This window comes from Giraffa tippelskirchi, chromosome 10 (genome assembly GCF_054371585.1).
Source record: "Giraffa tippelskirchi isolate mGirTip1 chromosome 10, T2T-mGirTip1v1.2.pri, whole genome shotgun sequence".
Classification (NCBI taxonomy): Eukaryota; Metazoa; Chordata; class Mammalia; order Artiodactyla; family Giraffidae; genus Giraffa; species Giraffa tippelskirchi.
In genome coordinates, this window is record NC_137284.1 from 124,725,348 (window position 1) to 124,786,295 (window position 60,948).

General features: G+C 42.2%; 1 protein-coding gene across 1 annotated transcript; it reads right to left on the bottom strand.

Moving 5' to 3' along the window:
* Positions 1-30,462: 30,462 nt before the first annotated feature.
* LOC145524679 (uncharacterized) lies at positions 30,463-60,209 on the bottom strand. Its single transcript, XM_081537422.1, has 6 exons — positions 59,925-60,209; positions 58,684-58,844; positions 57,712-58,594; positions 42,430-42,503; positions 31,081-31,128; positions 30,463-30,609 (listed from the first exon to the last, which is right to left on the bottom strand). The coding sequence occupies exons 3-6, from the start codon at positions 57,802-57,804 to the stop codon at positions 30,480-30,482; spliced, it is 345 nt and encodes a 114-aa protein (XP_081393548.1). The 5' UTR covers positions 57,805-58,594; positions 58,684-58,844; positions 59,925-60,209; the 3' UTR covers positions 30,463-30,479.
* Positions 60,210-60,948: the final 739 nt, after the last annotated feature.

The window sequence follows — 60,948 nt, forward strand, 5'->3', positions numbered from 1 at the left end:
CAGATCACACAGCCCACAGGTGCAGCCATGTAGCACTGCAAATTTCATGTGCAGACTGGTGGGGTCCTTTCTTTGAGTCTCCAGATGCACGGGGAATGCTTTACGTACAGGAAGACAGAGGCTATACGGGGACAGCTGGGCTTTGGAGAAAAAAAGTATGGACATGTAGTTAACCCTACCACAAATCCCCATGTTCAAGCCACCAACATAGGAGGGAAAAAAGAAGCAGGCAGGGGATTTCATCCACACATTCGTTCCAAAAATGTGCAGTGTTTACTATATGTCAGACATTTTCCAAAGATACTTTCCTGCCTGTGATGAAATTGCTTATACTAGAGAAATTTGTTTCTTACCACTTAGAAATCACTATGTAATTCAGGGCGTTAGAAGATCAGCATACCATTTGCTTCTGATTTACGCCATCACCAGAAAAGTGATTTTATGACTTTTTCTTGTACCTAACTAACCTAGTCACTTCTCCTAAATACCCTGGAGAGAAACGCCCTGAAAAGTGGGTGTCGCGAAGGAGGCAGCCTGCCTGAAGGAGGCTGGGAAATATTCAACTTGAAGTGCCAGTTCAACTCCCTGTGCCCAATGAATAATTGCCAGGAGGTTTTGCCATGGAGAGCCACAGGTCTTCAAATTTTCCACAAACAGAAATACAATTTTAAGTGATGCTTACTGTGATGGTGATGATGATGATGGTTGAACAGGCTAAAGAAAAGGAGGTAAAAAGAATGAGAAAAAAGCACAAGACTAATCTAAAATGATAAAGTGAAGGCAGTGTTCATGGACTTTGGTGCCAGGGTATCATTCATTCAGGGATACTTACTGGGCATCTATTATTTTCAGGCCATGCTAGGTGGAGGGAATATAATAGGAAACAAAGAAAGCAGACTTTCCTGAAATTTTCACTATGATGATGAAAGAGAGAAAACTGAAGAAAAAAGATTAAACATAGAAAGGCGAGTGCTGTGATGGAGGAGGAGGTAAGAGGAAGGCAATATGTGTATAGGGGTTAATTTGCTTATTGGGTGTTGAAGAAAGAAACACCAAAAGATAACATTTTGGCAGATTCCAATGGCTAAAGAGAAGAGTCTTTCTCTGAGCAAACAGAGCTAATTCTTTGACTTTCTCTTCATTTCTTTTCCTAGCTGATTGGGTGTACCTTTCACTTTCAGGATACTCAGTTTCATAGGAACATCTTCGAGTGGAGAGATTTGGTGGACTGCAGCACAGGGAACATTTACAACCATTGCCAACCTTCTGTGCCCTCCTTGGGGCACCTCCCTGATCTGCTCTGTATGGTCCACAGTTTCTGAGCTATTTCTGCTTCTTCCCAATACATCAAGAAACCTCTACAGGGCTTGTGCACCAATCTCTTCTAAACAAGGGCATGGAGTTTGTTAATTCAAGTCAAGGAGCTGAAAAGAATAATGGTAGGAAGCTGGCAGGTGTCCAGAGTGGGTGGAAACTTCAGGAGAACTGCACTTCAGGAGAATTGGGCCATGAATACTTTCTTTGTTCTTTTCCCTCCTTACATTGGATTTGGGAGGAGGGGGTGTTTTCATTTTAGTATCAATGATATGGAGGAAATAGGACTCCGTTCTCTTATTCAAATGTGCCTTGTTAAAGCAGGTAGATGTCTTTACCTTTAAGCTAAATGCATACTCACACCATTTGGAGTCTGGCCTTGGCTGTCCCTGACTAGCAACCCAACGTTGGCAGCAGGAGTGACTACACATGTGAAAGAGGCAGGCACATGACAGATTTCCTGAGAGCTCATGCATCTTTCTCTCTGCTTTGTCTTTCCTTGGGTTTACTTAGGTCCCACCAAATAGGATTTTAGAGCCTAGGACATAATTCTATAGTCCAGCAATTGGGTAGCTACCTTAGAACCCTTGTCTCTATAATCCTTTATAATTTCATGTTTTGTTTTTCAAAGTTCTCTCTTATATTTTTTCACTTCTTCATAGTGAGGTTGTTAGAAAGCTTGTACTATTTGATAATCTCTTTTTTACAGATGAAAACTCTGGTCTCAGGAAGGCTAGGTTGCTAGTTCAAGGACATGAACAGGTCATTTGGAAACTCTGTGTGACATTTAGCTCTTCTGACTCCGAATCTGTTGCTCTTCAATCGCATCTCAAATGTGCGGAATCCTGCGATTGGATTCGGGCCACAGGTGAAATTCTTGCCAATGGGAAACAAGTCACCTTCTTACCTGCCTTCTACCGGGGAGTGATTTGATCTCCCTGAACTCATGAAGGAAACTGCAGATGAAGCTGTTTCCTGTGCAGTGAGACGTGAACATCCAACAATGATGAGAGGCGGTGACACCAGGAGCATTTCATTCCCTGCCTCCCCTCGCCAGAAGCCTTCCACCCAGGCCTTGGCCCTGATTCCACCAGTGTTTTCTGATTCAGGAGCTCAGCTCCAGTGGGAAGGGAGTTTCCAGTTAAGCTACACAGGATAAGCAGAGGTGATGGGCCATCTCCTTCGCCTATCATGGCCAGCTTTGTCCTCTATGCTGTGAGCAAGCACAGCACATGGAATACTGAACACATTCAGGAGTGCCATGTCATGGGTGGTAGGGAGGGCTTCTAGGCAGTGATGAGGGTGATGAGATCCAGCTTCATTTGTGACCTAAAACCTGGCTATCCAAGTGGTCCACAAACTAGTAGATCAACATCACTGGGAGGTAGGGGCTAGAAAAGCCAAAACTCAGGGCTCGTCTGAGACCCCTGGAATTAGAATCTGCGTTTTAACAATATTCCCAAACTCTGACTCCTCTTTCTGTCCCCTGTCTCCCTCACTTTCTCTCTGTCCCTCCAACTCCTCTTTATCTTGTTGTCTGTTTATCTCACGACACCCACATCTCACAACACTCTTGCTTTGGAATACACTTGTGGAATTCTTGCAACTTGTGGATACTGTCTTTCCCCTCTTATAGGCAGACAGCACTTCGCTAGGTAAAACTGCCAATAAATGTGACTATGCCTGTGCGGCTGGCTCCAGAGCCAAAGTGCTTCCCACAATAACCGGAACTCTTCCATACAAGGCCTCTCTGGTCCACTCTTTCACGGGATGCCTCTTCAGAACAGACGAAAAGCAGCTGTTGCCCATCCCGTCAGCCCATAGGAGGAAGCCTTTCTCCAGCAGGTCAGGGCTTTCCCTCTATGGTCACAGAATGACTGAGGGAGCTTCAAGCTTCACCACATTACTCCCCATCCAAAGAAAGCAAGGCCCTTTTGATATCTGATTGTCTTGGGATCCATTATTGCTTATTGGCCCAAATTGTTTCATTCCCATTATTAAACTGATCATGGGCTGAAGGTAGAAACACAGACATATTTAAACCAATTAGGGCTAAGTGGCTCTTTCCACCCAACCTCAGGACTCAACAAGTGGAAGTAAACCCTCCAACTTCAGTCCACACTCCAAATCAATCGGATACTGAAGGTGAAGTGAGAATGTATACTGAGGAGGAAACTTAAAATCTACAAAATTTAAAACTGTGCTAAACACATACTTATGGACAAAGTCACATATTAACTGGAAAAAAAAAAGTCCAGTTGTAAAACAGGATATTCAGCATTCTTCTGCTTTTTAATACTATCTATCTATAAAATAAGGGCTTATAAAATAATGCTAAGAATGATAGACTTACGGGAGATTTTTATTTTATTCTTGAGAAATAGAGAAATTCTTTTATAGAGAAAAGCTCAGTCTTTCACTTTTCTCTATAAAAAGCATGTGGAATACATATTTAAAGCATATTTTTAAACACACATTTATTTCTTTAGCATCATTATTATCCTCAACATCAGTATCTATATTTTTGGACCTATCTAGTTATATAGTATAGTATAAAATTAGTTTGGGGGGTTTGCATAATTTTATTTCTTATTTTGAGTTTTAAAAAAGTTATTTATTGGAATATAGTTGACTTACAAAGTTTCCGTTGTACAGGAAAGTGAATCAGTTATACATACACATACGTTTACTCTTTTATAGATTCTTTTCTGATACAGACCATTACAGAGTGCAGAGTAAAGTTCCCTGTGCTAAACAGTAGGTCCTTAGTAGTTATCTATTTTGTATATAGCAGTGTGTATATGTCAATCCTAATCTCCCAATTTACCCTCCCACAGTTACCATAAGTTTGTTTTCTACATCTGTGACTCTATGTCTGTTTGGAGACATACATTCAGAGAAAATCATAATTCAAAAAGGTACATGCTCCACAATGTTCGTTGCAGCACCATTTACAACAGCCAGGACGGGGAAGCAGCCTAAAGGTCCATCAACAGAGGAATGGATGAAGAAGATGCAGTACACACATATATATAATGGAATATTACAGAGTCATAAAAAAGAACAAGATTATTGCTGCTAGGTCCGTTTGCAGCAACGTGGATGGACCTAGAGAGTCCATCTGAGTGAAGTATGTTAAACAAAGAAAGACAAATATCACCTTGCTTACATGTGGAATCCAAAAAACAGAGTGCTGTACAAATAAAATTAGATTTGTTGAAACACCTTTTTGTGATATTATTATCTCAGTAGCTTATTCCCTTCTACAAAAGATCCCCTCAAGGAAAGCACAACTTCTTTTAGAAAAATGAACCCCTAAACCTGGTAACCCTCAAAGAAGAATCTTCTCAGGGGAAAGGGTAACGAGGCAGTAAGTCCCCCTTCTCTTCCCTGGGACTTGCCCTCACTCTAAGCCCAACCATGTGATCCATGGTGCTCTTGGGCTTTTAATATTTCTGCTCATGTCCAAACTAAACAACTTCACATGGTTGCCTCTTTGCATAGCTGAAAACATGTTGGAAATTTTGCAAATAAAATAATTTACCAGTGAATGAGAAATTACCAAAAAAATGAACAAACCCAAAGCACTGTGATTCTATTACACATACCAGGCTCTTTAGGGAGTAGGGATGGAGCTCACACAAATTAAACCATCTAGAAAAACAGGGCTGCATCCTGCTCCCTGGATCCACCCCAGCTTTCACCAAGCTTCCTTTTCTGTTTTTTAAGTGTATGATTTAGCTTTCAGTTGTAAGAATGGCTTCCACATAAGCCCAGGTGACCAACAAAAGTTTTCATTCTATTTTTATTGGCTTCTCTGTGGGGATAAGTAAATAAAATGTAAAATAATTGTTCCTGCTCTAAGAAGCTTACCATTTCCGGTGGAATATCCAACAAATGCCTGGAATTCATATTGGAGTCCCAAGGAAGAGGTGCAGAAATATTCTCCATTTGTCATTGGGGTCACAGTTGGATGGTCTGTCTCCTGGATCACTGCTTCCTCAAATCATACCTGACCCTTACAAACCAACTGAAATGGCCTCTCTTCCACGAAGCCTTTTCTGATCTCTTCCTCACAAATCATAGAGTTTCTTTTCTTTTGAATCCCACCAACTCCCCCACCCCTGTTACATATACGGCATTTGTCTTGGGAGACATTTCATAATTTATTACTATGATTCTTCACTGGGTGAATAATAAGGGGAACACACTCTTTGAGGAGCATAAAATTATAGCAATTATGGAAATAATTCAGATAATAGATGCCTTTTATTGAGAACTTATAGACTGGGTAATATAATAAGTCTTTTCACAGTATCTCATTTAGTTATAACATCTTCTATGCTTCAAAGTGATTATGTAACTTATCAAAATCATGCAGAGAGAACATCCCCTGTTTAATTCATATCTGTTTCATTTATTCCAAAGGCTCTGCTTTGAATCACCAATGCCTCTGGATAGTTTTCAAACCCCTCCCAGGCCTCCTCTCCTTCCACCCCACAAGCCTGGACTGTGGCCACCACCCCATGTTCACACAATCTTGTCAACCAGTGAGTATCAGGAGTTGGTGGCAGAGGGCTACCTCCTTCATAGACAGTCAGCTGAAGCAACACTGAGGACTACTTTTTGATCCTATTCATCTGCCTCATCCCTTCTGCTGGGTCTGTACCCCTGCAGGAAAGAAACTTTTTCATCTGTCTGCCACCTCCCACATACACACCCCTGTGGCGTCTAGAATAATGTCTCATTCCTATTATTTCTGTATGAGTTTTTTGAATAACATTTTTGAGTTAGGGAAAGAACATAGAATAAACAGATTATGTAAGTGAAAATAATGTAAAGTACAAGTGATAACGTTTACCAAGGAGAGAAAGTCTTCCTGGAGGAGGTGATGTTTTTCATTTCTTTTGGCTGGGAGGACCTTGGCTTAGCATAGATGAAGGTAAAAGGCAGTCTAGCTGGGGAAGATTGCATAATGGTCTGATGTAAAGCACTTCTCGATGTTGATGAGAAATGACGGTGCTGATAGATTTCCTGTGACCATAGAACAGATGAGCAAGAACATTTAATTCTGGGAATTTCTGTTTTCCATCCCAAGGATTATTCCGTGGGCCATTATCATTTCAGTGGATGAAGGTACTTGCTAAAAATAGGTTACTAATGTTTTCCTTAGAGTTACAGCACACGTCAGAAGAGACTAATGACCCAACGCTGCACTGTTTTCTTTTCATTTCAGTTAGCCTCAAACAAATAAACCCAATAAATATTATCAGAGTCACATATGCTCATTAAGGGTTATAGTCAGTGGCTATGTTTGTTTTACTGTGTAATAGATGATGAAACCATGGTGATGAGTGGAGTAAGCTGGGATGGTTTTCATATTTTCCCATCTTAACACTGGAGACTAGCTCATTGTTTTTTTCACTGGCTTCTATTAGAAATAGAACAGCTTACTAAAACACTTATTCATTTCGGCATGTCTTAACGCAGTCCACATCTTCCCATCTAGTTCAGTGATACATGATAGATGTTTGAAGGTGGTCCTTAAGTATAGCAATGAATGGGAAATAAGTACTTCCAGGGGGTGAACAGCTAGTGTAAAAGTTTCATTAACAAATAGCATTCTTTCATAACTTATTAATTATCCATAACCGAGGATTCTGTTGCTAGCCATTTTATGGGTCAGAGGATAAAATTTGACTCATGTTATATAAAATTTATGTTCTAAAAAGTCAAGGTATACTGTCTTTTTTTTTTTTTTTAAGATTTCAGACCAGTAGAAGAAAATAAGCACAATTATTTCCTACTGAAAATGCTACAAATTTTCTTATCAGATCCTTTCGGCTGTTATATTTTAAGAGAAATTATGAAAAACAATGACTCTTCTCATTCTTCCATAAACCCTTACCAAAATGGTAAAATCATACCTGTAATCTGGCTTGTAAAGACTCCTAATCCCCATCTTGTTCTAATTCATTCTGTCAACAGAGTGGACTTTCTAAAATACAATCAGCAGTGGGGTGGGAGAGAAGGGAGGTCCGAGGGAGTGGATATATGTATACGTATAGCCATGAAATTAAAAGATGCTTGCTCCTTGGAAGAAAAACTATGACAAACTTAGACAGCATATTAAAAAGCAGAGACATTACTTTGCCAACAAAGGTCCATATGGTCAAAGCTATGGTTTTTCCAGTAGTCATGTATGGATGTGAGAGTTGGACCATAAAGAAGGCTGAGTGCCAAAGCATTGATGTTTTTGAACTATGTTATTAGGGAAGACTCTTGAGAGTCCCTTGGACAGATCAAACCAGTCAATCTTGAAGAAAATCAGTCCTGAATATTCACTGGAAGGACTGATGCTGAAGCTGAAGCTCCAAAACTTTGGTCACCTGATGCTAAGAGCAGACTCACTGGACAAGAACCTGATGCTGGGAAAGATTGAAGGCAGAAGGAGAAAGGGATGACAGAGGACCAGATGGCTGCGTGGCATCACCAACTGAACAGACATAAGTTTGAGCAATCTCTGGGAGATAGTGAAGGACAGAGAAGCCTGGCATGCTGCAGTCCATAGGGTCGCAAAGAGTCAGACATGACTGAGTGACTGAACAGTGACATAACTGATTCACTCCATTGTACAGCAAAAACTAATACAACATTGTAAAGCAATTACACTTCAATAAAACACAAATACAATCTAATCATATCCCTCTCTGGGTGAAAACATTCAATGTTTTCCTATTAACATAATGCAAACCCCTTTGTAGGACATATATGACTATTCATATCATGGCCTCTTTTAGCTCCTTTAAAAATTCTCCTTTCATTCTGTTATTTCTCCCCTCCTATATAATTCACAGTCATCTTGTACTTTGTATGTTCTAAAACTTGCAGACTTTTTCCCTTCAGTCTACAAATAACTTCTCACTTAATGTTCATGGTTAAATTGTTTTTATTACAACCTCACTCAAATGCAACTTCTATGATTTCATTTTTTTAATTTACCCCCGAACATCTAGTGATTCCCTCCTCTGTGCTCGTCTAATATATTCTCTGGGCATTCAAGACATGACATTTATACCAGCCTGGGCTTCCCTGGTGGCTCCAGTGGTAAAGAACCTGCTTGCCAATGCAGGCAACACAAGAGACATGGGTTCAATCCTTGGGTTGGGAAGATCCCCTGGAGGAGGGCATGGCAACCCATTCCTGCATTCTTGCCTGGAGAATCCCCATGGACAGAGGAGCCTGGCGGGCTATGGTCCATAGGGTTGCAAAGCATCAGACATGGCTGAAGTGACTTAGCAAGCACTCATCTTCATTATGTTTTAATGTCTATCTGCTCTCACTCACATCTCCACACCCTTTGCTGGGGAGTTTGTCTGTTTTGTAAGTAAGAGCTCAATACAGATACAATTCCTATCCCCAAGCAGGTGCTTCATAAATGTCCATTTACAGCACAATTGAATGAATCACAAACAACCCCTCATGAAGAAGGAACACACCCAGAGTGGATGCCTTTTAATGCCCTGATGCTAGTTGTAATTTCAAATGGGAGTTACACAGGGATATGGCTGTGAACAGTGGCCAAGGAGCTTTAGTGTCTAGATAAAACCACATATGCCTGAGATAGCACTGGGAGTGGTTACTTAAATAAGACCCACCCCCCTCACTTTGTCCACATAAAAGTGATGTGAACAAATACACTTTCTCCTTTGAAAAAGCCCTTTTGAGTCTCTGCTGAGACATATTCATTCAGAAGAAAAAAAGGTGATTAGCATATCTCCAACTCGACAGCAGAGATTTTATGTTCAGCAGCCACTTCCACAAGGATTCAGGCCTGTGGTTCATTTCCAGACAGATTCCAGGGATCTGATTTGGGAGGGGAGGTACAATCATCCAGGGATGGCTACATAAGGCCAAAGAAAATGGTGTCACACTTGATGCTGGTTTTGCCAACATCATCCTAATCTGTTCTTCAGTTAAACACTCAGTGCCATTTCAAAATGACAGCCATCAGAATACAGTTATAGAAACATAGAATGACACAGATGGAAGGAACCTTGTTAATACCCTTTATTATTCAAATGAAGACGTAATAGCTCGGACAGAACAAGTTCTATTTGCATAACCAACTCAGGATACAAAGAAAAAATTCAGGTGAAAATAGTACATAGAGGCAGCAGTGTGTTGGAGTGGACAGGCCACCAGTTCTGGGGTCAGATCATTCTAGGTTCATCCCTCATCACCTGTCTGGCCAAAAGAAAGTTACTTAGCCTCTTCAAGGTTTGGTTTTTTCAACTGTATAAAGTGCATGCATGCTCAGTCATGTCCAACTCTTTGTGAGCTCATGGACTGTAGCCTGCCAGGCTCCTCTGCCCAGTGGAATTTTCCAGGCAAGAATACTGAGTGGGTTGCCATTTCCTATTCCAGGGGATCTTCCGGAACCTAGGGATTAAACCCGCCTCTCTGGCGTCTCCCGCATTGGCAGGCAGAGTCTTTCCCACTGCACCACCTGGGAAAAAGTACATCTTGCGAGATACTTTAGAGGGTTGTGGTAAGGACTAGAGATTCTACAACTGGAGCCTCTAGCCCAGTGCCTGAAAAAAACAGATGTCTTCAATAACTAATGGACTGTTGCAGTGGAAATAGGGGAATATGAATCATATTTGGGGTGGACTTTTGCCATAAAGCTACATAACATCCAAATCTTCTTAGTATTTTGGAGGAACCATTGGTGAGAGGAGGAAGGCTCACCTTCCAGTATGGAGGTTCTAAGGGAGGGTCCCTCCCTGCTGGGGGAAGGGAGGAGTGGACATGGGACACATGATAGAACTCAATTAATCAGAACCTCTGCCTGAGGCTCTGAATCTGGAAGTGACCAGTTGCAGGGACACCACCCAGCACCCGACCAGGCTCCTGCCCTGCCCACTTTCTGCAGGAGGATTGGCTGCCCAGGCCCCTTTGGTTCCTGCATGTGCTCTGAGTTTGATGTTTCTGGGAGATCTCTGACCTTTTCCAGCAATCCTTCATTTCTTTAGGTTAAATCAACTTGATTTCTATTTCTAAATAGTAAGACTTTCATTATCATTATAATTCCAATAACAGCAGACCAATTCTTTCCAATCTATTCACCGTCTGCTCTTAACACCCTTTGTGTTACGTCGTTTCCTCAATTACAATCACAGTTTAATTTTCTGTGTTTATGGAGAAAGCTTAGTCTACAACAACGAGTGATTGGGATTGACATATACACACTACTATATATAAAATAGATAACTAATAAGGACCTACTGTGTAGCCCAGGGACAGCCAGTTACGGAAGAGATGGTCATCTAGCGCAGGCATCACTTTGTGCTAAGTAACCAGTGATTTTCCAATGTTTTTAAGTTTGAGGGAAATATATGACAGATGTGTTGGCTCTAGAAACAATAAAAACAGCTCCTTAAATCACCAAAAAGTGGGGGCGGGGGGCGAGGTAGGGGGAGGGTAAGAAGGTAACACAATACAGGATAAATCAGGAGGGAGTGGGCAGGACTGTCTGTTATGATTGAGGGTAGCGAGGGGATGATGTGGTCAGTAGCAGTAAACAAGCTGGAGGGGGGGAGGAAGTCTTGGACCACAAGCATCAACCAAAGCAGAAAACTGCCCTGAACCCCACCCTGAAGGAAAAAGATATACAACTAGAGGAACTCACAAGGGATAAAATGCTAACAGAAACTCAAATGGGTAATAACATTAAAGCACATACAAATAAATTTAATGAAACAAAGGGAGGGACATAATGACTCAGTATCCTGTGCTGAGTTCCCTGGTGGCAGTGATTCTCAGCATCCAGGGTACATCAGAATGATCTGAAGCTCTAGTTAAAAATGCAGATCCCTGGGCCTCTTGCCCAATTGGAACTGCTCTGGTGCTTTTTGCGGGAGCCTGGAATATGCATTGTTTTCTTTTTTAAAAAAATTTTATTGGGGTATAGTTGCTTTACAATGTTGTGTTAGTTTCTACTGTACAGAAAAGTGAATCAGCTATACATACATATATATATATAAATATGTGTGTGTGTGTGTGTGTGTGTGTGTGCGCGCGCTCAATTAAATTAGACTCTGCAACCCAATGGACTGTAGCCCGCCAGGCTCCTCTGTCCACCTGATTTTCCAGGCAAGAATCCTGGAGTGGGTTGCCATTTCCTTCTCCAGGGGATCTTCCTGACCCAGGGATTGAAACTGTGTCTCCTGTCTCCTCCACTGGCAGGTGGATTCTTTACCACTGAGCCACCTGGGAAGTCCACATATATAAAAATCCCCTCTTTTTTGGATTTCCTTTCCATTTAGGTCACCACAGAGCATTGCGTTGGGTCCCCTAAGCTATACAGTAGGTTCTCATTAGTTATGTCTTTTGTACATAGTATCAACAATGTATGTATGTCAATCCCAATTCTTTATTTCTGTTTGCAAATGTGCTTCTAATGCAGGTAGCATTACTTGCTCCATTGCAGTGGGCCCAATGAGGTTGCTTAATTTCAATAGGTACAATGTCACGCCATATTGTCCTGTGGTGGGCTAGGCTGGCTCTGTGTCAGTTTCAAAGATCAGGATGGCCACCCACCCATGCCCTCACAGACTGCCACGTGAATGGGGTTACCCTCCTGATCCACGTAGATGCTGCTTCTCCAGTGGGCTGGGGAGTGAAGCACCAAACCAAAGAGGATTATTCTTGAGCTTTAAGATCTGATGGATTGGCCTTGCTGGGTTTTGAACATGTGTGGGTCCTGTCACCCCTTTCTTCATTCTAATTTCTTCCTTTTGAAATGGGAATGTCTAACTTCTTGTTGTCCCACCCTGTACTGTGGATGCACAGAGTTTGTCTGGTTCACAGTTTCACATGGCAGAAGAATTTTGCGTCAATATGAATCGAGCCTGGCATCTCACCTGTATCTGGTTTAACTGACATTTAGATGAGACTGGATATAAGACTTTGAAGTTGACACTGGAACAAGTTAAGGGGGCTATTGAGGTGGAAACAATGTATTTTGCAGGTGAAAGGGGCTATTTTGAGGGGCTGGGGCAGAATATCACAGACTGAATGTTTGTGTCCTCCTAAAATTCACATGTTAAAGCCTTAACCCCATTGTGATGGTGTTTGGAGATAGGGTCTTTGGTAGGCAGTTAGGCTTGTATGAGGTCATGAGGGTAAGGCCCTTATGATGGAATTAGTGCCCTTGTAAGAAGAGACATCACAGCACATGTTCTCTCTTTATCTCTCTCTCTTTCTCTTTCTCTTTCTTGTGAGGACACAAAGAGAAGGCAGCCACCTATAAGCCAGGAAGACCTTCACCAAACCTGTCCACACTGACACCCTGATCTCAGAACTGTGAGAAATACATTATTGCTGTTTACCATGCATTACTATCCAATCGATACTATTTTGATAAGGCTGCCCCAGCAGACTAAAACACATACCTAGGAAATGATAAGGTTGGAATTTGAACCCAGAAGTCTGATCGGAGAATTTTTCCCTTGACCAACCACACTACACTTTCAATAGCCCTTTTTGCCAAAAATCTCTAGGAAGCAAGCCTGATCCTTTCTTAAAGTATATTTCTGTCTCCAACTTTTCACTTATACCAAGGGATAGAGAAAAGTGTGACTTGACTGAAGGTTCCAGGTGCTGGAATTTATTCTTCCTTCTATCTCTAAGTGGCTGGACAGAAATCTCCCCACCTTTCCCCACATGAAGCAGTGTAGACAGGCCATCAAGGGAAGGAGCAACTGAATTTCTCACTACAGAACTCGACCATGTCACCAACACCTATGCTGAAATGAGGTTTCACCAGATGCAGCCTGGCCCCTGAGGGGACCACATGGCTGCTGCGAATTCAGGAGGGTCCACTGATGACACCCACTCCAAGCAGCTCATCAGACCACCGTACTCTGACCTTCTGTGGTCTGTTAAGTATGGAGCACTTGGAGAAAACACAAACACATATTTATGTGTAAGGTAAAGGATCTGCAACAGCATTCTTGGTCTTTAGATCAACAGGTACAATAGATCAGGTTCACAGGTATGTGGCGGCCAGATTTGAATCTTGGTAAGGAGTTGGCATATGGTTACAGGATGGTGTGACTGGAACCACACTTCTTACAACAGGAACAAACAGTCCCAAGAATGTTTACTCATGGATGCCTTGCAGGTTGAACATGGGAAGTGCTGAGGGGGAAACCAAGTCAAGAAGGTGCCCATGCAGATGTGGAGTTTAGTATTTTGTGGAGACAGCGGTGAAGGACCATTATGGAAAATGCGTGGCAGGGCGAGGGGCATTGAAGGAGAGGTGTGTGCCACCAGTCAAGGGGCAGGTGTTTATCATGGGGCCAAATCAGGCAGGTAGCACAGCTTCCAGCCACAAGAAATGTCTGTCTCACCATCTTCATAAATCCCAAACTGACTCACCTCATTTTCCTGCTTAAAGCCTTTCAGTCCTTGCCTCTACATGAAGACTACAACTGGAAAGCCTCTGCCTGCAGGCCATGTCTGTCTTGTGTGCATTTCAATACCCTCATCTCATGACTTCTCTCCTTCTCTAGCTTTGTTCCTTCTACACCCTCTCCCATTGGTTCCTGGAGGGTGTCTACCCTGCCTCACAGTCTTGATATATATAATTTTCTTTTTTCCAGGCTAGACTGCTCCTCTTCTTGACCTTGGTTTAGTCGTATCCTTCTGGTCTCACTACGAATACCCCAACCCATGTCTCACTCCTTGCTTCTCTCAGCACTGCATCCATAAATTCCTCTGCATGGGTGCATGGTAAGATTACATTGCATGTCACCCACCTAGACTCTGAGGTCCATGAGCACAGGGACCACATTTGTCCTGGTGTCTCCCTGATGCCCACAGGACCTTACAAATGTTTGGCTCTTAGAAGATGTTCACTGAGTATTTGTTAAGTGAATAAATGAGATGAAAATCTCTGTAGCAAGCGCTGAGCTGTCCCTCTTCATGCCAGGATCTGGCAGTCCCCTGATGCCAGAGTCAAAGGAGCCTGGAGAGTGAGCACGGCCTGGCTTGCCTGTGGCCAACCCCTCTGTGACACTCTGGCTGGAAGCAAACAGAAAGGTGTTGCTGCCAATCAGAGTCACGGCATGCATCCACATGCAGTGGAGGGATGCACCTGGGGGCTGAGGACCAGTCTGCATGCCATGTGCCGGCCGTGTGCCCTGGCTCAACTGCCTCAGTCTGAAGAAGGATGCTTTCTAGTTGGTCTGCCAAGAGCTGAGAGCCTTTGGTAATTCATACAAAGACACAGTAGGGGCCATCCAGGACCTTGTCAATAATGCAAAGGAGTGCAGACCAGCAAGCCAAGGATGGCGGGATGGGGGCAGAGACATGAAAGAAATTGAGTGTCAGGATGGCTGAGGTTTAAAGGTTAAGTGGCCAGCTCATTAGGCCACAGAGGCAGCGTCTGTATCACAGACGTGCATCAGCCAACCCTGAAGCCTTCCACAAAGGCAGGAGTCAGTGGCACTTTGTTGAGATGCACTGGTCACTTTAACGTGATCTGGCCCCATGTGACTTGGAGAGAAAAGCATACACCAAGGGAACCAGAGAGACAGGACAAAGGAGAATAATCTTTTCCTAGTTTTTGATCAAAAACAGCACCCCCATTGGGAGGAGTGGCTTCTATGTCTGGTCAGAGTAGCACTCTCATAAATTTGGGTCCTCCTCTGCCCTCCCCTTCAAACCTGAGCATCTTGTCACCACAGCATCCCTTGAGAAATACTGATGCCCTCCTTCCCTCATATTCCTTTTCCTGTGGGCACAGATGGACCTGGGAGAAATGAACACATTCACCTTGTGTTATGAATTTGCAAAGACTCAGGACAACCTTTAAATCTTCTACCCCCAGGGAAAACTAAGAGGATGGAAGTCTTAGCAAGGACATTGCCAGTCTTTCTGACAGTAGAGCTCAGCCTGGTCCCTCCAACCTCAGAGCTTCATCCCCTGGAGGTCAGATCCATGGCTCCCTTCTGCAGATGGTTCTTGCAATTGCTGTTACCAGTGATGTTGTAACCTGTTCACTTTTCTCTCACTCCCAGCAGCAGCCAGAGTATCAACCAGTCAGCCCTTGAAAGAGGAAAGCTGTTCCAGGCGTGAGTCTGCGGTGGGTTGTGTGTGTGTCCAGGCCCCCACCTCGCACTCATTCCATCCTAACAGGGGCAGGAGGTGGAAACATTGCTAGACGGTCTGTTTCTGAAAGGGATCAACCTGCTGCTGAAAGATTTATCGTTGGAGAATGATGAGGCAGGAGAAGGCCTTTACTTGAACCAAAATTGGTCATTCAGAGTTCATTCTGTAACCCGATCATTTATTTATATTTTATATACCTTCTCCCAAGGAGAAGAGGATGCACGTGGGACCATGACCTCATTGAATGTAGTGTGGTCGACTGACTATCTTACTGGACAGCCTCTTAGAGACTTTTGTGTGTAGCTCCTTGGGAAGTTGCTTTAACCCTTTGGGTTCTGTGTGAGCTCCAGTGAGCTGGGAGACATGAAGTTTTACCTTCTCTATTCACATATGTTACAAACAATGAGACCTGGCTCTTGGTTCCAGCAGATGCCTGCTCTGTACACACACGTATCTCTCCCCAACCATTCCTAAAAGAGGACATGGCTGGTGAGGAGTGTACTGTTCTAGAAATCAGAACACCTTCTCTGTCCACAAAGCTTTAGGCTTGTCAGAGTGTGATTATGCCATTCCTATCCATGGTTATTTCTAGGATACAACTTACTTCACAGGGGAGGTAACAGAGGTCTAAGGAATAATTTGCCCAAAGTCAGTGGCCAGAGCTAGGATGTGAGCTTGTTTTTGGGTGCTAAGACCAGAGCTCTGTTCTTCAAGGTCCCTAAAACCATCTCAGGAGGATAATGAGGGCTGACAGGAGGAAATCTTAGAAGAGTCTGCTTGCCATTCCCATTCAACCCCTCAAGGTTAGGTACCTCCTGGCTTCCTGATTCAACATGACCTTCCTTCTCTGAAAATAGCCATCAATTCATTGCATAACTCCTCACCCCCACCAATGAACTGTTCAAACCTGACCCTCAGCCGATTGGCCCACATTGGGAAGGAGGCCTCATCCTGGATTGGCTATTTAGACTGGAACAAGGTGACACAGACTTGGGCCTCCATGGAGTTTATTTAAGGCTGAGAAGGGAATGCCCAGAATCTTTGGTTGATGCCTCTCAGAAGCCACTTCTATTTCCCTATCTCGCAATCGTGTCTGGGATTCTCTGAAATCTCCCTCTTCTTCCTCGAGACGGTGTAGAATATAGGGGAGGTTGGTTCAGTCAACATACTTCCTCCATCAAGTCCTTCCTTGCCTGCCTCTCATCCTGGTGTCTAAGGGGAGCTGTACACTGGAGTTCTGGCCAAGGAGGTGAAAGCACCACTCCCTGGGCTGGATTACAGGATCCAAAATAAAGAGGCAAAGATGTGTTCTTCCAATATCTCGCTGACTGGAAAGCAGATGTTATGACTGGAGGGGCTGAAACCATCTGGAAAACATTTTTTAAAAAAGCTACAGAGCTAAAAAATCATTGAATTGGGATATCAGCCCTGGACATCCCACCTTAGACTTTGTGACATATAGACAGAGGAAAATACAACTATTGGTTCACTACCCTGTGAGTTGGGTATTCTGATATTTGCAGACAGAAGAAGCAGACAGAAGAAGCTCAAGAAGTTCTTGAGCTTAGAACTAATGGGAATTTGACTTCTTTTAAGCCTATGAAACAGTCTTAAATGATATGAACATCTCAACTTTGGCATGGAGCCCATGGCTTCCTTATATGTATCCAGAGGAACATACTTTATATTTAAAAAGGATGGTCCTTGAGTTGCTACTTCTAAATGTTCATTCCTTTACAGACTGAAACTGGATAAAAGTATCCCAGTCAGCTTTTTTAGGTTATTTTAAAAGAAACATATAGAAAACCTTGGGTAAAGAAGGTTATTGCAAGCATAGAAGAAACATGGAATGATCTGGAAAACTGTCCAGATGTTATAGTCAAGAGTCATTGCGAAAAACTCTGCTGCTGGGAAAGATTGAGGGCAAGAGGAGAAGGGAGTGACAGGATGAGATGGCAGGATGACATCATAGACTCAACAGATGTAAGTTTGAGCAAACTCCGGGAGATAGTGAAGGAAAGGTAAGCCTGGTGTGGTACAGTCCATGGGGTCACAAAGAGTCAGACATGACTGAGCAACTGAACAACAGCAACATTCCATTTACTACTCATTCATTCATTTGTGGATTTATTCATCTTGCAACTAATCTTTTTACTGGCCACAAATAGTCTTGCCAGGTGCATGGATTCATGGTAAATATGATTTATCTGCTTTCAGAAAACTTTAATGTAGAGATCTCAAGGCAGATGATTCAGCAAGTGCTGCCTATAAAATGTGATGAGCATTTGGATTGTTGGGATCTGCACACATTTCATAGAAAGATGGAAAAATACCTCAGCACAGCTAAGAATAAAAAATCCAAGCCCACATCCTCAGCTTTCTTTTTTTTCCCCCCCTTTTTTTGGTTCTCTTAGCATTTGTGCTCTCCCAAGAAGAGAACTGAGAAGACTGGTTTGAAACCAGTCAGAGGAAAATGCCAGTCCTGGAAGGTGCCTGGATTCCCTCCTGCCCAGTCACGGTGGCTGCTTCTGGAGTGCTTACACAGCTTTGTCTATCTGCTCCAGCTGCCGTAACAAAATACCACAGCCTGTGTGGCTTCAACAACAGAAATATCTTTTCCACAGTTCTGAACGCTGGAAGTCCAAGATCAAGATCTGTCAGGTTAGAGTACTGCTGAGAACTTTGACAGATGCCTTTCTGTCGTGGTCTCACGTGGTGGAGAGAGAAAAGACTGGTATATCCTCTTCTTCTTATGGAGGCACCAACCTTGTCAGATTAGGGCCCTGCTGTTTGAACTCCTTTAACCTTTGTCACCTCTTCTCAGGCCCTGTTTCCAAATCCAGTCACATTGGGAGTTGGGGCTTTCATGTATGAGTACTGGGGGGCTGGGAGATATGAACACTGAGACCATAGCAATGACTGAATCTTCCTGCCTATAGGACGCTCCTTACAGACATCACAAAATCAGAAGAAAATTAGGGCCAGTCTTCTTTAAACATGGCTCTTTAGGTACAACGGACTTTTCCTTCAAACATCCCAGTAGAAAAGGATGAGCTTCCCTGGTAGGCAGCAAAATTAAACCACCTGGAGGGCACAGCACTCAGTGTCTCCCCCTGCAGAGCACCCAGCTTATCCACATCAAGCAGATCCCACATCTGGCCAATGGGTATTTCAAAGGATGTGCACCCAACGCCAGGATGCATGTGCAAAAAATGGAGAGCCACTGGTTGGGGTAAGGGGTGTGGATAAAGGAGAGAGGCTCCCGTGGAATATAAAATGTGCCTGGGATCTACTTGGGTCTCACACATGTAAGTAAAAGCCAGGGCTTTTCAGGTGGTTCTCTAACTGAGGTCAGCGTCAGAGATTTGCATTCTCATTTAACAGAAGGGTGTGAGTGCTCAGTTGTATCCGATTCTTTGCGACCCCAACAAATGTAGCCCACCAGACTCCTCTGTCCATGGGATTTTCGAGGTAAGAATACTGGAGGGGTTTGCCATTTCCTCCTCCAGGGGATTTTCCTGATCTAGGCATTGAATCTGTGTCTCATGCACTGCAGGTGGATTCTTTACTGCTGAGCCATCGGGGCATTGTTTAACAGAAGAGAAAACCCAAAAGAAGCAAATACACCAAAGTCATCGGAAAAATCTGTGATAAAAGCAGAGTTTCAGGGACTTCTCTGGTGGTCCACTGGTTAAGTATTGGACTGCCAATGCAGGGGAGACAGTTTCAATCCCTGGCCTGGGAACTAGGATCCCACATACCACAGGGCAACTAAGCCCATGTCCCACAGTCACTGACTCCATGGGCCACAGCTGCTGAGGCCCACATGCCCTAGCACCCATGCTCCACAACAAGAGAAGCCACTGCAGTAAGAAGCCCCTGCGCCTCAACCAAAAACAGCCCCTACTTGTTGCAACTTGAGAAAGCCCTCACATAACAATGAAGACTCAGCACAGCCATGAATAAACGAATAAATCTATTTAAAAAAAAAAAAAAGAGTTTCCCAAGCCCCGAACCACTGACTCCCGCCACTACCAGGATGCCTGCACAAGTCCTTGTCCAGGAGAGGACTTGATCCAAGAATCAATCTCCCCTCCTGATTTAAATCTCCGATGGTTCAGTCTTGCTTTTAACAGTGTTAGCTACTGCTCAAGGGTCCTCTCTCAGAGTTTTCTTATATATGGAAGACAACACACCTGGAAAAAAAGAGAGCCTTGAGGCTTTCAACATCAAAATTCAGATTGGCATAAGCCAAGAGCCCCTAGGGAAGGATAGTAAAAAAGTAAGAATTGCATATTTCCACATCTGGTTTCAATGAGACTTATGTCAAATAATTTTATTATTTGACAAAAGCAATCCAAAGAAGTATTTTGTTTTTTCAGGATGCCTTGAAATGTCATTAAAATTCACCTACAAGCACACAGATACAATGTACCACCTGTCTGTAGTGTGAGATCAAATGAGAAAACAAGGACCTGGGCTGCCAGAAAAGGAAGAGACATGACCTGCTGTAGGCTGGGAGGGTGGGTGGGGAGGCCAGAAGGAAGGGGGAGGCCATGCTGTTGCTTATCTTAGCATTCCTGTTCCTACCAACCTGGGGCAAGCGATCTGTTTTCAGCTTGACACCAATCAGGAAATGGCTCTGCTAAAATAACCTGTTGGTACAAATGAGACATATCCCCAGAAAAGCAGAGAACACCACCATGGGCCTGCGAGCTCCATGAGAAATGTCATTCCTGAGCCAGCAAAGGAACAACAATAGTCATTTTCTAGAACATAACTGAGAAAGCAAATCTGCAAGAGGAAGTTTCTAGAAAGTCATCTAGTAACAGGTACAGAATGTCTACAGCAGTGTAAACTCTTTGGTTGGGTAATTCCAGTCCTTTGAATTTATCCTAAAGATATTTTTCCATTCTTTTTTTTTTCCCGGCCATATGGCTTGTGGGATCGTAGCTCTCCAATGAAGGATTGAGCCTGGGGCCTTCAGCAGTGAAAGCGCCGAGTTATAACCATTCTGCTCCAGGGAATTCCCTCCTAAAGATATTTTCAAATGTATAGGAAAAGATGGTTATTGTTCAGAGATAGTCCTTCATGGTTCTCTTGTGTTCCTACACACCTTGTTGGATATGCCAAGAATGCAGCATCCTATTTCTTTACCCAGGCCATGTCTCAGAATGGTGCTTAAAGCAAGTGACCTTGAAGGATGAAGTGATGTCTCCTATTACTTTGCCAACAAAGGTCCGTCTAGTCAAGGCTATGGTTTTTCCAGTGGTCATGTATGGATGTGAGAGTTGGATGGTGAAGAAAGCTGAGCGCCAAAGAATTGATGCTTTTGAACTGTGGTGTTGGAGAAGACTCTTGAGAGTCCCTTGGACTGCAAGAAGATCCAACCAGTCCATCCTAAAGGAGATCAGTCCTGGGTGTTCATTGGAAGGACTGATGTTGAAGCTGAAACTCCAATACTTTGGCCACCTCATGCGAAGGGTTGACTCATTGGAAAAGACCCTAATGCTGGGAAGGATTGCGGGCAGGAGGAGAAGGGGACAACAGAAGATGAGATGGTTGGATGGCATCACCGACTCGATGGACATGGGTTTGGATAAACTCCGGGAGTTGGTGATGGACAGGGAGGCCTGACGTTCTGCGATTCATGGGGTCGCAAAGAGTCAGACGGGACTGAGCGACTGAACTGAACTGAACTGGGACAGAGAGGGCTTGCCTACTGCTTACACAGAAGTAGATTCCCAAAACCCAATATTCCTCAGCTTCAATGTCAACCTACTGCATTCACAGCATCCATCTGGGTCCATGGAATTACTGCTTTTCTTCGCGTTCCTGGGGGCCAATGGAACCAGTGGCATGCTGATGCTTCTGCTGTCTCTGGTGATGTAGATAATAAAGTCCCTTGTCTCTGATCCAGGTGTCATGTGTCTTCTGCCAGCATCCACAACACAGCAACGGGTTTACTTCTGAGCTGGTAAGTGAGTAAAATCAAGTTCCAAACCTGACACTTAAGACAGCGTTGTTTAGCAAAAGCTATGAAACTAAATGACCTCCAAATAGAAAATGATTAGATTAATTATGGCATACATGTACCCAAAGAATGGTGCAGGCATTTTAAATGACTTCAGGGTGCATATTGATTGACATGAAAATAATATAACAGTATATTTTTGAGTGAAAAGAGCACTTGAGGGCATTTGTTGTTGTTGTTCAGTCACTAAGTCGTGTCCATCTCTTTGCAACCCCATGGACTGCAGCACGCCAGGTTCCCCTGTCCTTCACTGTCTCCTGGGGTTTGCTCAGATTCATATTCATTGAGTCAGTGATGCCATCCAATCATCTTATCCTCTGTTGCCCCCTTCTCCTTTTGCCTTCAATCTTTCCCAGCACCGGGTTCTTTTCCAATGAGTCGGCTGTTTGCATCAAGTGGCCAAAGTATTGGAGCTTCAGCTTCAGCATCAGTCCTTCCAATGAGCATTCAGGGTTGATTTCCTTTAGGACTGATAGATTTGATCTCCTTTGCAGTCCTAGGGACTCTCAAGAGTCTTTTCCAACACCACAATTTGAAAGCATCAATTCTTCAGCGCATTATGCTAAGTAAAATAACCTAGACAGGGAAAAGCAAAGGCTGCATGATATCACCTGTATGTGGATTTTTAAAAAAGTCAAACTCATAGAAACAGACAGTAGAAAAGTGGTTGCAGGGGCTAGGAGTTTGTAAGAAATAGGGAGAGGCTGGTAAGACTTGAGCTATAAGATGAATAAGGTCTGAGGATATCTGGTGGATATCATTGTATCATGTTCTCACACAAAAAAAGAAATGATGGATGTGTGCATTAACTAGATGAGGGGAGCCTTTGCACAATGTATATATGATTCAAATCATAATTTACACATTAACTATCTTAAAATTTTATATGTCAATTATACCTCAATAAAGCTGAAATTTAAAAAGATTATCTGCCACCACTATGAGTTATACCATAATTCATCCACAAAGTCTGAGAGTTAGCCTTCAGTCTCGGTGACTCATGTTTACATGAAACCTTTTTAAATCTCTCGGATGCCTCCCTTCCAGCTTGTCTCCCTGCTTTGGCCTGATCTTGGTCTTCCCCAGCATTTTTCTGGAGATTGTACTCATCTTTAAACTGGTCTCTGTCTCCCTTCCACATCTCTGAACCCATCTATAACTCTGCTGCCACATTATTTTTTCTTAAAAAAAAAAAAAAAGCCCACAAATCAGAGCATGTCACTCTTTGACTTCAAATACTTTAGAGCCTCTCAAATACTGAAAAAGGCAGCATCGTCAGCTCCTAGAGCGTCACCAAGCTTCTTTGATGTTGTCCCCCTCAATCAGTCCCCTGATTCGTTCCTTTTGATTCCTTGCCCTTCTTTATGGAATCCACTACCCTAAACCCATCAGGTGAATGCTTATTTCAAGATTCAGCTCCTCCAGGAAGTATGTCAAGACTGCTTCCTCAGAGTCCAATGCCATCGTAGGCAAATTCATCAAAATACTTACCATCCTGTGCTTTTATCTGAGACTTTCTCCCCTAGTAGCTTGTGAGTTCTCTGAGGGCAGAAACCACATTTTATATTTGTATCATACACATCTAGTCTACACTAGACACAAAAAGAGTACCTATACATAAAGGGAAAAAATACAATTAAAACTTCAGTGCCTGAGTTCACTCATACTATCAAATCTCTTTTTTTTTTTTTTAATAATTTTTGAAACTTAATTATTTTGGGCTATGCTGGGTCGTCATTGCTGAGTTGGCTTTTCTCTAGTTGCAGTGTTATTCCTTCTCATTGAGGTGACGTCTCTTGTTGCAGAGCATGGGCTCTAGGGCACAGGGTCTTCAGTAATTGCAGCACCCAGGCTCTGGAGCACAGGCTCAATTGTTGTGGCCCACGGGCTTAGTTGCTCAGCAGCATGGGGCATCTTCCTGGATCAGGGATTGAACCTGTGTCTCCTGTATTGGCAAGTGGATTCTTTACCACTGAGCCACCAGGGAAGATCCCACTATCAAATCTTAATTCTGAAAAGTTCTAAATTAAGAACCCCACCTGACAGACTCAGTGTGTTGCCATCAATATCTTGTTGCCCAGAAAGGAATTAATCGGGTGATTCTTACCTACAAAGGATGGTGCTCTGGAAATACTTGTTTCTGTCTGACACAGAGCAGCACCCCTCTGCCACCACTGGAGGGAGAAAGCCTTTAAGTCCATATCCCTGGGACAAAGGCCATAGGGAATAACTAACCCTGTAACAGCATAACTACGCTTTATAATATTATCTTAGGAACTGGGCATACTAAAGTGCCTTTTCGGTAATTTATTAATGAAAACAATCAAAGACAGAAATCAGTGTTAATTCAGGCAAATCAAAGCAGATGCAGAAAATAAAGCAAACAAAAACCTTTAGACAGAATGACTGATCCAATAAGATGTGGACTTGAAATTGGACAATAGGTTTCTAGATTCTACTGAAGATTTATTACTTGAGACTGGATTCTAAAGGGGCTTCCTTGGTGGCTCAGGCGGTAAAGAATCTGTCTGCAATGCAGGAGACCCAGGTTCGATTCCTAAGTCTGGAAGATCCCCTGGAGAATGGAATGGCAACCTACTCCTGTATTCTTGCCTGGAAAATTCCATGGACAGAGGAGCCTGGTGGGCTACTGTCCATGGAGTCCCAAAGAGCTGGACATGACTCAGTGACTAACACTTTGCACTTATATTTATTTCTTTGGGATGATCCCTTATCTGAAGAAGGGCATTGCGTAACAGTGTTTCCCAATAGGTTGTTTTCTGTTTCTTAAGGTTTTTGTTGCTATGTAGTTTTCTAATTTTTTAATTGAAGAATAATTGCTTTACAGAATTTTGTTATTTTCTGCCAAATATCGATATAAATCAGCCATAGGTATACATATGTTAAAACATTGAGACAGATCCTGTGATAAGACCTGATGAACCATTTCTAGCACAAGGATTTTTGCCAAGAAAGGCTCTGCAACAGCCCAGCACCAGTGGTATTTACAGGCCTTTCTTTTAAGTCAGGAGCAGAACAAGCCATCTTGACACCGGCATTGCCCTGAGCTGGCCTCTCAGCTGGTTAGAGCAGGAAGGAAGACATAACAAGGGTGCAGCTGGAAGGAACTGGGTCTCTAGGGGTCACTCAGGACTCACAGGACCACAAGCAGGCCACCAGAGAGGCTCACGAGGAGGGCTTTAAACTCTCTTAGGCCTTTCAGGTATTGGCGGCTCTCAAAGTGGGAATCTTCCCACGTACTGCAGTGGGTCTATGGCAGACAGCCCTCCACGATGGAGCAGCAGCAGCCTTCTTATTACTTGAGGTTTCACTTTTGAGAACACTTTTGCTCACCTTGCTTTGTATCCCTTCATCTTGATTTATCAAATATTGAATCATGCATCCTCTTGCTACATTAAGCCGGCCCAGCCTTTTGTCTTATGATCAGCACTACTTTTCTTCTTCACAAGCCCTGGAGGACTTTGTTCTGTTCCTTGATGTTTCATTTGGCCTCAGGATCTGCCCATCACCTCTGAGGTGGTCTTGTCAAGGTTGGAAACTAATAAGTCTTGACTCCACACTGGGTCAGTTCCTCAGGTACCCTAAGCTAGAACCACTGGCCAGATCACACATATGGAAGTAGCATAGTTAACTGATGGTGACTAACTGCCATCCGGGTTTGAGCTCAGCCATGACAACAACAGGAGACTGACCTTGGAGCACTTCTCACCACTGACTCAGCAAACTCAGTTTCACTGTTTGATCCAAAGTTACGAGCAGATAAGAGGATGGATCAGTTTGTGACCTAGTCTATGAGTATTATAAATGGTTTGTTGCAGAAGAGTTTATTTAATAAATGTCAGAGATATCTAGCTTATCCTAGTTCATTCATTCTAGTTTCACAGAAATAGGTAAATAAGACTCAAAGATATGGACAGAAAGAAGAATTTGTTCCAGCCCTTATCATGTCCATTGTTCACAGAATAGTGTGTGTTTCACTTGGAAATTTCGTTAGGCTAATGAAAGAGAAAAAAAAAAGTGGATAGGCTATATAGAAATCTACTGAAATTATTAAAACTGCAACCCATAGATTAGAAATAAGCATCATATTTATTTTTCTTCATTTGATTTCAGTCTTAGCCTCTATATTAGGGAAGAAATAGTGGGGGAGTGACATTTTGTAGTTACTTAGTGTATTTCTAGTTGAGAAATCACTGTTATTTCCAGCAATTCTCATCATTTGGGAAAGGATAGTCAAAGCTGCCAAGCCAGAATTTATACATGTATATTGTTGACTTCATTTTGATTGAGGGTGGGGTTGTATTAATATGAGATTGGGAAGTGGGGAACAGGTGATTTTATTTTAATTACGTGGGTGTGGGCAGATCTGGTTATCAGTTTCTTATGAGATGCACTCTGCACTCAGGGGCTCTGTGCTTGTCTTAGTCATTCAGTGGAGATTCTGCAACTCTCTCATTTCTTACACGTGAACTTGGTGGCTTACAATAACACTTTGTGATCCAACCTCAACTTGCTCTTTTCCAGCTGTGACAAGGATAACATCCCCACCCCTGGGAGGCCTGGCAGCACATTTTCCCTGCCAATGAGACTGTGCTCTGACCTGTGCAGAAGCAGTGGTTACAGGAAAAAAGAGCACAGGACTTGGCAGTCACAGGAGAGATTACCCAAGGCATGTCCATACTTATCCCATTTGGGCAACACATAGGTTGTCTGAGTAAGTCCTAAGTTGTACTCTATAGTCACTGAGCTTGAAAAAGGAAGTTTTTGGTCATGTCCAGGATCATGGGATGGTAAACATCAGACTTTCCAAAAGATGGCAGAAGGCAAGAACTACCAGATCTGCTGGATGCACAAGGTCTTCTTTCTGGATTATAGATAAGCAGCTACGTTAAACAACTCTCGACTGACTGAAACAGTTTCTAGAATGGTTTCATGTGTTTTCTCTCCGTTGTTTCTTTCAGAAACTCTTTCACCAAACCATGGATCTCTTTCTAACATCAGTTCTTTCAAAAGGGTCTAATCTGTCTTTAAGAAGTAGAATTGACAAATTCCTGAAACAAATCAAAACACAAAAGTATTTTTGAATTTGTTTTCTGTGTTTTAATGTGTATATATATATATATATACATATATATACATATTTTATATACATATAATACTTGAAACACCATATGCAACTCAATTCATAATTAATTCAATAACCAATGAATATGATTTACAGTGTTGTCATTAAAAATTGGCCAGTAGTCATGCTGAGGTGAAACCATCTTTACTTTGAAAATTGCTGAACATTGTCCTACTTTTTAATCATTACTGATGTACCTCCATCTCTTTCTCAGAGTAATTGATGAGAGTAGGACTAAAACAAATTCATGAAGGAAAAAGAGAAAGAAAAGAAGTTCAGTTCAGTCACTCAGTCATGTCCGACTCTTTGCAACCCCATGAACCACAGCACACCAGGCCTCCCTGTCCATCACTAACTCCCTAAGTCCACCCAAACCCATGTCCATCAAGTTGGTGATGCCATCCAGCCATCTCATCCTCTGTCGTCCCCTTCTCCTCCTGCCCTCAATCTTTCCCAGCATCAGGGTCTTTTCCAATAAGTCAGCTCTTCACATCAGGTGGCCAAAGTATTGGAGTTTCAGCTTCAACATCAGTCCTTCCAATGAACACCCAGGACTGATCTCCTTTAGGATAGACTGGTTGGATCTCCTTGCAGTCCAAGGGACTCTCAAGAGTCTTCTCCAACACCACAGTTCAAAAGCATCAATTCTTCGGCGCTCAGCTTTCTTTATAGTCCAACTCTCATATCCATACACAACCACTGGAAAAACCATAGCCTTGACTAGATGGACTTTTGCTGGCAAAGTAATGTCTCTGCTTTTTATTATGCTATCTAGGTTGGTCATAACTTTCCTTCCAAGGAGTAAGCGTCTTTTAATTTCACGGCTGCAGTCACCATCTGCAGTGATTTTGGAGCCCAGAAAAATAAAGTCAGCCACCGTTTCCACTGTTTCCCCATCTATCCCCATCTATCTGCCATGAAGTGATGGGACCAGATGCCATGATCTTACTTTTCTGAATGTTGAGATGACAAAAGAATGTAAATACACAGGCTTTATGGACTCATACAGCTACAAACATAAAAATTAGGTTCTAAGTCCCAAGGCAGCCAAAGCAAAAAATGGGAGAAACAGATTCATCATTCCATAAGAAGAAAGGCTGGTTGAATCACAAGCTGGAATCAAGATTGCCAGGAGAAATATCAATAATCTTAGATATGCAGGTAATCAACTTCCGCTTTACTGATTACACCAAAGCCTTTGACTGATCACAACAAACTACGGAAAATTCTTAAAAGAGATGGAAATACCAGACCACCTTACCTGCCTCCTGAAAAATCTGCATGCAAGTCAAGAAGCAACAGTTAGAACCGGACGTGGAACAACAGACTGGATCCAAATTGGGAAAGGAGTACATCAAGGCTGTATATTGTCACCCTGCTTATTTAACTTCTATGCAGAGTACATCATGCAAAATGCCGGGCTAGATGAAGCACAAGCTGGATCAAGACTGCCGGGAGAAATATCAATAACTTCAGATATGCAGAGGACACCACCATTATGGCAGAAAGTGAAAAGGAACTGAAGAGCCTCTTGATGAAAGTGAAAGAGAGTGAAAAAGTTGGCTTAAAACTCAACATTCAAAAACCTAAGATCATGGCATCCAGTCCCATCACTTCATGGTAAATATACAGGGAAACAAAGGAAACAGTGAGAGACTTTATTTGGGGGGGTTTCAAAATCACTGTAGATGGTGACTACAGCCATAAAATTAAAAGACTCTTGATCCATGGAAGAAAAGCTATGACCAACCTAGACAGCTTATTAAAAAGCAGAGACATTACTTTGCCGACAAAGGTCTGTCTAGTCAAAGCTATGGTTTTTCCAGTAGTCATGCATGGATGTGAGAGTTGGACCATTAAGAAGGCTGAGTGCCAAAGACTTAATGCTTTTGAACTGTGGTGTTGGAGAAGACTCTTGAGAGTCCCTTGGACTGCAAGGAGATCCAACCAGTCAATCCTAAAGAGAATCAGTCCTGAATATTCATTGGAAGGACTGATGCTGAAACTTAAACTCCAATACTTTGGCCACCTGATGCAAAAAGCTGACTCATTAGAAATGATCCTGATGCTGAGAAAGATTGAAGGCAGGAGAAGAGGACAACAGAGGATGAGATGGTTGGATGGCATCACCGACTCAATGGGCATGAGTTTAAGCAAGCTCTGGGAGGTGGTAAAGGACAGGGAAGCCTGGCATGCTGCAGTCCATGGGGCTGCAAAGAGTTGGACATGACTAAGAGGCTGAACAACAAAGAAGATAGGTACTAGTTCTACAGGGAAGCAAATGTATTCTTCTTGTATTAGTTTCTCAAGGCAATCCTGCTGGGGGGGTCTCATCTGGGGAACATTCAGTGATGGGAGCTACAGGGAAAGATGCCACACAGAGTCCCCTTAAAACTCAAGGGCACATCATTGTGCCCTTGTCCAATCTAATTTAAGACATTCTTAAACTCAAATGTGAAGCTTTCTGCCTTCCCAGCTTGAGTGGAAGCACAAATGGAATGCTTACCCTTTAGACACTTTTGTTGAGACTAGATCACAGGCAGTTTGCTGTAGCCTTTTCAGTGGGGACTGTGGAGGACCAGCAGTGTGATGAAGTAGTTGAAAGCAGATTCCTTTTCTAGACCACCAAAAATTAACCACCACAACCAAGCTGCAGGTGGGCAGCTGTTCCACTCCTCATCCATGGACCCTCCCACTCCCCACGGAGTTAGGCCCCAGGGGTAAATATGTATACAACTTCTCATTGAAAGTTATTTCCAGTATATAAAGGATTAAGTATGCACCTCTGCAATCACAAAAGAGTATAGTCTTGGGGCCTATGAGTTGGGATCATCTGTGTGGATTTGCAGAGACTGAGACTGGGATAGCCCTGGGGGACAAAGCATGCTCACCCAGTGCTGCTCACTGTTGATGATGTTTTACAACGTGAGTTTTGTCATGTGGGGTGGCTGGGTCCCAAGCAGAGGAAGACTAGTGCCTATGATAAAGAGTGACTTTCTCAACCGCTCTCCAGAATCTGTGTCTCAGAGCCTGCCCTCTCACTGATCAGCACAGTCAACCTAGAAGTCCCTACAAAGATTGGCTATATACCTGATTTTAGGATATAATACAATGTTTAAAATTAAGTTTAAATTTTAGCAGGTTCCTTTCTGTTTCCCCTCATTCACTATTCTTTTGACCTAAATGGAACTTTCTTTTCACCCCCAAAGACCTTCCCAACCGAGAATGATCCATATTCATTCAAACAGAGTGAGTCAAATCGTTCTCAATTTTTCGATGATTCATTGATAGGAAGCAAATAGGAAAGTTAAAAAGACTTTTCAATATCTTCACAATGAGAAATACTACATAGAATATGAAAACCTTGCTCAGAATTCCTAACACTCCTTGTTCGATTTGTCATTCAGTGGGCTGGGAGACATCGCTTGTTGCTCTCAACAAGTCCAGGAACTCTCTCCTGGTGCTACTCAGGATAGGTAAGTCAGTTTCATGTAATAGTGAACTAAATTTATACTTGACATCTCTTCAAAGGGTCAAAATATTGAACACCATAAAATGCTGTTGGGTTTGACCTCACTTATTTTAAACTGCTATCCTGATGATTTGGAACACCTTCTAGATCACCTGGATGCATATGTACTACCAGAATGAAAAGAACCAGTATACACCAAGGATCACATAGAACGAGAAGGAGCTGTACTAGGCTATCAATATATGCAAGTAATACCTCCCCATATTTATCCTGTAGAGTGCCATTTAACATTATTAAATTTTGTATGCAAATACGTTTGGAAAGGAGAGTTCCATTTAATTTAACACAGCCCTCCTTGAGGAGAACAACACGAACAATTTTCCCCAGCACAAATTGGCTCCAGGTACGGCATGAAAGTGTATTCTGCTGTTCAGGTTTCTGGAGACATATTCTAGAGACATATCCCTAAAAGCAGAGAAAAAAAATTGATGTCAAAAAGCTATCTAATTAAAGCCTAATATTGGAGCAGATCATGCATTAATTGCATTTGGAAAAGTGAAAATCAATGAGGAACATCTCCATCTCACAAATCAGAAGCTGATTTGTGAAAGGACACATTTGTGCTCAGTGGGCTGAGCAGCCTGGTGACAGCCTGCACTTGGGCAGCCAACAATATATTTATATCTGCTAAAAACATCTCTTACTTCTGGGTGCACAAACCAAAATACTTGAAAATGAAACAAGTGTGATGTATACATGTGGAAATCATTCAAGTAATTAAGAATTGGGTACAATTTGAAATAGTATAACTTAGAATAAGGAACTTGTGGAAAATTCCAGCAAAGGTGCCGTGGAGGCTTAAAGTACAACTCCTTTGGTTGGGTCAGTTTCTCCTTGGCCATTATTAGGAGGGGAGGAACCTGGAAATACACTTACCTCCAGATGATCCCTCTGGAAACCTGCCTAAAAGAGCGACACGTAGATCTGAAAATAAACAGACCGAGGCTGATTAGGATAGAAAAGTTTCCAGGAGCTGATCTGTGGCATTTCTATCTAACAAGCACACTGAACACTACCATGTTTCTTATCAAAAGTCAACCTGGAGCCATTGTGTGATCTGCCCAGGAAGAGCCAAGTCACCCACCTATTTCCCATTGAAGAGCATACTGTTTTCATGACACTGATGATGGACTTTTCAACTTGGAACTCCTCAGCAGCCATGCAAGTTGCTGCCACCCAGGCAAAACTTGCTATTTTCTTGAGTTCGTTTGTTAGCGTTGCTGTGTGCATGTGTATATCTGTATGTGTGCATATGTGTATGATATGTCTTTGAAGGGGTCCACAAGGTACAGGCTGGGAATTCTTGAGGAGGAGGCTATTGAACTGGGTGTCACTCAACTTGAAAGATCCAGAGACACCAACTGTCCACTGGAGGAAAGGGGACAGCAAGCCCCCAGCTCAGTTCCATCTTAGGTTTGATTGCATTTGAAGCAAATGTAGAAGAGCCAGGGCTTTCTGAGGCCCCCACCGCCTCTTCAGCAATAAAAGGTGGAAATGAAGGTTATCCTAGCAGAAGAGAAGGCCAAGAAATGGGATGAAATAACAAGGGAGAAAACCAAGAAACAAATGACAAGGTTCTGTAGGAATACTGGAATCCTCAGCAAGGCAGTCCATGGTCAATTTGTAGACAAAAAGTTTAGCCTTTGAAAAAGAGTCACCTCAGACTTGGTAAACTTGAGTCTGAAGCCATTTGAAACTTTTCTTTTGTGGGGGTGGGGGGCACTCCACATGGCTTGTTGGATCTCAGTTCACCCCAGGGATTCAACACAGGCCACAGCAGTAAAAGCCTGAAATCCTAACAACTAGTCTACCAGGGAACTTCTGCAATTCAAGATTTTTCAACAATTTCTAAATGTTTCTTCAGTAGATAATTGAAAGTGACCTGAGTATGGGGGGTGTGGGGAGAATTCATATTCAGTTACAGTAAACCATGAGATTGCTATTTCCTAGTACCATCTGAGTACATAGTATTTTTCCCTTCTTAAGAAAATATCCCAATCTTCCAAGAATAAACATTCAACTTCAAAAATCCTTAGGGTAAGTTAGTACTTTTTAGATCTACCAGCTCAGATGACTTGTCATATTGCTGTTGATATATATATGACTGGTGAATACTCACTCAAATACATATATGTGTTTGTGAACTGATGCATTAAGGCTCTGGAGGAGAAACAATGTGCTAGTATGGTAGGATGAATATATATACATATAGAATGAAATGTAATACTGAAAATTCCATTTAAGAAAAAATAAGGAAATTCCTTGGTGGTCCAATGGTTAGGACTCCATGCTTCCACTGCAGAGGGTACAGGTTTGATCCCTAGGCTTGGAACTAAGTTCCCACAGGCCATGAAGCGTGGCCCCCAAATTAAAATAAAAAGAGAAAATATCTAGAGGCATGAGGAAGATTAGAAGAAGAACAAGTGGAAAAAGACACCCCAAATTTCTTCAAGTTGATGCACCATATATTTGCAATGTTTCTCTTAAAAAATTTTTTTTAGTACTATTAAAGTTCAGTCCTCTGAATTTCCAACATTTCTTAGATTCATGGGCACTTGAAAAGTATTTGCAGTATCTGGAATGCTTGTGTATTGTGCAAGACTTTCTCTGGTTTCAAACATTATTGTCTGGACCTGGAAGTAAAATGGAGCATCCTTTTGATGGCACTAATGGGATCCTCCTTGCAAATACTGATGCCATTATGTACAACGACTGCTGCAAGAATAAATTCATATAGGAACAAAAGACTGACATGAACACAAAATCTACATACCTCAAGTCTCAGCTTCCAAAGAAATAGCCAAGATCACTATGAGAAGCAACCTCTGAAGCAGGGAGTGCAGATGAGGTGCTATGCCCTTTTGTGAGTAGTTATTTTTTTCCACCTCACGAATCTAATGGCTTAGAACCTAGTGGTCATTACTAGCGATTGGGCAATGGAGATCACAGGTCTCTGGGGGAGCAGAGTGACTGCCAGATTTGACACTAAATCTGTTTGCGGGGTACATTCCAGTGTGAATGACATGAATCAAAGACTGAAGGATAAAGCTATCTGCTAAATGTTGCATTAGTGATCCATCTTGCAACTACTTTGGAACGCGATCATGGGTGGCAATTTTTTTAAAGACATAGCCACATGGGTAATTTCCTGTGTAGAAGGAATGGCATGACTATAACAAATAGATAAACTATAAAAGTTATTTTCTGTTTGGCATTCAGACTTGTGCATGTCACAGGACCTTCAAAACATCCATGGGGTTGCTTTGTAGAAGAAACCAGCTTAAGGGTATGTCTGCAGTTTGCCAAACACAGAGTAGGAGAGCATTAGTCATTTCTTTGCCGTCTTCAAAATGGCAATGGAGGCTTCACTGGCTAAAGGACAAGAGGCTGTCCTGCTGCATACTGGTTAGGATAAAAGTTCACATTCCTGCTGCTATTCTTTATTCCAGCAAGAACCTGCTGTAGAACTTGTTGCTGTACATAAGCAAGAAGACATAGAAGTTATAAACACATATGCACATACAATCAGAGCCTTAGAATACATAAAACAAAAACTAACACAATGAAAGGGAAGAATATACCATTCATCAATAATGGTTGGAGACTTTGATACAACACTTTCAATAATGGTTAAAACAATTGCAAAGAATAATGAGGATATAGAAGATTTCAAAAGCACTAGAAACTGACTAGATCTAACACACAACTCTAGATGTCACTTAACAGGAGCAGAACACATATTATACTCAAGACTGCATATAAAATTCTATAGGATAGATCATGTTATGCAATAAAAGGAGTCACAGAAAATTTAAAGGGATTGAAATCAAATAAAACATAACATCCCATGCAATGAAATAAAATTAGAAATCAACAACAGAAATACATTTGAAAAATATATAAATATGTGGACATAAAATAGCAGCATCTTAACCATACAATGGGGCAAAGAAGACATCACATGGGAAATCAGAAAATACTTCTGAGATAAATGAAAACAAAAATGCAAAAGTTGTCAAGGATGTAGGCAACAGTGTTGGACCAGAGAAAATTGTGGATTTATAGAAGACATTTATAGACCCAAAGAAGAATCTTGACTGGTCAGTTCTCACGTCTAGGAAAAGGGCAGATTGAGGAGCTTTTGGACTTTTTCCTCAAGCTAGAAATTATAACAAATATTTTCTTTCTCTTTGGATTAAGCGCAAGTGGTAAACAATCTGCCTGGCAGTGCAGGAGACGCAAGAGATGTGGGTTCGAACCCTGAGTCGAGAAGGTCCCTGGAGAAGGAAACGGCAACCCACTCCAGTATTTCTTGCCTGGAAGATTCCATGGTGAGAGGAGACTGGTGGGCGATAGCCCATGGGGTAGCAGAGAGTCAGACCAAACTGAGCACACACGTGTTCATTTTGCTGCAAAGTAAGCTACCCATTGTTATCAGAAAGTTGCTAACTCTGACTTGGGGCAAGGGTTAAGAGCACCTTTCTATTGATCAACTCCAAGCTCATGAAGCTTCTCCTTGAATCCTGCTCATTTTTAGATGAAATGAAACATACGGGTTCTTTCCAAGGGAGAGACAGCCATTGTGGACTTGGAGACTCAGTGAGGAAAGCCCGAGTTCCCTGCTTCTTTACAAACAGGTATGTGATTTCAGTTTTGCTAAGATGAGGCTGCCGTCTCTGGCTCTTGGGCAAAAACCAAGAACCCTGTCCCATGAGTCAGGGCCTGACTTCTAAGGCATGAACTGGAAAGCAGGCTCCAAAACCACCTGATGGAGAAGGAAGTTTGTTTTTTATTTTTAAGAAGTGCTCAGATCTTCACAAAAGGTGTAAAAGTTTTCTGAAATAGGGACTGGGGTGCTGGTGCTTCCTCCAACAGGCAAGTCAGGTGGATGGCATCTATGCTTGGTCAATCCTACAGAAACTCTGGAGTACATGGCAATCATTCCACTAAGCCCCAAAGCACTCCTAGGGAGACACAGAGTCCACTTCAGAGAAACGCTAACCTTGTTCATCAAAGAACCCCATACTCCCGGCATCAAGATCAAGGGTCTCCCCTCATAGGTGTGGATAACAAAGAGGAAACAATTCAGGTGACGACAAGTTATTTTTTCTTTTTATCATATCTTAGCTAATATTAGAACACCTCAAGTTTCCTTCGAATTTGCAAATTAACTGACTCTAATATGGTTTATATTAATATTGTGGAAATAGATCACTTTTGCAGGTTGAAGTGGGAAAGATGGTAATACCTGATTTTAATGTTTTAAATAAATGACTGGGAACTATTGTGAGGTTGCCCTTTTTTCCCAATCTAAAGTCTTTCCTCATTTGGCTCACCTATATACTTACAGAATTTCCTTTTCTTCTTTATCTCATTACCTTTGATTTGTCATTTCCAGTTTCTGGTGGAACCCAACAATCTACAACCACAGGTTATTGTTTTGTATCCCTTCATACAAGTGGCACTAGTGGTAAAGAACTCGCTTGCCAATGCAGGAGACGTAAGAGATGCAGGTTCGATCCCTGGGTCAAGAAGATTCCCTGGAGGAGGGCATGGCAACCCACTCCAGTATTCTTGCCTGGAGAATCCCATGGACAGAGGAGCCTGGTGAGCTACAGTCCATAGGGTCGCACAGAATTGGACATGACTTAGTCAACTGAGCACTCATACATACTGGATATGCTTCTACATTCACTCTAATTTATTGTAGTTATTTTTTGACCCATTTTTGAATGATTATTTCACAGCCAGAACAAAATTTTGCAAATGCTGCTGCTGGTCAAAATAGAAGTATATCCCAAACAGAAGGTATATCATATTTAAAAAAAAAAAAAAATTCTTCCCTTGTTTGATGATCACGTGCATGTACACACATGCACCCACACACCAAAGCTCACTTTTCAGCTGGGGCCCCTGAGAGTCAGGAGGGTACAGTCACCACCCCTGGAAGCTTGTGGAGTCAGGCAAAGGCCTGTGCAGTAGATGCCAACTGGAAATGAAGGGGCATTTGTCCCTGCTCCTGGGCCCTGACTGGACCCTTCTGTGCCCCTGGAGAAACTCTAGACTCCTCACCTGGCTGTGGCAGCAGTTCTTGTCAACACTACACTAAACCAGCCTCCACTGCTGCCTTCTCTCCCTGAGGCCTGGAAGCTTCCTTCCCCAAGGTGCTGGTTGGAGCCCCATGAGGCCTCAGAGCCACCATTCACTTGGATGTCATAGCTCAAAAGGGGCACCAGTGTGGCCCCCTCCCTAGCGCCATGGAGATTCTGTTCCAGAGGCTTTGTAATACCTCTTCATCAGGATCTTTTTTTTTCAATTAAATTTTATTGGAGCACAGTTGATTTAACTCGGACAGATTTTAACAGGTTTGTACTTTCAAAATTCAGGGTTCAAGGACACATGCCTCTTTGATTTTAGAAGGGCTCTGCTTTTCATGTGAAAATTAACCCACCATTCTTTCTAACAACATCTCTTATTGGAAAAAAAAAATGAAATGAACAAAAATTAAAATTTTACCTTGCCAGCACCTACTAAAGTGAGTCTTGCAAGCGTTAATATTTTCAGTTTATGTTGATGCATTTCCATCCATATCTCTAAAGTGCTGGCAAACACAGCAAGTGCCAATATTACCAGGTCTGTGGTAGAAGATGCATGTATAGAAGCTGTACCCAAGTTCCCCAGTCAGAAACAGTGACCCCTGGGGTCAACACTAAGCTGACTCACTTCTGGTCTGGCTCCTTCTTCAGAAGAGCTCAGAGCAGGAGGGCTCATCAGAGAAACAGGAATGTGATTCAATTACCATCCAAATGAGCATGCTTGACTTTTCTGTTTTAAATTTCAAGATGAGACTTTCAGAAACCAAAGGTATTAAGCTGATGATTTTCATTTACTCCTTGATGTCTCACACATCTCACAGTTTTTCTTTCTATCTAATGACTTCTAAAAAACCACCCTCCTTTTTCTTCCATCTGAGGATTCTGGGACATCCCTGAGATTAGACAGAAGATTTGCCAGTTGGCAACTTGGGCTGATGATTTTCTTGCATAGACAGGGCAAGCATAGTGGAAGAGAGAGAAGAAACAAAACCAGCCCCCTGGCCAATAAAGGCCCAAGATCAAAGCCCAGCTCAAACTTGAGCATCTACAAAATCCCCTACAGACAGGAAGTCACTACCAAGTGAGCTGGGTGAGAAAGCATCCTTCCAGCCGCCCCTGGAGGAAAGTCTCATCTGTTCTTCAGTCTCCCCTCTTTCATAAGATATTTTTTTAATTTTAATGTAGACCATATTTAAAGTCTTCATTGAATTTGTTATAATATTGCTTCTCCTTTTTATTTTTTGGCCACAAGGCACATGGAATCTTATTTCCCCAACCAGGGATCAAACCCACATCCCCTGCATTGCAAAGTGAAGTTTTAACCACTGGACCACCAGGGAAGTTCCTCAGCCCTTTCCTTTGGACAATATCAGCAGGTTGAAGGCAAGTGGCATCCAATGTTGAACTTTCTAAGGCTTCTCATGATCTTCTTGTCTCATTCACAGTCACCCTTTGTCCTGCCCATGGCATGCTTCCCTCACATGTGAGGCCACATCAAAGAAAGAAGCATTTGTCACAGCAGGGGATGTGCTAGGTCCAGACATTTATGAGTGAAGAGTGACCAAGACATAGTTCCTTCCCCTGAAAAAAATAGTCTACCAGGTGAGCAGAACACATACATCGTTTCAATGCCAGGCCATAAGTTGCTGAACTCCGGAACGCCTAGGAGACTGTAGGGTCACATAGAAGGACCTTTAACCCAGAAGAGGAGTCAAAAGAAGGTAATTGAGAACAAAATTCAAGCACCAGAGAAGGGGCTCCTAGGCTGAGCTGTATAGCACAAGTAGGGGACATCATAAGAAAAACTATGGGAGAAGAGAAAAGCAGGAACAAAAACAATTGGCCAGCAAGGTGTGTTCAAGGGAACTAGAGGTGAACAGAAGCTGCAGAGCGGGTGGTAGAGGAACTGAGGGAGAAGAATTCGAAGACTCAAGGAAAGCCAGGCTGTGGAGAGGATTCTGGAAGGACAGAATTTTGTGAGTTTGGTCACAAGGAGTCACTGAGAGGTTTTGCATGAGGAAGTGAGATGGTCAAATAGATCCTTATAGCAGGAATCTGGAAAATAAATCTGGGGGTTCAGCCGGTGGTTAAGAACACTGGGACAAGGAGACCTGTCAATCAGTTATTATAGTATTTATGGCTAAGAGGGAATGAAAAGTGATTCAAGAACCCCTAGGGGTGGGGTTATTTATGAGGTAAAATGAATAGGACTTTTTAAGTGATTAAACGGAAAATGGAAGAGATGGAGGACACAAAAGGAACTCCTGGGTGAGTGACTCAGTGTATGATGGCCCAAGAAATAACATAGAGAAGGTAGATGGAAGTTGATTTTGAGGGAAATAAGAGCATCAGGCAGGTTGTGTTGGAATTTCCCAGGGACCATCCCAGTGGACATGACTGGTAGTACAGGGATATGAGTGTGGGGCTTGAAGGGAGGTCATAGTTACCAAAATAAATGTGTGAGTCATCTATACCTAAGAGGGGGATAAATAAGGGCATGCAATTCAATGACTCACACAGGAATGACGAGAGGGGAAAGAAAAATCTCTGGAAAACCTCCTCAGTGAAGTAGATGGCTCTCCATTCCTCTGGCATCAAACAGAATGTTCAGGGCCACTTTTCTCCCATCACCAATTTTAGTGGGACTTTTTCGTCTGTTCAGAACTCCCCAGGCACCAGATCTTTCTGACAATGCAAAAATATTTTTGCATCAATGGTGTAAGAGACTAAAAGCATTAACCCTCCTTGTGAAATTTAGACTCTAAGGGACTATGGATTGTCGAGTATTTTAACACCATGGAATGAACCACCAAGAATAAAACATCAGGTTTAAACAGAGATTATTGAAGCCAAGATGGGCAGCAAGGGGTACATTCCCTCTCCTCTCCATTCTTGCCCAGTCCTTTTATTCCAATCATCTTCTTCCAGGATTCTGGTCTCATTCAGTGGATGCTACACATTTCACCCTGAAGAATGGCAGCAAGGCCTATCTGTGTGAAGTGTCTGTAACACAAGCAAATTATTCCTGTGCTAATTTGGGTCTCCTCTGGTAAGCACAGCCTTGTTGCTAAAATAAGCTAATACAGTTTCTATATTTTTCTCCTTCTTACTAAAGATTTCAGGAGAGTGGGGTTATGTGGCAGAGGCTATTATTTTTCATCCAATTTCATTCTCTTCTCTTTAGGCTCATGGTTAAGCAACACTTTCCACTTCCCCGGGGCAATGGTCATCGGACTAGTTTCTCTCCAGTGAAGAGTGCCTGCCACTCCTACATGCAGACCATCTAGGCTGTGGACAGGCTTCTTCTGCCCTGCCTCTTCCCCCTACAGGTAGAGCCTGGGCATGGATGCCACTCAGACGCCACCATGAAGATGGGGTCTTAGTGCTACTATGTGTGTATGTTTTTTTCCTTCTTTGATGTCTACACAAACATGCTCAGTCCCCAGCAAGAGAAACTAAAATCTCATTTGAAGGTTGAACTCCACTTCAAGTTTGGGGTTATGAGGTGATGGGCATGCCTCACAGCCACACATCCAACATACACAATCCGACAGGGGAGAAAGAACAGAAAACCAGAGTGGGTGGGAAACATTAGTAGTCACTACATCATCATACATGTAAACTTTGGCTTTATTCACTCATGTAATTTTTAACATTGGGACACTATAAGTAACAGTGTTTGTTGAATGAATGATTAAATAAATGAATGAATGTGCAGCTGAATAGGAACAGCAAGTAGTGGAATGAAGATTTGCTCAGCTACTCAAGCTGCCCCTGTTCTTTCGGAGAATCACACTGACCCTTTGCTTAGTGGCCATTTCTCTGCTCTTTGATAGAATCTTCCTGATCTATTGTCCTCTGTGGCTATATTTTGGAATGGCATTAATGAAAATGCCCCCATATTAGCCCACTTTTTTGTTGATATTTCTCAGTTCTGAGGGCTTTCTTAGAAACTAAATATTCATAAACAATGGTTCTAGCTCCTCCTTTAGAAATGTTTTATGTTTTATACAAATAGAACTGTGTAGGCTAGTATTCAAAGTCAGAAATCTTATTGGGTCATTCCTTTAAATTGGAATCCTGGAGAAGAATTTCTTTCTTTCTTTCTTTCTTTTTTTGTGGCCACACCATGCAGCATGTGGGACCTTAGTTCTCCAATCAGAGATTGAACCCAAGACGCCTGCACTGGAAGCGTGGAGTCTTAATCACTGGATCACCAGGGAAGTTCCCTGCTAGAGAATATCTGTCTCTCAGGAAATAGGACAGGTATGCTTTCCACCCCTGAAGTCCTCCGTTTAGTGATCTTCATCTTTGCACTGCCTCAGAACAATCTGAAACAATGACAATGGAAGAAGGCTCCTCTGGCACCAGATAGCAACCACACAATATGAGTAATCCTCCTCTTTGTTTTGTAGGAAGCATATAACAGGAAGAGCTTGGTAATGAAGTGAAAATAACTTTGCCCCATATTCTAATAACTTCTGATATGGCTTTTCTACCTTTCTGATTTACTTTGCCTACCTTTTGATCCAGGCAGAGAATAAACTTTACTAACCCCACAAAGGTCCAGACTATCCAGTTCTCAACTTCTTTTAATGTTTATTTTATATATTGGAGTATAGTTGATTAACAATGTTGTGCTTGTTTCAGGTGGACAGCAAGGTGATTCAGTTATACCTATACATGTGTTTATTCTTTTTCAAGTTCTTTTCCCATTTAAGTTATTATGGAATATTGGGCCAAGCTCCCTGTGCAATACAGTAGGACCTTGCATAAAGTACAAGTTATCTGAAAGCCAAGGAGCATTCTGTTGTGAGAATGAAAGCCCACACCAAAGCATGGTGAAGTCAGCTTTTTTTGTATATGCTTAATGGCCTGAGTGTGTAGTCTTTCAGAACCCGGGTTACTGTATCATGTATTAACAAAGCAATTATATTTTCAATTTGGAAAGTTTTCAGAACAATTCTTCCCAATTGGCCATTTTGACAGTAAAAGCTACAAGTGTGGCCCCATCCAGCATGGGAAACTGCACTGTCTCAATCCTTGATAGATGGAGTTACTTAGTTCTTGTCTCTTGAACATTGAAGATTGTCAACCGAAATACAATTTTCATTTTAGTTTATCTGCTATTAAGCTGCTCTTTTTGATTCTAGCCAAGTCAACAGTTTCAGCTGCTGAAATTTTCCCACAGAATAATGTTATAATTAGTTGGATAATTGGAAGTTGTGTTCCTGACCAAGGACTCATCAGCAAATAAATCATAGATATGACCAACAATATGTCATACAAGCAAGATACAACAACCAGAAACCTTCAGAATCATTTGAATTAGTAAAATTATGATCTCAGACCCATAAAATGGGCAGGAATTTACAAATAACATAAAATACAGGCCTAATGTGTCATAAATTTGGCCAATCTGAAACTAATAGAAAGATAGCTATTACAAACATTGAATTAAGACTTTTGTAGGATAATGTGTATGGCTTGGGTCTTCTAGGAAACAAAAGCAATGTGTCACAGCAAGTTTAACTGATGCATTCTTTATTCCTCAATAAATTCTGCTGCTGTAAATATGTCAAATAAAAGCCAATATTGTTTCTTGAAATGCAAGACCTTGGGGAAGACTGTTTAGGACAAAACACCAACAGATCTTAAATTTAAATTGTTGATATGTCCATCTATCTCCATATAAAATTAGCTGACTCCCGAGGTGCATAAGTGTGTGCATATGCATGTGTACCCTCCCCACATCCATCACACAAACACATACACACGCCCTCCCTCCTCCCTAATTCCTTTAGTGTCCATCTCTAAACACTGAAATGTGAGAAACAACATCAAGAAAGCTCATTTTCATGGTTCCTTCACTCTAGCAGTTCTTAGTTAACATGAATTCTCTTGATGTTGACTATATCTGGACACATTTTTTGGTTGGCAAAACTGGATGGTTCTATTGGTGTCTAGTTGGTAGAAACCAGGGACACTGCCAAATATCCCACCACATAAGGGCAGTCCCCTACGACAAGGACTTATCTGGCTCTAAATGTCAGTGTAGCCAAAGTTGAAAGACCCTGCTTTACAAATATTCATATTGTAGAAAACAGGTAGATTGAGCCAGTCAGCTTACTTGGATAATTTATGACCTTCTGTCGTATTGCTCAGCAGAAAGTGCCACTCATCAGTAGCCTTCTCACAATAAACCTGCAAAGAAAGCAGGAAACTTGATTATCTTGTTCATCTTAGTGATCTCAGCTTGGCACATTAAGGTGGTTTAATGAATATTTGTTAAGTAAAGGAGTAAATGGATAGAGAAGAAAGGAAGAATGGGAAAAAAAGGAAGTGGATGGTGTTAGGGCCAAAGTTGGCTTGATTTTGGTGAACTTACTTCCTTTTCTTTTACTGTCTTCCAGAAAATCAGTAGGCACAGGTTAATCTAATATTTATTGTTTACTAATTACTGCCATTAGTGGCTTATGGTATTTAACTGATTGTGTTAATAGTCATAAAAGATCTGTTACTGACAATCACTATACACTGGTTTTTACTGTTGTTGTTTAGTTGTTCAGTTGTGTCTGACTCTTTGCAATCCCATGGACTGTAGCCTGCCGGTCCCCTCTGCCCATGAGATTTCTCAGGCAAGAATACTGGAGTGGATTGCCATGTCCTTCTCCAGGGAATCTTCCTGACCCAGGGATCGAATCCGTCTCCAGCATTGGCAGGAGGATTCTTTACCGCTGAGCCACGAGGAACCCACTGGTTCTTGTAGCAACTCACAAATTGGATTTTTAAATATTGACATTGACTTTCAACAGTATTCAAAATTTAGATTATTTTCAAAAGAGCAATAAAAAACCTAGGACTTCATTCAAGTTCTTTGCAGGTTGCTTTGCATTGTTTTCCTTTGTTTGTTGGTTATCTTCTTCGGTCTTCTGGTCTCTCCCCAGCCCTAAGCAATATCCTAGGGCAAAATCATTACTCTGGCTACTTTGCTGCCTGTCTACAGGAAAAATGGAAAGTTATGCCTGCCAGCCATGGTCACAGGGAAGGGGCTGGAAAGGGCAGGGAGGTATAATGATATATATTAATAAAGCTTGGGCTTATTTTAACATCTATTACCATAATTTTTTCTTTCTTCTTTCCCTAAATCACAATCCTATGTCAGTGTGGTCTCTGTTACAAGAAAACAACCAAAGGCTAATAAACAAAAGCCTACAAGTTTCTCTATAAAGGCATTTTGACTTTGTTCAGGGTCTACCACAGTTTCTATGTGTAAAAGTCAATCATAAAATAAAGGCTAAAGTAGTGAATGTATTTTGTATGCCATCTGCTCTACTGGGTACTGGACCCAGACAGATAAAGGATGCTTTTTGTGAAGGGAAACATGTACTACCATAAATAATGAAGCACTGATCCATAGTTGAAAGAGCAAATGAGCAAAATTACAAGGCGATACATACAGCAAACTCTGATCAGATTGGTCAAATTCACCAAAAGAATGTCATTCATCAAACAGAACACTAAAACTCTTGATCAGCATTAGGCACACAGGTAGGCATTCTTACTTCCCATGCTTTCTAAATGCCCTTATATCTGCTCTTAGTTTGCATTCCAACAACACTTTAAAAACATGAATCAACTGTGAAGTTCATATCTCATTATGAAAATGGTCCAAATTTTTACAGGCATCTATAGGCAGGCAGATCAATGTCTGTTAAACCCAACACATGATAAGTTAACTCTTTTTCTGTAGGTAGAAAATACCAACCTAAGTTTACAATTCTTGCTACCCTCCCATAAAATTTCATTCTTCTCAGACTGGGCATTTTGCCATCTTTCTCATATTTTGACCTAACATCCATCATCCTTGGTCTTAATCTTCTGTCTACAGCTGGAGATACATTTCTGTATCTTAAGCCCATGATTACTTCCTGTCTCAGACACTTCATCTACTCAATGGGCCCTTCACAGGCCTTGGAAGAGCACATTCCATGTTGACTATACACAAAAACCCCAAAACAACAACCAACAGAAATCGAAACACTTTAAATCCAGACTAATACAGATGGAATAGGTTGAAACTTCCCAATTCTGGAGACTCCCCCTCTTGTCACCAACTTCCAACAAGGAAACTGAAAAGTGAGTTAGGCCCTTGAAACCTGACTTAAAGAGGCAGTTGGTAATGTGAGCATGTCCCAGGAAGACACCCTGGGGTGGACCCCTGTCTAACCAGGTTGCTGTTTTTAGACTCAGACACGTTGGCTCTAAAAGCCGCCACTCCGTAGGAATTTCGTACAGACGAAGTCACTCTTCTGAAAACCTCCCTGATAAAGGCACTAGATGAGTCCAAACTACCTCATAACCTTGGAGCCAGCCTGTCTGGAAGGTGCCAAAATAATCAGACAAGTGGGTTCATCAAAATCTTTCATGAAATATCTGGAAGCAGGTAAAAAGGAGAAAACAGAATTCTAGATGAAGTTATGCAGAAAGTCAAGCCAGGCAAAGGAGACCGTGAGTGCCAGAGGACTGGATGCTTCAGGATAACTCTCCCTCCTGCACGCCGCCCCCCCGGGATATGGTGGGAGAGATCAGCAGCTCACACCTCCGCTGTCTTCATGTTCCATTGCACCTAGTGACTGGCTCTGACTGTCATAAAATAAAACAGCACTCAGCAAGTGCACATTGGCCCATGGCCCGTGAGCAGAAGCTGAGGGAACCTGGGGTGACATGCAGCTGCCCTGTGGGGTAGTAAGTCAGAGAGGCAGGTGGAGGGACACCCTGTTTGTCCAAGTCACACTTGGAAACCAATCCGAGTGTCCAATGGCCTTTCTCCCAAGTGATCTATGGCTTTCCAGACCTCAGGCCACCCTTGGCAGAGCTCTAGCCCAGGTGACCTGAGGAGGAACTGCTGATTTTGGAAAAGGCTGAGGCTATATTTCTGCCACAACAAAAGATTGGGTCTCTACTCTCTTTTACTTAATAAAATTTTTATTACTCTGCTTGCAATATATGTTCATTTTAGAAAAAGCACCTGAGAATAAAGAAAAATTAAAAAATAAGTGACCACCCAGAGATAGTTTTGGGGTATTTTAGGCTATCTCACGGAGAAGGCAATGGCACCCCACTCCAGTACTCTTGCCTGGAAAATCCCATGGATGGAGGAGCCTGGTAGGCTGCAGTCCATGGGGTCGCTAAGAGTCGGACACGACTGAGCAACTTCACTTTCACTTTTCACTTTCATGCATTGGAGAAGGAAATGGCAACCCACTCCAGTGTTCTTGCCTGGAGAATCCCAGGGACGGCGGAGCCTGGTGGGCTGCCGTCTATGCGGTTGCACAGAGTCGGACACGACTGATGTGACTTAGCAGCAGCAGCAGGCTATCCCATTCCAAAGATTTTCTTCTGCATATGATATACCAGTGTATATTCTCCAAAAGTGGAACCATACTATCCAGGGTCTTTTTTTTTAAATGTAAATAGACCATAACCACAGAAAAGTGTACTCCTCAATAAAATCACTATTATCTTGTAAATTCTTCCTTCTTTAGTAATTCATTGTGGTTTCTGCAGCTACAAAGAATTCACTGGGTTTTAACAGTCACTTGGCATTTAATTGTAAGGATCTTCCGACATTTACCTAACCAACTTCTGGTCCATATTTTTAAAATGACTTTCCCATTTTTCTATTAGATTGATTGGATTGTGATTTTTTTTCCTTACTCATTTATATATGTATCTTACCAAAAAAATAAAGTTACTTTTCAGCATTTTGAAAATATAAAGTAATGAAACTAGACTTCTATTTACTAGTGTTAGGAATTAAAAGTAAGAATTGACTCTCCCTCCTAAGACAAATCAATTAGCAAACTTTCCTTGCTTTACTCTTTCACTTGTGGTGAGGATAATGGTAGACTTTTGTCTCAGATTATAGCTATAAAATGCAGAGTGTCTCAGGTATTGTTCACACACCCTCTCATCTCTACACAATTCAGAGTCAAAGATCCCATCCAGAAATAACACTGTGGTGAAGTGAATGGGCTGTGATGTTAAACAAATCTGGATTCAAGCTCTCTGGGCAACCAGTTGTGAAATTGGCAATACAATGTGCTTCATCTCAGTTTCAGTTGTTTCAGCTGTGAAATGGGAAGAGTAATAACGCCAGCTTCACAGGGTCTTTTGCAAGCATTAGATGAGGCAACACACATAAAAATAATAAAAGCTATATGACAGCTTCACTTAGGCACTGTTTTACAGGCTTAACTCCTGACACGGAATGACAACTTAATAAGTGGTGGCTATATTACATTAGGATTATTACACCTGTTCTTCACAGGCTGTAACAATTAGAATGAGAAATTCTGAGCCCAAGGAAGTAAGAGATAGATTTTAAGCACCACCTGCTATAGAACTTTGTCTCAGTGATGTTGATTTCTGTCTGAGAGTACAACACAGAACATGCTAGTAGGAGACCAGGTCAGGGTGCAGAGATTGCAGTTCTGAGCTGAGAACGAATCTAATCATCAGGGTTCTCAGGAAGGAGCCCAGAAGCCAGGAAAGTTCAGGATCACACATCAGAAAACCAAGTCCCCCCTCTTACAAGTCTACACACACACATACACACACATACACATACACACGCACACACACACACACACACACACACACACACTCATAGTTAGGTCAAATATTTCTCCTGATGAATAAATCCTTACTTCCAACAAAGAGAATATTTAATAACTGTATTCCTATTAGAAGTTCCTTTTATAACTGAACTTCTGAATTCACCATTTTAAAGGACTGAAGTTGAAAATGATGAAATTATCACACAGAAAAGACTGATCTACGATTTGAAGCACAGAATGCTCAGTGAAATAAGTTAGGCATAGAGAAACAAATACTGTATGATCTCATTTCTATGTGGAATATTTAAAAAAAAAAGGCTCATAGAAAATTAGTAGATTGCCAGGGGTTGGGGCATCGGGAGAATGGGGAGAGGTTGGTCAAAGGATAAAAACTTCCAGTTATAAGACAAGGAGTTGGGGATCTAATATCTAGCAAGGTGACTAGGTTACTAATATTTGTATCATATGCTTGGAAGTTGCTAAGAGAGTAGATCTTATATGTTCTAACCACAAAAAAAAAATTGTAATTACATGAACTGATGGATGTGCTAACTAAACTTAATGTGGCAGTTATTTCACAATTTATATGTGCAACAAATCAAGTTGTACACCTTAAACTTACAGAATGTTATATGTCCATTATATTTTAATAAAGCTGGAAAACACCAAAATAAAGCTAACTCATACAGATCTAAAACTTATTTCTACCCTTTTTCTTCCTTCCTGTTATGTTGAGCTTTATTTTTAACACATGATAGGAAGTTATGTTTAATTAAATTTTGAAATTTTTGTTCTTAGATACCATTCCATGGACAGAAAGGACTCCCTTAAAAAAAAAAAAAAAGCAAAGTCTCATTTTTGCTTTCAAATGAGTAAACTTAGACTGAAACTTACCCCTTTCTTGCTAGAAGCTAGAAAAAAAAAAATGCCAACAAACCATAGTATCTAAATATCTGGCAGAGTTCCTAAGAGGAAATATCTGAGCACTTACCTGGCTTTGGAATACAGCATGTAAAATTGTTTTTATTTATAGTCAAAATGTTTAGTGCTTCTAAATATATATAATTTTGTTTTCATCTTTCTTTTTTGAATAAGATCACTGGAAAAAAAATAAAATCTTAAAAACATTTAAGTTTAGTGATTCTTTTATTCCATTTTATATTAAACAATTATCTATCTACCTATATCATTTAACATTGCTCAATTCTACTTAATTACATTTATTTAATTATAAATTTTAATACAAAGTTAAAATTTAGTTATGGAGTTTTTTGTTTGTTTGTTTGTTTAATAATAACCATTAATATGGGCTTCCCTTGTGGCTCACAGACTGGTTCCAAATACGAAAAGGAGTATGTCAAGGCTGTATATTGTCACCCTGCTTATTTAACTTTTATGCAGAGTACATCATGAGAAACGCTGGGCTGGAGGAAGCACAAGCTGGAATCAAGATTGCCGGGAGAAATATCAATAACCTCAGATATGCAGATGACACCACCCTGATGGCAGAAAGTGAAGAAGAACTAAGGAGCCTCTTGATGAAAGTGAAAGAGAAGAGTGAAAAAGTTGGCTTAAAGCTCAACATTCAGAAAACTAAGATCATGGCATCTGGTTCCATCACTTCATGGCAGATAGATGGGGAAACAGTGGAAACAGTGGTTGACTTTATTTTTCTGGGCTCCAAAATCACTGCAGATGGTGATTGCAGCAATGAAATGAAAAGATGCTTACTCCTTGGAAGGAAAGTTATGACCAACCTAGACAGCATATTGAAAAGCAGAGACATTACTTTGCCAACAAAGGTCCGTCTAGTCAAGGCTATGGTTTTTCCAGTGGTCATGTATGGATGTGAGAGTTGGACTATAAAGAAAGCTGAGCGCCGAAGAATCGATGCTTTTGAACTGTGGTGTTGGAGAAGACTCTTGAGAGTCCCTTGGACTGCAAGGAGATCCAACCAGTCCAGCCTAAAGGAGATCAGTCCTGGGTGTTCATTGGAAGGACTGATGTTGAAGCTGAAACTCCAATACTTTGGCCACCTGATGCAAAGAGCTGACTCATTGGAAAAGACCCTGATGCTGGGAAAGATTGAGGGCAGGAGGAGAAGGGGATGACAGAGGATAAGATGGCTGGATGGCATCACTGACTCGATGGAAAGGGGTTTGGGTGGACTCAGAGAGTTGGTGATGGACAGGGAAGCCTGGCGTGCTACAGTTCACGGGGTTGCAAAGAGTCGGACACGACTGAGTGACTGAACTCAATTAACTTGTGGCTCAGCTGGTAAAGAAACCGCCTGCAATATGGGAGATCTGGGTTTGATCCCTGGGTTGGGAAGATCCCCTAGAGAAGGGAAAGGCTACCCACTCCAGTATTCTGGTCTGGAGAATTCCATGGACTGTATGGTCCATGGGGTTGCAAAGAGTCGGACACAACTGAGTGACTTTCACTTTCACTTTCAAGCATTATTAAGGGTTGAAATATAAAATAAAAATAACATCTTCCATTGTTACTCGGGCAAATCTGGATGAAATGATAAACCTAAAAGATTTTAATATCTTATATTAATCATAATATTAGTATATTAAATAATAAGCATTTAACAATGCTTATTACTAAACAAAAATTATAATCATAACTAAATTTTTGGAATCAACCTTGAATATTCATTGGAAGGACTAATGCTGAAGCTGAACCTCCAATAATTTGGCCACCTGATGCAAAGAGAAGATTCACTAGAAAAGACCCTTATGCTGGAAAAGATTGAAGGCAGGAGGAAAAAAGGGTGACAGAGGATGAGATGGGTGGATGGCATCCCCGACTCAATGGACAAGAGTGTGAGCAAACTTTGGGAGATGGTGTAGGATAGGGAAGATTGGCATGCTGCAGTCCATGGGTTCGCACAGAGTCGGACATGACTGAATGACTGAATAACAGTACTAACCCTGGATATCAATGTTATCCAAGACTAGAATAGGAAGCTAAATATTTGCTTTAAGAAAGTGATTGCTATATACATTTTCCTTCCAATCCAAAATACCTATCCTGTACCTGAAGACAATAATATATGTCTTCAGCTTCTAAATAAGTTTTTATTGTGGTAGAATACATGTAACATGAAATTGATCATTTTAACTTTTTTTTTTCTGGCCATGCCATACAGCATGTGGAATCTTATTAATAGTTCCCCAATAAGGAATGTTCCATAAGCCTTTTATCCTTATCCATCAGAGGGCAGACAGAATGAAAACCACAATCACAGAAAACTAATCAAATTGATCACAGGGACCACAGCCTTGTCTAACTCAATGAAACCATGAGCTATGCCATGTAGGACCACCCAAGATGGACAGATCATGATGGAGAGTTCTGACAAAATGTGGTCCACTGGAGAAAGGAATAGCAAACCACTTCAGTATTCCTGCCTTGAGAACCCAATGAACAGAATGAAAAGACAAAAAGATAGGACGCTGAAAGAGGAACTCCCCAGGTCGGCAGATGCCCAATATGCTACTGGAGATCAGTGGGGAAATAGCTCCAGAAAGAATGAAGAGACAGAACCAAAATAAAAACAACACCCAGTTGTGGATGTGACTAGTGATGGAAGTAAAGTCCAGTACTGTAAAGAACAATATCGCATAGGAACCGGGAATGTTAGGTCCATGAATCAAGGTAAATTGGAAGTGGTCAAACTGGAGATGGCAAGAGTAAACATCAACATTTTAGGAATCAGTGAACTAAAATGGACTGGAATGGGTGAATTTAACTCAGGTGACCATTACATCTACTACTGTGGGCACGAATTCTTTAGAGAAAATGGAGTAGCCCTCATAGTCAACAAAAGAGTCCAAATGCAGTACTTGGATGCAATCTCAAAAATGACAGAATCATCTCTGTTCGTTTCCAAGGCAAATAATTCAATGCCACAGTAATCCAAGTCTATGCCACGGCCAGGAAAGCTGAAGAAACTGAAACTGAATGGTTCTATGAAGACCTACAAGACGTTCTAGAACTAACACCCCAAAAAGATGTCTTTTTCATTATAGGGGGCTGGGATGCAAAAGTAGGAAATCAAGAGATATCTGGAGTAACAGTCAAATCTGGCCTTGGGGTACAAAATGAAACAGGAAAAAGGCTAATAGAGTTTTGCCAAGTGAACGCACTGGTCATAGCAAACATCCTCTTCTAACAACACAAGAGAAGACTCTACACATGGACATCCCCAGATGGTCAATACCAAAATCAGATTGATTATATTCTTTGCAGCTGAAGATGGAGAAGCTCTATACAGTCAGCAAAAACTAGACTGGGAGCTGACTGTGGCTCAGATCAATACTCCTTATTGCCAAATTCAGACTTAAATTGAAGAAAGTGGGGAAAACCACTAAACCATTCAGGTATGACTTAAATCAAACCCCTTATGATTATATAGTGGAAGTGATGAATAGATTCAAGAGATTAGATCTGACAGAGTGCCTGAGGAACTGGTTCCAAATTGGGAAAGGAGTACATTAAGGCTGTATATTGTCACCCTGATTATTTAACTTCTATGCAGAGTACATCATGTGAAACGCTGGGCTGGATGACGCACAAGCTGGAATCAAGATTGCCGGGAGAAATATCAATAATCTCAGATATGCAGATGACACCACCCTTATGACAGAAAGCGAAGAACTAAAGAACCTCTTGATGAAAGTGAAAGAGGAGAGTGAAAAAAGTGGCTTAAAACTCAGCATTCAGAAAACTAAGATCATAGCCTCTGGTCCTATCACTTCATGGCAAATAGATGAGGAAACAATGGAAACAACGAGAGACTTTATTTTGGGGGGCTCCAAAATCACTGCAGATGGTGACTGCAGCCATGAAATTAAAAGATGCTTGCTCCTTGGAAGAAAAGCTATGACCAACCTAGACAGCATAGTAAAAAGCAGAGACATTACTTTGCCAACAAAGGTCCATCTAGTCAAAGTTATGGTTTTTCCAGTAGTCAGTTATTGATGTGAGAGTTGAACTATAAGGAAAGCTGAGCACCAAAGAATTGGTGCTTTTGACCTGTGGTGTTTGAGAAGATCTTGAGAGTCCCTTGGACTGTAAGGAGATCCAACCAGTCCATCCTAAAGGAAATCAGTTCATTTCAGTTCAGTCACTCAGATGTGTCTGACTCTTTGAGACCCCATGAACTGCAGCATGCCAGGCCTCCCTGTGCATCACCAACTCCTGGAGATACCCAAACTCATGTCCATTGAGTTGGTGATGCCATCTAACCATCTCATCCTCTGTCATCCCCCTCTCCTCCTGCCTTCAATCTTTCCCAACATCAGGGTCTTTTCAAATGAGTCAGCTCTTCGCATCAGGAGGCCAAAATATTGGAGTTTCAGCTTCAACATCAGTCTTTTCAGTGAATACCCAGGACTGATTTCCTTTAGGATGGACTGGTTGGATCGCCTTGTAGTCCAAGGGACTCTCAAGAGTCTTATCCAACACCTCAGTTCAAAAACATCAATTCTGTGCTCAGCTTTCTTTCAAGACAGATGGGTCATGGTGGAGATGTCTGAAAGAATGTGGTTCACTGGAGACAGGAATGGCAAACCACTTCAGTATTCTTGCCTTGAGAACCTCATGAACTGGATGAAAAGGCAGAAAGATGAACTCCCAGGTCGGTAGGTGCCCAATATGCTACTGGAGATCAGTGGAGAAATAACTCCAGAAAGATTGAAGGAATGGAGCCAAGGCAAAAACAACACCCGGTTGTGGATGTGACTGGTGATAGAAGCAAGGTACAATGCTATAAAGAGAAATATTGCATAGGAACCTGGAATGTTAGGTCCATGAATCAAGGCAAATTGGAAGTGGTTAAACAGGCAGGAGATGGCAAGAGTGAACATCGACATTCTAGGAATCAGTGAACTAAGATAGACTGGAATGGGTGAATTTAACTCAGATGACCATTATATCTACTACCGTGGGCAGGAATTCCTTAGAAGAAATGGAGTAGTCCTCATAGTTAACAATAGAGTCTGAAATGCAGTACTTGGATGCAATCTCAAGAACGACAGAATGATCTCTGTTCGTTTCCAAGACAAACCACTCAATATCATGGTAATCCAAGTCTATGCCCCAACCAGTAACACTGAAGAAGCTGAAATTGAATGGTTCTATGAAGACCTACAAGACCTTTTAGAACTAACACCCAAAAAAGATGTCCTTTTCATTATAGGGGACTGGAATGCAAAAGTAGGAAGTCAAGAAATACCTGGAGTAACAGGTAACTTTGGCCTTGGAGTACAGAATGAAGCAGGGCAAAGGCTAATAGATTTCTGCCAAGAGAACGCACTGGTCATAGCAAACACCCTCTTCCAACAACACAAGAGAAGACTCTACACATGGACACCACCAGATGGTTGACACTGAAATCAGATTGATTATATTCTTTGCAGCCAAAGATGGAGAAGCTCTATACAGTCAGCAAAAACAAGTCCGGGAGCTGACTGTGGCTCGGATCATGAACTCCTTATTGCCAAATTCAGACTGAAATTGAAGAAAGTGGAGAAAACCACTAGACCATTCAGGTATGACCTAAATCCCTTATGACTACACAGTGGTAGTGAGAAATAGATTTAAGGGACTAGATCTGATAGACAGAGTGCCTGATGAACTAGAATGGAGGTTTGTGACATTGTACAGAAGACAGGAATCAAGATCATCCCCAAGAAAAAGTAATGCAAAAAAGCAAAATGGCTATCTGAGGAGGGCTTACAAATAGCTGTGAAAAGACGGGAAGCAAAAAGCAAAGGAGAAAAGGAAAGATATATCCATTTGAATGCAGAGTACCAAAGAATAGCAAGGAGAGATAAGAAAGCCTTCCTCAGCTATCAGTGCAAAGAAATAGAGGAAAACAATAGAATGGGAAAGACTGGAGATCTCTTCAAGAAAATTAGAGATCCCAAGGGAACATTTCACGCAAAGATGGGCTCGATAAAGGACAGAAATTATATGGACCTAACAGAAGCAGAAGATATTAAGAAGAGGTGGCAAGAATACACAGAAGAACAGTACAAAAAAATCTTCATGACCCAGATAATCACGATGGTGTGATCACTCACCTAGAGCCAGATATCCTGGAATGTGAAGTCAAATGGGCCTTAGGAAGTATCACTACGAATAAAGTTAGTGGAAGTGATGGAATTCCAGTTGAGCTATTTCAAATCCTAAAAGATAATGCTGAGAAAGTGCTGCACTCAATACGTCAGCAAATTTTAAAACTCAGCAGTGGCCACAGGACTGGAAAAGGTCAGTTTTCATTCCAATCCCCAAGAAAGGCAATGCCAAAGAATGCTCAAGCTACCACACAATTGCACTCATCTCACACATTAGTAAAGTAATGCTCAAAATTCTCCAAGCCAGGCTTCAGCAATACGTGAACTGTGAACTTCCAGATGTTCAAGCTGGTTTTAGAAAAGGCAGAGGAACCAGAGATCAAATTGCCAACATCTGCTGGATCATCAAAAAAGCAAGAGAGTTCCAGAAAAACATCTATTTCTGCTTTATTGACTATGCTAAAGCCTTTGACTTTGTGGATCACAATTAAAAAAAGGACATCAATCCTGAATATTTACTGAAAGGACTGATGCTCAAGCTCAAACTCCAATACTATGGCCACCTCATGTGAAGAACTGACTCATTGGAAAAGACCCTGATGCTGGGAAAGATTGAAAGCGGGAGGAGAAGGGGATGACAGGGGATGAGATGGTTGGATGGCATCACCGACTCGATGGTCATGAGTTTGAGTAAGCTCCGGGAGTTGGTGATGGACAGAGAAGTCTGGCGTGCTGCAGTCCATAGGGTCACAAAGAGTTGGACATGACTGAGCGACTGAACTGAACTGAATCAGGAATCAAACCCATGCCCCTCGTGTTGGAAGTGCAGTCTTAACCCCTGAACTGCTAGGGAAATCCCATCATTTTAACCATTTTTAAGTTTAGCGGTATTCATATCGTCATGCAACCATCACCACCATATCCAAACTTTTTTTATCTTTTCAAACTGAAACACTGTACCCTTTAAACAGTAACTCCCCATTCATCCTTCCCCTTTATCCTGGCAAACACCATCTACTTCCTGTTTCTATAAATTTGACTATTGTATGTACCTTGTTCAAGTGGAATCATACAATAGCAAAAAATGTTTTAAGTTGCAGTGTAATTATCTTAATTTCAGTACAGTTAATCAAGCAAATTCTGTGCTTTAAACTATAGGATCAACCCATCTTTGGTGAATATACAAAGACCTCACGTTTTGGCAATGGAATCTAAGCCTTGGTCTGATGGGGACATGCCTCCATTAGGCAAACACAAAGCCCCTTTATTTACCCTATTTAGCTGAACCCTAAGCAGTCTGACTGGCATTCTGGGTTCTGCCTATATATTTTGTGTTTCTGATGTGCAAACTCAGTCGTAAAAAATATCTACAGCACTTGCTTTAAAAGTACTTGCTGCCACTTAACTGTAAACAGACTTGTAATTTGGCTGTAAAAATTCACGACTTGCTGAAAGGAGCTATAATAAAGTCATAATGATTGCTGGTGCAAGCACCATCAGAGAGGCCCTGGATGGCTGGCTGGCTAAGAAGCATGGTATGCCTGCTGGAAGCTGGGTGAATCGTGGGTGACAGACACCCAGTATTGCCCTTAGAGAGGTTCACTTTTCCCATGATCTTCAATGTCCAAACACATCAAGTGCTGAAGAGTTGATGATCATTGGCCAGATGGGTCAACATCACCAGCCCTATTGGGTGGACAGAGGCTCCGTTCAAGATCCTCAAGTCCTTTGAACAATGCTAATCTTTCTCTTTTTGACAAAAGGATGAGGGGCAACATCTGGAAATGAAGGCTAGAGATGGAGGCCATTTCATGCCCCCAAACAGCTCTGGTTGGAAATCTAAATGTCATCCTTTGCTTTGTGTGTGATGAAAGAGCACTTTTCCTTTCTCCAGGGATTGATAGAGGAAGGTTTAGCCAAGAAAGGAGGCTACTTATATTTATTCTGAGGTGGAGGGTGAGGCATATAACCAAAGTATGGGTTGTGTCGGAAGAGACTTGAGGACCAGAGTGACCTGGTCACAGTGGGCCTGTAGCTGCCATGGGGAACTGATGTCCAAGAAAGTTCTCACGTGGAACATCTGGTTCAACAGACCAGAGTCTGATCAGAGCTACAGTCTCACCAAGACCACCACCTCTCTTCCTTCCCCGAGAACTCTCTTTCTCTCACTTTCTGTGAGTCTTTATCCAGGGGACAGTGTGGACATGGGGTCCCCGCATTGGGAGCTGTTCTTCAGGTGACCTCGTTCTGACTGAGGCCCAGATAGACTTACTTCTCACCCCAGCTACAGCTGCACAGCACTTCAGAAGAGGAGAGTTTGACCAGAGAAAGAAGCTGCCTCACCTTGGCTTTGCCAGCGAGTGGTCCAGGCCCCAGGATGACAGAAAGGACCTTGATTTAGAGTCAGGAGCTCTGAACTTCAGAAAATAATTTTACCTATCTGGGCTTGGCTCTCCCTTGGAAATACAAGGGGATTATATGCATTTTTCTGAGGTCTTTTCTAGCTCTTATAGTTGATTTTTGAGCCAGAGAGGATCTCTTGGAGCCACTGGTTTGCTACCCTTTCAGGAAGTCAAGGCCAGAGAAGAATAAGGCACAGGAATTGGAAACCCCATTTAGCAAGCTCTAAACTTTGGAGAAGGCAATGGCACCCCACTCCAGTACTCTTGCCTGGAAAATCCCATGGACAGAGGAGCCTGGTGGGCTGCAGTCCATGGGGTCACTAAGAGTCGGACACGACTGGGAGACTTCACTTTCACTTTTCACTTTCATGCATTGGAGAAGGAAATGGCAACCCACTCCAGTGTTCTTGCCTGGAGAATCCTGGGGACGGGGGAGCCTGGTGGGCTGCCGTCTGTGGGGTTGCACAGAGTCGGACACGACTGAAGTGACTTAGCAGCAGCAGCAAACTTTCAAGACATGTCAGGGATGACTTCTAAATGGATGTTGTTTAGACTTCTAAACACCAACTGTTCTGTCTAGGATTCTAAAGCAATTTTAATTCTAAACAGTGTGGATTGTGGAGATTCATGGAATTAAAGAGTTACACCAACTTGAGACAGAGATTCAGGGGCCAGGCTTGTGGAGAACTACCAATAAGATGTAACAAACAGGAAGGGGAGCTTTGCTGGCCAGAGGGGACCAGTGGATCTTGGCAAGGAAGTGGGAGACTCACAATGAGCCAAGCCATCACCTTCTCCCTCACTAGCCATTTCTCACTATTGACCTTCCCAGTCATTGGTCACTAAGGTCTCTGGGTAACTTTCCCAATTCTTTGTAACCAAGTTTTGCTTACAATTCATGTCAGACCTGGAAGTCATTTGGAAAAGCTAGTTTATAATGTACTTCAAGCTTTCCAAAGCCAAATAGAGTATGAATCACAAGATGAAACACCTAAAACAGGAAGGTCAGAGTCAGACACCCTCTTCACTCCAACACACATACACACAAACACATACACATACCCTGCCAAATATATTTATTTCTTTATGCCCAATGGGCCAAATATAATCTCCGGACTTATTATTATATGTATATTTGCTCTCATTTATCTTATATGTTGAATCGCATGTGCTTTTGTAAACCACCTAAAATTCTTTGAGAAAAAATCATGCACAGATCAATCACTTCAGAAATGAAAATCAGTGAGGTGCCATTTTTATGATGAAGCCCACCCTCACCCCTCCCAGTATTTCTCACCCTGTTCTGAGTTCTTTCAGCTCTCTCTAGAAGCACAGCTTCTCTGTTGCCCGTCGTTTCACACACACAGGTAGTTTCCTGAGAGGACTCCATGCTCTTCCTGGGTGAAACTCCTTGTACGTATTTCTCCCATTTTTCTCAGTGTCCGTTGGCACACATCCAGCCCAGGCCTGGGCCAGCAATATTCCTTTGATACCAAACAAGGGCTGTTGTTTTAGCCACCTAGCTTTGTAGACTGACCTCTGGAGATTAATAGCAGCAAAGATTAGATTCCTTTCACATCTACTAGGCTCATGGTCATGGTTTAAATAATAGTCATTGAGTGACTAAGTGAGTGTCTTTGAAGAAGGTGGTGATGAGTGACAGACAGTAGCACCAGTTTAGGCAGCCTGCTTCACAAAGGCCACCTTCCCTCCAGAGAAAACAGTGTTCTTTGCAATGTCCTGGGCCACCAAGGGACTCATTAAGTATGGAAATTCCCAGCTTCCCTCAGGGCCTGATGCAGAAGGCTCTTGCTGGGTTCAGCAGTCTACAGGGTTTGCAAGCCACCTGCCTGATTCTAAGCAGGTTTTCCCAGCAACACTGGCGAAGGATAAAGAGACGTCTGGAACGTCCTACCCTCCCAGGAAGATGACATCTCCACCCCAAGCCCAATGCCCTCAGAGCTGAGTAGGAGGCAGGCACTCTAACCACCTCCATGACCATTACCCAGATGAGCTTGTGTCCCTCACTTCCTCTTCACAGTTTTTAGATGAACAAAGCAGCTGTCCACATTCATCCCCAGTGGGGCACACATATATCCAGACATGGAGAACAACTTACTGAATAATTTCTTCATGAAAGCCCAAATCTCTCCTTTACTGTGAAAACACATTACTGAAACCTGAGAAAGATGAAAATACAAACTAGCATTACTTACTCTAATTTCAGACAGGATGTTAACCAAATGCACGCTCAATAGCCCTGTACCACCTGATGTTTGCAGGATCCAAATTTCGCCTGCAAATCGCTAAGAGTGGGTAGCAGAGGCTGAGGCTTTGGCGACTGATGGACATGGGATGAACACAGACTACACTTGTCCTCACTGCAGGAATCTCGACAAGTCCACCTCTCAGGGGCTTTGAATTTCTCACCTGTCAAATGGGAAAAATAAAGGCAACCCTCTTGGCAGGAGAGAGGAGATACAATCCCAGTATAACAAAGAGAGATGATGGGTACCAAGAAAGAAATGTAAATATGTGATGAGCTTTCCCATGGGCTGGGGGCCCATGAAGTCCGGGCTCCTGACTGTTGTGTGTATTTCTGTCCCTGGGTGCCTGAACGGATGCCTGGCAAGGAAGGGATTCAGGCAGATGACACTGGCTTAGAATTTCCCATGGGCCACAGCCCAGGCTCAGTGTTTAATGGGCACAATCTCACTCATCACACAACTATCTCACCTTACAGACCAGAAGTAAAATATGCCCTGCCATATCAGTAAACAAGGATATCACAGTCATCAGCAATTGTAGCCACTGAGCTGGTGAGCCCTGAAGGCACTCAGGAAGGAAAGAATACCTGCCATCTAGCAGCCATCAGACTGTAGCCACTCCCCATGGTGAGCCCTGAGGAAACTCAGGATGTGAGAACACAGGATGCTAGCCACAGCTAGCAAAGATACATATCAAAGGAATGATTTCAGTGAGCCCAGACTCTTGTTATCTTCCCATACACAGAAAAGTGCTAAATTCCTTTACTGGGGATACTTGGTTTTTCTTTAATTAACAATAATCTTTTGAAGTTAAGACTGCATGCCCTACAAAGTTTCTAAATAACCTCCTACTCCACTCATCTCCTTAGAGCAGTTCTCTCAGTGTTATATGAGATATTGCCTTCTGGGCTCAAAGTTCTAAAAATTACATAACTCTCAACTTTTCCATTGTGAATATTTTTTAAGTCTACACAGACAAGGACACATAAAGAAGCCTAGTAATTTGTCCAACCTGGTGGATCGTGGCCTTGAACTCAGAATTCAAAGTGTGAACTACTGATTTGCACATGAGCAGAGAGGGGCCTGAAAAACAGAAAACAGCTGGGAGCTTAGAGATGGCTTCACAGAGACCATCGTGCATGCCCTGGGCCTTGTAGGGCAGACAGATTTGAGATGAGCAGAAAAAGGGGAAGAGATTTAAGGAGATACACAAGCCAAGTTTGTAGGCCTAGAAAGCACATACTGTCCTGTGTGGGCTCTTTCCTCCTCATGGAGGCCCAGCAGCAGCTCCCAAGTGACAGAGGCTGTGGTCCTCAGGCTACCTGGATCCCCAGCCCTGGAGGGCAGCTTCAGGCCCTGCCCCGCTGTAGTGGAAGTTCCTCCTTGACTCTCTGTTCTTTGTCTTCAGAATCAAGCTTCATTTCTGCTTTGGGGCAGAGCAATGTATAATGAAGGTGCACACAACCAGCTCAGGGGTGGGGTGGCAGGTTAAAGACTCAATTTCCTGGCTTCTCCACTTTGCGTCACCCTGTTTAATGACATTTCAACATTGAGAGGGTTTCTGTTTTTTTTTCCCCTCCCTCTTTAAATTAAATGTACAGTAGGTGTTTTGTGTTTAATTTCCTTAAGAAAAAAATGTATTGTGAGGGTGAAATGGTAAAAAAAAAAAAAAAAAAAGGAGCTGGGAATTGTGGAAGTTTATAAAAACCATGTTCTGTGCTCCAGGGACTGAGGTTACCTCTTTGGAGCCTATTCATTCTCTTGGGAACACTCAGAATGGAGTCTTAAGGAGTTTTGTTTGTTGTTGCATTTTTTGCCTTCATTTTTTTCTCTCCTTTTCGGTCTGTGCATGAGTTACCTCCCGAGTCGCTTGTCTTTTTATGTGCTTCTCCGAGGTGTGCGGTGACACAATAGCCCCAAGCCTGCAGGCTTTGGAGCCACTTCTGTTCCATCACGTCATTACCTTCACAGGGTGTATTTATAGCAGCCAAGGTGCCAAAGCAGGGGCGGAGGGGCTGGAGGGCCTGCCTCCAGGACTGTTAGGGAGGGCCCTGCACAGAACCCCTATCCTGTCCCTCAGGCTGGGAGGGCACCAGTCTGTCTGCAGAGGGAAGGGCAATACTTAACAACAACCGGCTCTCCTGCCCAGCCCCTTGGGGCCTGGGGTGGTGTCAGAGTGACTGGGACCTCACTGCTGGGGAGGAGCAGAAGGGAGACCGAGTGGAGGGGCAGGGCCCATGGAGAGCCACTCCACTTTTACTGATTCT

Coding starts and splice junctions, on each gene's coding strand:
- LOC145524679 (XM_081537422.1), bottom strand. CDS start 57,804: ATGGAGTCCTCTCAGGAAACTACCTGTGTGTGTGAAACGACGGGCAAC. Junction 42,504..57,711: donor CTGAAAGAACTCAGAACAGG/GTGAGAAATACT, acceptor CTTTCTTTGCAG/GTTTATTGTGAGAAGGCTAC. Junction 30,610..31,080: donor TCCAGAGGGATCATCTGGAG/GTAAGTGTATTT, acceptor CTCTGCTTTTAG/GGATATGTCTCTAGAATATG.